We start from the raw sequence: 60,948 nt of genomic DNA, 5'->3' as shown, positions 1-60,948 counted from the left end.
AATATCACTTCAAAAGCAGAAAGTACATAGTTATATAAAAGCTACATAAAATTATTCGTTGAAAGAATATGGAAGCAACAGGTAATCATCAAGAGTTTTCGCAAATCTATATGGAAATATATCTGTGTCGACCTTTTTTCAGTGACAAGACTTTAATTGGAAATATATAGGCAACCCAACGACAATAGAGAAAATTAGATGATATAGATTGAATGATAAATACCTAAAACAGGTATGAATTATGGTAAAATCTACGTAACATATAAAACTGTATAGTTATAAGTAGGGTAAGTATAGTTGGTAATAACTTAAACATTAAGAAGTTCACTATTGTATTAACACCACGGTACCAGAAAACTTGAGATCATAATACACGTTTCTACTCGCGAGGGTGGGAACGTGCATGGCTCAGAGACAACGAGGCAATAGGTGCCGCGAACAAGATCCATCCACAACAAAAAATATTTCCTATATCCGCGTACAGAGTTACAGACTTACCTTTTAAAACATCACAGATCAGAAGACACCGGCCTATTTCTAGCCGATACAAATACCCATGTCGATACCCAACCTTCCGTCGATATTGAAAAGAATTGGCCGATACCGATACATCTAAACGCCGAATGATCTTTGTTGAAATTCATTCGCGTCTTCCGATCACTGAGATCTCAGATGCGTTTGGAAGTTTTCACGAAGGTCTCAGCATATCAAACACGACACGCGTTTATTTCATCTAGAACCTGTGTTGGGTGAGGCGACCATCGATTAAATATACACCATCTTTACACGGGGTTTGGTACCGCGCTGTTCACGAGTTTAAATTTAATTTAACGGCTACAGCAAAACGTTATCCCATTGGTAGAAGTTTGCTTTTTGAAGCACAATATACTAAAATTAAATATTCGACTTACCTGTCAGGTACTTATTTTCTCGGTAACATTTCAACATCATTTTCGAAGGAAAAACGGTACTCCCGCCGTAAGTATGTGTACCAAGTCAGGCCATAATTTCATTCCAATTTTCCTTATTTTAGTTTCCTTACGAGTTCGCTGCATTAGCCAAGTGAATTTACCCCGTCCATAGGTTTCAGTCCTTTTATACAATTTTACACCTTTGGAGCGTCGAAAAAACGACACCGTTCATCACGAATAAACATACAGTTGATAAAATTTATTACAGAATTAAAACATAATATGGTATTGCCCCGAAAGGTCATCACTGGGAGTTACCAAACCACAATGATATTGAGAATTACATTAAAAAGTACAGATTCTTGAAGATGCTTTCGTAACTTGAATGAATAGTTAGTTATTGAACCTGTTACACATAAATTACCATCAGTCCATGACATATATTTTATATCATAAAACGCTCAAAAGATTGAGCTTGCGCAATAAAGCATCCAACTTTCAAGTAGGCCTATACTGGAACAATGTCCTATATATAGAAATTAAATCGTGTCCGAAAAATACGCCGCAAGAGCATTTTGCTGTGAAACAAGTATTTGTGATAAAAAAAGTTAGTTTACAGGGTTAGGGTATGCTTTGAAATAAAAATCTTTGTTAAATAAAAAGATACTTCAAAAACCTGTTTTTATCACAAATACTTGTTTTACGGCAAAATGCTCTTGCGCAGAATTTCCTAGAATCAAATTTAAATAGCTATCCTAAAACAACAAAAATAAATAAAAGTGCAGGATACTTAATTTATGAATAAAAATGATAAAATCAGAAGAATCAGGTATGAGTATATATATAAAGTAGACAAGTAGTATTTTGTTTTCACCCAAGAATATTTCAGTCTATAAAGACGACGTAGGTGGTTACTACAATGAATAAGATTCAAGCATTTCAAATGACAATTATCAAAAATCAAATAACGGAGGTTTCCAAATATACTGATGTAGTACAACACGCAAGCATCTCCATGCAGCATTTGCAATCGCATAAGATTTTTAAATAAAATCACGGATAAATGGGTGCTTTACTAAGATTCCAAGGCAATAAAAATCGAGGGTAACGAATGTCTATTTCCCACCGAAATTAGAAAAATCCATCTTCAACTTGATGCTAGGGGGTGCGTTAGCTTTTGCTTGTCTTGCAGCCTGTTGTTCCTGGCGTTTGATTTCCTGCTGCTGTCTGCGTTGTGTAATAAGTTGATTCGCTCTTACCGCTTCTTCCAGTTTCATTTTAACAACCATTTGAGAATCAAGAATTGAACGAAACGCCTGTGGATATTTTTGTCCAACCTATAGAGAAACATGAGTAGTGAAGCAATAAGAATATTTGACAAGCTTGGCGAGTATATTCACCTTCCAGGGAGCTGTAGGACTCTATACAAGAATCTTAGTGGAATCCTCGGTAACAGTCGGCGAATTACGCCTTCATCCACCACCAAGTCTATGCATCTGAACAAATGATTGGTTAACTATTTCTATACCCGACATGGACTGGTGACTGTGGTTCGCTACAGGATTAAGTCGTCTTATAAGCTTTCCTCATTCGTCGGATGACGTATATGAGAAAAAAATTTACATATGTTAAATGTAAAAATAATTGGCATATATCGTCCTCAGCCATACAGCCATACTCTCCATTTATCACTATTTTACGAGAATGTAAAAAAGCGTTCATGACGCCATGTGATGACATCATGATTTATGAATTATTAACTGCCCCCTCAATGGGTCTTGCCCCCTTGGTGCCATACACTCTACTGGCATAAAAAGCAGATAGACCAACTAGAATTACAAAAAAACTAGGATATGAACTTTTCTTTGAGTAGAGAATGCTGGTAAGTCGATGACAATCTAACCTGTATCAAGTATTGTAGGGCACAGTCATGTAGCTGTCTTTTGAACTGTTTTGTTTGAGAAAGTTTTTCTCCTTCATCAATTGTTGTTAGAAATGTTGCGAGAACTGACATGAATATATCAATCATATCCTGACCTGTTGATAAATTTGATACATAGGTTGAATATGGCATAAAAAAACTGTCACACTGCATTTCGTGAATAGTAGATTTACCAGTCTCTATCACCTAGAGCAGCGAGCGAGTCCCAAAGTTGATTGATTGGGGACCAAAATTAGAAGCAGAAGGGTATTTGCAGGCCTGGAGATGAGCACCCGCAAGGGGCCGATACCGCTTCGTATATTTAAGATACCGGTATAATTGAATTGTTACAAACATACACAGTCTTAACTGAGATAATGATGTAACATTAGCGGTATCTAAAACGCAATAAGTATTTCACTTGAGTTTTGAAAATGGAAATAAAAACATTAATTCAAATACAATCACAGAATTTCAAAAAACAATGAATACAGACAAATAACGAACACTTACGATCATCATCTTCCGTCAAAATAACCAATAAATCAAGAATTTTGAAGCATTCAATTGCAATTGCAAGAGTTTGTTGTATGTCTGATGATTCACTTATTTGAGATAATTTGTTAACCACCAGTGGAGTCATTCTATGTATGAATGGCCATGTTAGATCCGTGTCTGTGAGTCGAAATATGGATGGAAGTATCTGAGTCACTTTCAATTGTAGCTGGAATTGATGAAGAATACTAATTTGAATTATATTCGATTAGGATACATACATCGCATTATTAGGAATCCCGTAATTCTTTATTTTAGAAAATAATACCTGAATAGGTAAATATAACTGAGATTATGAATGGATTAATGGAAAATTATGATGATACATCTGATATAGAGAAAATTCTTATATTTTTTTAAATGTAAAATAAAAACACCGTTCCCGGGACATATATATACTAATCAGTAATTTACTGGGAAATTAAATGCAAATTTGAACAAGAAACGAAGTGCGTAAGACTCTCAATAAAGGCACACTTGTAGGAAGAGCGAAAAATGCAAAAGAGACTTTACTCATTTTCACATACCGGTAATTCAGAAAAGACTTGTTCAACAAACAGACTCTCCTGCTAACCCAGTAATTCATGATCCCTCTCATTATCTCTACATTGGTATGTAATTTATGATATTATACAATGTAGCTTGCGATATATTTTCTAAGACGATGCATTTCTTTAAAATTTTCATTAATTTTTTTTAAAAATTGAAAGAATTGAAGTGAACAATGCAAAGAATTCCAAAAATAAACTTGAATACCTGTGTATCATCAGATGCGAAAGACTTCTCAAAAACATCAATTATTTTGGATAAAATTTCATCGTGTTTACATATGATTGTTGGAGCAGATAACAGAAACAAAGATATGAACATCAATACAGTACCCATGTCCTTCTTCACATCGCCTGTGTAAAAAAATAATTGTTAATTTTATTTTAAATTTTTTTACAGGGATATAAAAGAGAGAGACAATAAAGGTTGAGAAAACCCCGATATTGAGAGAGTTTCATCTTTGGAAAACTTCAATTTTTCTACATATGGAAAAACTTTCATTAACTGATTTTAAAATATTTCACAAAGTAACCTTCATTGGCAAAATCTAATACAGTAGCGAGAGAGCTTCGTAATATTTTGATCCATTCCGCTTCTGAATCTTCACTGCTCATGAATCGCAAGTTGATCATGACACGAATCACCTGAAACAAGGTTAAAAATGAATTCAGCTTGTAGACCTTCATGCGCATGACAATAGCACAGCCGAGCAGTTAGAGCATGAATGTGCAACCTTTACTACAAGAGAGCCAGATACAAAATTTATCATCTAGCATTAGAGATAAATAAGAATCATATAATAAAGTAGGAAGTAAACTGAAATATCATTTTAGAAAAAAAAAATTAAAATTTAATGTACCCGGAGTATTGTTGTGGTGATAGTGTTGTAGGCAGCTTGACAATTTGTTTTTTCATTGATATCATTTGAAATCACACATTCTTTCAAGGCACCAGTAATCAGCACCATAACTGTTGGCAAAACGATACTGGTTGCTGTAAAAAAAGAGTGATTTATGTTAATGCTTCAACAAGACTGAAATAAATTTACCAACGAATAGACTAGATTTGCCAACTATTGCAAGTCCTATGTGTTTATTCTCTTTAATTCAAGAAACACACTAAATTTCAAAGTGAAATTAGCCATTCAACAAGGATAGAATAGGATTTACATATTTATCCTGAAGGAGAAGGAAGCCGTTAAGACAGCTCAAACATATGGCAAACCACAACCATGGCGATAATGGTCTAGCAAACTTCCTGCACATAATTATCCCCGGATGGGATTTGAACCTGCAAACTCGCTCATGGCTATCAGAGGTATTTTGAATTCCTAACGCTTAGCACAATGTGCAACACCTGCATAATGAAAAAGGAAAGCTACCAATTAAATATGACATATTTTGTAATTCAGAAACCAATAAAAAATTAAATATAATTGCCATATTATTTAGTTAAAATATTCTATTGTCTTCTGTCTATATATGAACAAGGTTTGATATTGACTTGATGTTTGGACTTACCTTTAGGGGAACAAAGAGTGAGACATTCTACTAACAAATCAATTGCCATTGATACAAGTTTAGAGCTTTCGTCATTTATCAATCTTCCTTTACTGTTATCTGGATTTTGATTTCTGAAATAAAAAATATTGAACGACTGAATGTTTTTGTTCCTAAAAGTTATATCAAGTTACTTTTTCACACACCACATTGTGAATTCTAATAAACGTTTCTACGTTTTGTATACTGAATCATTTGACAATTCACATATTGAATTCAATCAACTTTTTCACACACCACATTATGAATTCTAATAAACAGTTTGACGTTTTGCATACTGAATCATTCAAAAATTCACATATTCGAAACTGATAATGTCACATTTCACATATAGTATTCTAATGAATATTTCATTTCACATATTAGATCAATCAATATTTAACATGTTTATTCTTAATAACCTGTTTTGTGTGTCACATATAGAATTCTAATGAATATTTTGAGTTTCGATGTTTCACATATCAAATTAATCAACATTTCACATATTGAATATTCTTTTTAGTTTGTTTCACATCACACACAGTGAATTCTAATGAATATTTCAAGTTTCGATGTTTCACATATTAAATTAATCAACATTTCACATATTAAACATTCTTTTAGTTTGTTTCACATCAAACATAGTGAATTCTAATGAACTGTTAGACAAAATTCACATACTAGATCCTTCAACATTTTCACACATTGAATTCTACGCGGTTTCATTCTGCCAATACCCAAAAATATTCATACTTGGGCCAAGTGTGGCACAACCTTTTTTTAAAGAGTGGCTATGTTTAATGAAATACAATGAAGCTAGGTTTTAGAAAAAAACAAACCTAAACGTAGGGTTGATGGATGGAAATTGTCGCACCAACACACACATACAAACTTCTAATGACGCAAAAACAATTGATTTTCCAGGAACAAGATGACCTTCGACCCCTCCTTCTGCATTCTCTGTCGGTTCTATAACATCTGAAAATAATAATATACAAATGAAGAAAGAACAAAACTTAATATTAGAAATAATGATGATTTTCATTTTTTTATCTAAAAATTTACTATTTCCGCGAGGTAAAATCACGATTTCAAGAAATAAAATTTTATTTCTACTTTAAAGAGGATATAGTCGATATATTCAATTTTACAATGAAGTGAAATATGGTGATAGCCTAGCTGTGTATTAACTTTGTTGGCATCTTAGGTTACACATCTTGGGTTTAAATTCCATAACCCACCACTTCAACCAGGGTATGATAAATTGCATAAAAACGTCGAATCTAAAAGATTCCAGTCTTCTTAAAATAGTAGCTAGATATCAGTGGCTGCTTGTACAGGGTCTTGTTTGGAGCAAAAGACGTGAATTATAAAAAAGCAGATTTTTAGAATATCTAATTATCCAGATATGGCCAATGGATATTGCAGGACTGGAAAACGAAAATCCTAGCTTTATTTAACAGTTATTGGATCTCCGCTCTAACAGACCCCTATCCTTAGTCATTCTGTCTGTGCATTCCTTTTGTCTGTTCAGCTGTAGCGTCTAAACTGCTGTATCGATCTGGTTGAAATTTCTCACATGGGTAATGGTAATGCTGTCATCCTAGTCATGATCGTTTCACGGAAGTTTGGATTGGTTCGTCTCGTTTCCATGACATCAGCAAAAAATTTGCTGATCGTTAAAAAATTTCTTTGTTTCATTAAGTAAGCCCATTTCTACAAACCTTTGTTAGAATACAGCTCTTCTTTATAGGCTTGTACAATTTTAGAAGCAACTTCCATTACTTTATGTTGACTTGTTGAATTTTCTCTTGTTAGTAATAAACGATGTATCACGTTTAATAATTCAATTCCAAGCATCTGAAAAAAATCAGGTTATTAAAACTTATTATTAGAACAACATTCAACATATCATACATAATAAGTCTATTCAATCTCAGATTGTAAAGAAAACAATTTGAGTTTTACTTGCTATTATCTGCAATAAAATAAGTCATGTACTATTGTGTTTTAGAAATATTTAACGGATGTGTTGACCATGTCTTTGTTCTAGATTAGTTTTTATATTTATCCTGAGAGATCTGATGTAACAGTGGTTCCAAAAGTCGATTGACCGGGGGTAGAAGGATATTCGCGGGCCGAGAGAGAGAATTTGTTCCAACACAATTGACAACCAGCTGTGTGTTTGATCCAGTAAATATGAAGAGTTCATCAATCCTCAAAACAGGGTCACCCCCAAATTCCCAGGTTGTTTGAAACATATTCCGAATAGGATCCCTTTTGCGCAAACGGTCCTTGATTACCGAAATGTTTGGGTACAATCATACACTAACAGAAGTTGAAGAGTTCAAATGTTGAAGAAATTTTCTTCTGTTTCGTAATTAAGCAATCAACAAAATTATGGGTTCTGCTTTTATGGTTCATCCTTGATTTGAATTTGTGCCTTTTAAACAAAAAAGTGCTTGGTACAATCCACCAACATTTATGGGCATTCCAAAAGTATGTGCACCAATTTGGAGGTAACTATTTTGGTTCGCCTACTTTACATCAAGTTGTATAAAGGGATTGAAACCTATGAGGAGGGGGTATATTCACTTGGCTAACACAGACAGTCCCCAACTTGTGATAGAACTAAAAAAAAGGAAAATTATGGCCTAACCCTAATCTGGTACACACACTACGAGAGTACCTATTTAGGGGCGTTTATATGGTCCCTATGGTAATTTGAATGGCCTATTACAATCTGTAATGGTAAATGCTAGTAAATTCAGAAAAAAAGAACAAGCATGCTATAAGGAAACAATGTACATAAAAGTTCCGAAAACAACAAGAGATATGTCCTTACTTGATCTTTGCCAATAATATTTCTCGTAACTTTTGTTGATAATAAAGCATTGAGTGCAGAAAGACAAGCAACGACAACTTCCAATGTTTCTGATGCTCTTGGTGAACAGAGCGTTTCGACACATACACCTAAGAATGGGATTATTAGATGCAACATCTATAAGCATTGCACATGATAAGAATGATAAGCACTAGGAGGTTAAATATGATCACTGGAGCACTAGCCCAAATAGTTGACGTTATATATATCCCATCTCAAATCATTGGAAATTTGGATGATCTCATGTCATTTTTCTACCGTTTGGGCAGATAGCTTCATGTAACATTGTTCAATTGGAAAAAAGAGGGCATGTGTTATAGTATAGTCCAACTACTATAAACTTTGAACATTAATTGTGAAATACAGGGGCATAGCCAAGTGGGTGGTTTCGCAGGTTGGAACCCCCCCGTTTTGAAATATTTTGGAAAGCTGAAAAAGTCGCTACTAATGTGTGCAATCACATTTTGTTAAAACCGGCAATTGTTTTCATCCGTTGTTGCTTTTAAAAAAAATCAATATTCGCTGAAAAAGTCTATTTTACCGAGTTGCGTGATCAAGGCACCCGTTTTTGAAGTCATTGCACTGGAATTTTAATTCCCATCTGGAGCCCTCCCCCCCCCCTCCTTGAAAATTCTGGCTACGCCCCCGGTTAAATAATTAAATTTTTAAACTTCAACTTACCCATAATTAAATGAATTTGAGCTTTTGTTTCATCACTAACACTCTGGTTGTGATCTGTTTTTTGATCTTCTTCGTCATCTGAAGACGTTTCGCTGTTTTGTATTTTCTCTTTCACAAACTCTTCAGCTTTTAACCATACCGATGCAGCATGTATGATTGGGGTCCATGACTTAGCATAATGTGGTCGAACAGCTGCCATAGATTCTGGAGTAAAAAATGCCCCACCTAAATGAAAAAGATTGTTTTAGTATACAAACAGCCCTCAAATGATGCCTTTACAATACTCATTATTACTTGTCAACAGAAGTTCTATGCAAAATAAGTCTACCGTCTTTACCCGAAAAAAGACAGGGTATTATTTCAATTTTCTTTCGAAAAATCACACTTGGGCTTATTTTTGGTGGATGTCTTTTAATTTCATTCATTAGAAACAAAAGAACAAAGTAGGGAATTACTAGATTTTCAAATATAAAAAAATATGTAAACCCATATCCTTCTCATAAATAACACAATTTTTATTTAAAAAAAAAATGCTAAACATATTCGGGTCTTTTTTTAAGGAGAGGGTTAATATCAAAATCATATTTTAAAATTCAGCCTCAGTCTTATTTTTATCGGGAAACACGGTAGTAATCTATGTATTGTAACTTCTATAAAGGGAATATAGGAAAAGTAATTTTCAAATTGAATTTTCATGTTTATTCCGGTGAATATAGAGGAAAGTTAAGATGGCTTAATCCTACAGTGACATTCAGCCATTGTCAGCAGTCACAGACACTATGGAAATGACTGATCATTTAATATATCCGATACATAAACTTGGAAGATGAAGGAAGCAGTAAAGAATCGACATGTGTGGAGTATATGTGTTTTTATATCATTATGTGTGGAGTAGGCTACATGTGTTTTTATATCATTATGTGTTTTTAAACCAGTGGTCGGCGAAGTTTTTCTTAGTGAGGCTCAAATAGCAAAATAAAAAAAATTTCAAGGCCAAAGAATTTCGTTGGAAATTTTGAATTTAACCACATAGTATACTTGATAAGGAACATTTAATATGTTTAGTTGAAATGAACGTAATGTATAATCGTTTGATATTTAAACTAAAACCATTTGGCAAAAAATTTATATGTAATGTTGCATTTATAAATCCTTTTTTTTATCGCTGCCATAATTGAATTTATTGGAGATCCAATAGAAAAGATCAGAGGCAAGTGATGGGCGGTGACCCACAGTTTGCTGACCACTACTCCAAATCATATGACCACTCATATGAGTGTCATTCTCAACATGTTTTGTTCTTGTCATGTTTTTGTTAGTCACTGGTTTGAGATAGTAAATAAAGAAGTCGCTGCAATACTCCTATTACATGCGTACTCTTGCACAAATGAGAAAGATTGAAAACACAACTAGCTCATGCCAGAAAGGAGACAGAAAATTCACAACCACATGATGAACAAAGCTGCAATCATGCATAACTGATGAGAAATAAGAGTAGCTGTGTATATCTTACTGGTCTACTTAACTAACCGATGTATTCTATTATCAAAAGACTTGTTTCTTTGCCACCAATAAATACAAAACAAAATCAACCTACCTTCTTTTGGCATGTGAGTGTGAAACTCTCTTGGTAATCTTAGAAGAGCAAGATCCCTTAGCACTTTCATCCATAACGATGATAATATAGGTAGATGAGGTTCTACTAATGTTAATAAACTCTCATTATTTTCTTGAGCAGATTTCACTTTTCGTTGCGAACTATTCTTTGCTTGCTGCTTCGCTACAATGTACACCTGTTCAAATACAGAACAAAATATGGAATATAATGTTTAATACGGCATTATACAGGGCAAGAAGAAAAAGCAAAACCCAGGTCATTTGAAATAGATTGTAGAGCAGCAGTGTGCAACCTTCTATAGAGAAGTATAACTGGGAGAACTGGGCCGCACCTTCATTTAACATAGGCTTTCTAGTAGTTTAAAGCAGGGGTGTGCAAAGTGCGGCCCTGGGGGCCAAATGCAGCCCGCAAGGGAAAAATGTGCGGCCTGCGGAGGCAACTGAATAGCAGTTTGAAAACTTCTAATATTAAAAGATAAAATAGCTAAATGAGTTTGGGTTCCAGACTTCCAGCCTATCAGTTGATGTTGTCTAAATCGAACCTAGAATAATTTGACAGCAAATTATGGAAATGAAACTTGGTGCATTTTACTGAAAACTTCTCAATCAAGTTACTTCCACATTTGAAAAAGTCATGGCTTCAAATATCAAGTGCAGTTTTAGGTATTTTGTGGCGGCTGCAGCTGCCGCAAAACCATGGCGGTATTTCCATAACATGGCCGCTACGGCCAAACCTATGGCGACTGACTTTTTAGCTGCCACAAACCAATGACGAGCTGCCGTTACCGCGGCAGCAAATTGAAAACCAATGGCAGGTGAAATTTTGCTGCCGTAACCACGGCAGGTGGGCCTTAAAGACAGGGCTGTCCCTTATGGTGACAAATATTGGAATATTGACAAAGTTGGAACGTTTTTCTTATGGAAACAGTTTTGATGGATTTGGGGTTAGGGTTTAAGTAGATATAATTCCGCATGATCAATTAAAATCTGATACATTAATTTGTGAATATACTGTTAATACTGATTACTAAATACTGAAAAGCGCTATAAAACCATGGCAAGAGCTGCCGCGGTTCGTTCGTGGCAGGAGCTGCCATGAAGTGGTAAGAACTGCGCCTCTCAAATATGGCACTTTTCGGTAATATATTTTTGTTCTAAAATGGGCGTCGCATCAAATTGCTAGCACTTCCATTTAGGCAAATTTGGATAAAAGTAGTCGGGAAAAGAATCCAGCAGCAAATTTCTCACTGAATTCGTTTAAATTGGGTGCAACAATACATATCTTTAAATTACAGTTCTAAGAACTTATTAATGCGTTTTAACTCATCATTTCTGTAAGGACCATGAGATCAATATCAAAAATACACTATTTCGTGCCTGCAACTAATAAAAAATCCATAATGAAAATGCGGCCCGCGGTTTTGCCCAGTTATCGATATTTGGCCCGCCTGCGAAAAAGGTTGCACACCCCTGGTTTAAAGCACAAAAATTTTGGTTGTTGATTTTACGACATACGTTTCTCGATTCGCACAAGCTAGCTGTTAGGGCATTGTAACGTATTTGGATTATTCATACAAACCAGATTAAACCAAATTAAAAACTAGTTCGGCGGGTTGCACACAATTCAAAATTGGCACATTTCCGCGGGCAGCACAATTTTCTCTTAGGGCCGCAGCCGCAGATCCCTGTTCTAGAGCAATCGAGGTTCCGCAAGAAACTAGTCAGGGTGCTTGCATGCTATTAATACATTCATGGGTATTTTTGAATATTTGTTAATGTGGGTTCTGTAATGATCCCGAAGAGCATATCAGGGGTTCCATAATGACAGAAAGGTTCATATGTGAAAGCGTCCTACACTGAAACTTCCGGGCATAATCATACACAAACAGTAGTTCAAGTGTTTAAATCTCCTTTAATTTCGTAAAAGTGACTAAGAAATTCAATGGTTCTGTTTTTATGATTCACCCTGTATTTTTTAAGCAAAAATTCTCATCGAAAATGTTATTTCAGAAAATTGGATTATCAAAAATATGATCACAATAATAATACCCTTCGTTAAATATAATATTCTTTCCTATACTCCTCGTCTAAAACAGACACAACATACCTCTGCCCAGGCCTTTAAAACTGCAAGTTTTTCCATTGTCGAAGCACTTTCACTATACAGTTGTCCAGAGGAATTACTGGGTTTAGTCATCTAAAATAAAGAATATCATATAGTTCAATAAACATAGTATTAAGGAATCAATTTCACATCTTCAACTTAAATGAATTACTGTATATTCTCGCATTTAAACCCGGATATACATAATGTATATTTGGAAGAACTTACTGAATCTAAACTGGACACAAGAAGTGAGTGTACTCTCTTCAAATCATTGAGATCACTGACAACTCCGCTAGCCAACCAAGCACTGCATACTTCACATGCACGAGCTGTAACTTCATGAGATGAATCTGCAGATTGGGTGAAAGCAGGACGAAGTGCTGCACCAACCTAGGATGTAAAAGATACCAAAATGAAAAAACATGAATTTTGTGATGAAAACAATAAAATCACATACCAATCCTGATTTTATTTCATAAAACGTTGAATAGTTCTTTTATATTCATAAAACAGACTAGATTAAATATGACTAAATAAACTTGACAACAAATATAAACAGTCATATTACATAGATCCAGCTATATCAATTAAAAAACTGGTGGTCGAATTTCAATTTTCATCAACCTAGATTAAACTAAAGACCTGTGTAACCAGTTTGTTTGGTACTCCTGTAGTGTGTGTACCAGGTTAGGGTTAGGCCATAATTTCATTCTGATTTTCCTTCTTTTAGTTCTATTACAAGTTCGGGGACTGTCTGTTTTAGCCAAGTGAATATACCCCCTGCCCATAGGTTTCAGTCCTTTTACACAACTAGATATAAGATAGGCGAACAAAATTAGTTACCTACATATTGGTACACACACTTGTGGAGCGCCATTCGTTTTGACATTTCCAATGCAATGTGTATGTTTACACCACCACATTTTCTTTTGACTTTCAAATGAAGTCTACCATACAATTGCTTGAAGATGAATAAAATCAAAGCTAGATCTGCCATTAACGACGACGCAAACTTTATTTGCTTTAGAACTACGCCTTTAATAAGAATTTTTCAGAAATAATATCCGCATTGAGTGGTTAAAGTTATTCCATCGTATTTAAGCTGCGATAACAGGACAAAATTCTCTCGAACCAAAATTAGGCTTACTGTAGAGCAACATATCTATGAATGTATTCCAAACACAAAGCACGAATAGTTCAGATGACTGAGCTTCAGTGAAAAAAAATACAAAAAACTTACATTTGCTTGAAATTGTTCCAATATGACAGCACCAGGAAACTCTGGTTCTGGAACATCTTTGAAATATTTTATAACATCCTGAACGAAAAAATATAATTCATTTGTTATCAATTGCTTGTATAAATCAACAAAGTCGAATATCCACAGTTACCTGTAAAGCTTCAAGCCCAGCCATTCTTAATTGAGCACTTGTGTCAGTTGCTGCCATGAATGCCATACGGACTAGGTCAGATAAATGAAGAACAAGAAAATCACCTGAAATGAGTAAAATATATGAGATGAAAATCTGGAAAATTCCTTGTAACAGTATGACATGGCCACTGTGACCTGGTCGTTAAATCATGAAACTTAAGGCACAATGTTGCTTATTGCTTTATCTTTACCGGCAGCACAGAAATTCATTCGATATTGTTTCCATTTAAAAATATCATTTTATTCTGATACTAACTGAACAAAAATAATTTGAGAACCTGTTATTCAATTGGAATCGGGTTCTAAACTAGTAAGAGATATTATCATTACCTTCACCACCACTTCTAACCACACTACGAGCAATCTGTAAATCAAAATGTGCAGGAGGGGCGCCAGGTTGACGACAAGCAGTTGTAATTTTCCGGACACATTCCACGGCAAATACTCGTGTGGACCATCGAGGAGGAATTGAATCCTGAACATTGCACAAAATTTAAAAAAAATTTTTTTCTTTGTATTACAGTGTTATACAGTACCCAAACTCAAGGGCGTAGCCAGAAAGTTCCAAAGGGGGGTGGGGGTGAGTACACACTATCGGAGTACCGAAAATAGTAGATCCTTACTAGTTAGTGACAGAGCTTTGATCGGAATGTAGGTGTGTAAACGTCACGCGAGCTATGTATTGCGAGTTCGAATAATTGAGTATCTCTGGTGTAATATATATATTTTAATGACTTTCGATAGAATTTTAACTAACCGATTTTTCTTCCTTTTTTCCTTTTGTGAATGTTGCCACATCATCATCATCATCTTTATCTTCATTTTCTGGTTGTTGAGGATCAACGGGCCCCAATGCTGATGTATCTAAAAGTCAAAAAAATGTGAAAGTGTTAAAGAAAGCTGTTGAACCAATGACTGACACTTTTTTATTATCTTGGTTCCGATCTTTGAATATGTATTTTCAAATTTTCAATGTCTCAAATTTCTAGACCAAAATTGAATACTTTTTTACGATATCAAAGTTTTAAGGGAATTTTATTGCAAGACAAATGAGGCATATTTTCATTTCAGTGTATATCAAATCAAGGGATATTTATAGTTTACCGGTAGTTGAAATAAAATTTGAAAACAGTTTTACATAATGCATTCAGATAATTCAAATTGATGCTTGTTTCTTCAGTTTAATTTTGAATATAATGGATGCATTGATTATATCAACAGTTTATAACAGTACTCATCACCGCAAGTGAGCTTATTACTTGACAAGATAAAAAACTAAAAAAACTTGTAAATCATGTTTTTAAAATACCAAACTATACAAATTAAAAGGATTTAAGATAGGATAGGATTTACATATTTATCCTAGGGGAGAGAAAAGGTGATAAGATGGCTCAATCATATGACCTCATTCACAGCCTCTCGTCCGACCAGTTTATGGACTTGAGGGTGGAGGAGGCCGTAACCGACCAGCAGTTGCGTGAACGACCCTACGGCAACGAGGAGACCAGCAGTCCTCTCATGCATAAATATCCCCCACAGGATTCGAACCTACAAAGCCACGCAGGGTAATCAGAGGTGCGGTGGCGAGTGTACTCCTAACGCACGATTCGCCACACGCCAAGCCCGCATTCCTACAATTTTATTAGTAAGATTACCATATGTAAATCAAAACACCTACCTGTAGAAGCAGCAAGCACAGATTTACAGAGTGGCAACCAGAATCCAAGTCTGCCTAATGCCATAGAATGTAGAATATGATTGAGTGTATCCCTTGTATCAGACATTATCATTGAATCACATTCGTGATCCAGTAGCGCAAACAGAGCTCCTTCCAGACCTTTGTATAAAAAAAATGAATATTTATTCAATGCAATCAAAAAATATGATAGCAGATATAAGTACTTCTTATGTGGACTTGGACTAGTTCAGGGTTTCCCAACCGGGTCTTCGGCCTCGGTGCGATTCGGTTGTGAGTAGACAGACATAAAGGGCCTTCAATGTGTACCATTTGCAATGACTACATTAATTTAAAGTAAATTGACTGATTTGTTCAATTCTTCGATTGTAATGCATTTATTCTTATGCTTTCATGACACATAAAATAACTGACGGAAACAGGCTTGCTAAAATCAAAACTAGATATTTTCATAGAAGAGCATGGAGCCATGAGTGTTAAGCGTTTTTGAAAGGGAGCCAAGGATCCCGAAAGTTTGGCAGCGAACAGCCCTGTTTTAAATTATATCAGAAATTACATTCTTCAATAAAATTCGGCTCCATCTTTCGTGTGGTAAGTTCGAGTCCGATTATGTCGATAATAAATTTGATAGCATCCTACAGTCCCGCTTACCGGTTTCTATCTAATGTCGAAACGTAAAGAATAATTCTAAAACAGCAGTTCATAGTATATTTTGATGAATATATGAAAGTTATTAAAAATTAGTGAAGTTGGACGATGCCTTTTGTAATACCGTATTAAAACCTACTGAAATATGTCAAGCAAATATCAATATTTTCCACAAAAAGAATAGACTTTGAATTTGAATAGATATAACTAAATAACACAAAAAATAATAATTTCAGATACTAATACTACACAACAAAAGCAATGTTTTTAATTTTATACTCTCGTCATGATTTGTCATTTATCACAAGCCAATGGCAAAAACAAAAAAAAATGGAGTCAAATAAGCAAAAAGTAATGTGATATGCGAATAAACATAACATACCGGTGTCTCCAACTTTCACTCCATAGTTCGAATGCTTCTTTGTCATTTTTGCTAAACGTTCAGTTGTTTTCGCAGCAATTTCACAAACTTCTGTTGATTCTTTTTGAGCGAGTTGACGAAGACACGATACGGCAGATCGCCGGAGAACCAGATGCCAACTTGATAAATCTTCCTGTAATAATACCATGACACATTGCTATTTTCTCCGAAACTAAACAAGCAGTCACTGATATCTTACGATATGTGAGGAGCTACTTGAAAATGCAGAAATCTTTCTGGTTTGGCATTGCCTACCCAATTTATTACACCCCTGGGTGAGGTGGGGTGCATGAGATTTGAACCAGAGACGGGTAACCTAATTGAAGTACAGAGGAAAATTCGATAAGAACGATATGGCATATTGAACAACAGTGGTGACTCGACTGTTGGCGCATTATGTACGAGAAACAGAAAACACCATCCTACATCTGATTATCCTTAACAATTAGTAGGTTTGAATCCTATGAGAGATTGCTAGACTCGCTAGACTGCTTGTAACCGTATAATGAATGTTTCATGCAACAGCTGGTCAGTTACAGCTATTTTCATCACCAAGAAGAACTGGTTAACTATTCCAATACCCAACTGGGTTTGTCATATTATCGTCTCTTGCCTTTTATATTTTGTAAACTCGCCTTATTTTACTGATATACTGACATTAGAAAGCATGGTAAAAAACCAAGGTATTCCTGTAGTGTGTGTTTCCTTATTTTAGTTTTTTCGAGTTCGGGGACTGTCTGTGTGAGCCAGAGGTTTCAGTGCCTTCACATAACTTGATGTAAAGTAGGCCAACAAAATTAGTTACCTCCATCCACATAAATACACACACTTCTGAAGCACCAAAAGCAATACTTAAAACTCAAATACTCACACATAATCTAGGAACAAGTGTTGAAAGCTCTACATGTCTAGGTGCAAACATATGAAGTTGTTGTAAACAAGAGATTGCTTCTGCTTGAACCTGAATAAAAATGAAAATTCTGAGTCAAAAAATGAATCAAAATCAGATAAATCAATAATTGAAATGATACCATCTAAAAATTTAAAAACAACAACATATAAAAAATAAACCTACCTGGGCATCATAATGATTCGACATTATAAAGCAAGAAGTGAGACATGACGACCTAGCAGATGACACTGAGCTAGTATTCCCTGAAATATAAGAAACACACTGTTGATTAAGTTTAATTTTAAACGAAACATATAATCATACTAAAACACATACCATATGCATAAAAAAATTTGCTTAAAGCAAGGTTACAGACACTAGTTCAGAAAAAGGGTCTTATCTCTAAGGAGACCAATTGCCAATGTGAAAACATTCAAAAATCAATAAAAACTATATTTATGCTGGCGCTTCAGAAGTATGCGTACCAGTATGGAGGTAACTAATTTTGTTCCCCTATTTCACATCAAGTTGTGTAAAGGGACTGAAACCTATGGACAGGGAGTATATTCACTTGGCTAATACGACTGGTCCCCGAACTAGAATAGTAGAACTAGAATAAAGAAAAATCGGAATAAAATTATGTGGAAAAATATCATATTTAAAACCCACAAACATGTATCCTGCAGTCCACAGTCATAGAAAAAAGCAATTCAAGCTATACCTTGTAACTCGGGACCCAATGTAGTTATAAGAGCAGTGAGACATCTTCCCAAACATCTGTGTACTTGTACATGACTTGAGGCAACAGATAATAGCAATGAAAGTATAGCTTGCAAGGAAGGTTCAACATAAGCTCGAAACATTGGCCCAAAAGCATCAACAATAAGTGCGAGGGCATGTAATGCCCAAACCTTAAAACAGTTTAAAATTACATTGGAAAAGTAAAAAATAGAGAATGGTCTATTGCAGTGGATCTCAAACTTTTTAAGCCGCGTCCCTTTTATAGAATTTGTCAAGTATCGCCCCCCACTTCAAATACCTATCTAACAATATGCTATAAATAACAGATAGTAAGGCGAAAGTTTGTTTTATTCAGAAAACACGTTGAAAATATGTGTATGAAATCTAGAAAAAAGAAATGTACAGTAAGTATCCAAAATAAGGCGGTCAAGAGCAATCACCTTAACACCCCCTCAAAAAATAGTCCGAACGAAGCAATCCAATATAACCAAAACGTCTGAATATTATTATTGACTTTAAATTGATAATAAGCAATGACCGGTAAATATATCCACTGACCTGTACTTCTGGTGAGTTATGATCTTGTGCAAGTGCAAGTAATATTCCGACACTTGTACGTAGATGCTGACCAGACCCAATTCCACCAACATAACGATGTACACAACCTAATGATAATGAATGACCAGTCCTTGATATAACATCTCTAGATGTCTTCAATCTAAAAATAAGAATGTCGTCATGCAATGCGTGGTGGTTTGGCAGTTAAAAGCGTTAGACGCTAGTCCAGGGGTGACGAACCCATCTGCTGTCGCGGCCACTTTATCAGTCACCGCTGAGTGAGCGGGCCACACAATTTTTAGTCGTACTACCGTATGATACCTATTGATTTTCATCTACAAAACGAACAACGGCATCCATACAGCTGATGTTATTCAATTATATAATGCAATATAAACGCTCGGCTCGGATGTTCGAGATCCGAATTTCCATTCTAATACCACAGCATTTTTAACACGAAAGTTTGAGTCCACTACCTGCATATTAATGCAAAATCAATTTATAATGTACTGATTGAAATAAATTGTAGTCTTTGATATTTTATAGCAGGTCTAGGGATTTCTCGGACGTTGATATAAATATCTAGTGATAGAGACAGTCAGTGATGCAAGAACATCATATTTGTATAAATAATCCGTAACATCGCAAAAATATAAATCAAAACTAAATATAATCGGGTAGTTGGAAACACTTTTTATGGCCATGGATTGATGTGATATTTCATCATAGTAATGTTCTCAATTCGTAGACGCAGCCGCATGTTACATTAAACACAGAATTAAAGTTAGAAAGCAATAAATTAAAAATAGACTCCTAATGGTCGCCAATAAAATACTTTGCACAACTGCAAAATCGCTAAACGACAACATAACAGTAAAAAACATTATGTGGGCTCTTTTCACGAGTGGCCTACCTAATTGCGTCGACAGTTGCATAAAAATTATAGGATTCGTTACGATTTACCCTTTCCCCCAATGGTAATATCAAACTACGCATTATTTAATCTTCCTTCATGACATTTAGTGTCGCGTTAATATGCAAAATTCTGGTTGATAATGCCTCAGAAAAGTATTTCGGGAAATTACATTTGGGGGGGGGGGGTGTACAAAGATCCGTATTTCGCAGGCCTTCGGATACAAAAATTGTAAACGAATCCTTTTAATCACGATTAACTGATTTTTAAAACGTAGGCATGAGATCTACCATTGTTTTAATCATTGAGCAGAAGTTCTCTCTGTAGTTTTTGGAGGTTTGTGACTTTACGCCAAACATACACTGAATTGCCTGAATGTTTCATGGGCCACACGAAAGTTCTTGGCGGGCCACATGTGGCCCGCGGGCCGCAGGTTCGTCAGCTCTGCGCTAGACCAACACAACACCCAGAGGGATGTAAAATGAGCAGGCAATGCCGTATCAAAGCGCTTCGGGTCCTCTCAAAAATAGAAGCTCCTTACAAATCATAGTGGCTGCTACTACAGGATCTTTTTCAGAGCGGAAGGCATGAATAAGAGTCATATATAAAAATATAAATATAGACATGAAAATTAAACGACAAACCGCAATACGTCACTGGTAAGGCCTTGATTGAGCAACAGGTTTGACGAAGATATGGCAGAAAAGCCAGATAATATGACACGAGGTGGGACAATATGTGCAAAATAGGGGGAGCAAAAGAGAATTTGAGAAAAATATCATTTTTTCAGGACTTTTGTCATCTTGAAGAACTAAAATTTAAATCTGTTTGGTCTATCAGTTGCAAAAAAAGTAATTTTTTTCACAACAACAATTTAGCAAAAAATTCGCAAAAAACGGCATACATAAAGTACGCTTTGCGTCCAATTATACATCACTGTAGTCTTATATTGTGACTGTTTTAATAACATAATACGTTGGATTAATAATGAAATAATAATAAAGTAAAATGAAGTATACAAACTACCATCTTTACATATAATGACTAAACATTGTCAACAACTATTTTTGTCTTATTTTAGCTATACATATTTTGTATATTCTGATAACACAAAAATACAAAAAAATTTGGCGCTCCAGTAGTATGTGTACCAATATGGAGGTAACTTATTTAAATTTTGTTCGCATACTTCACATCAAGTTGTGCAAAAGTACTGAAACCTATGGGCAGGGGGTATATTCACTTGGCTATCACAGACAGTCCCCAAACTCGTAATAGAACTAAAATATGGAAAATCGGAATAAAATTATGGCCTAACCCTAAACCCACATACTATGAAAGTACCAAAAATTTTCCTACTAGACAGCCATTGCCAAAACAGTAATTAAGTTGTTCAAATACCTCGGGAATGAAAATCAAAACAAGCTTTTTGAATATAATATTTGTAAATTAAATTTAATACTCCTGCACTTACTTTTCAAAACATTTCAAAGCGGTTTGAGACACAAATCCTGCTTCATCTGTCACTTGAGCCATTCGACCAACAGCTTCTCCTGCGGCACATCTCAGAGTAGGATCAGTACTTGCTAAAGCTTCTGTCACAAGTACATTTGCCGCATCCAGAACATCACCTCGTCCTAGCTGGCGTTTGTTTTCTCCGAGACCTAATATTTCAGGAAAGATATAGATCATAGAAAACGACATGAAAATAAATTATACTCCCTAATAATTGCCATAGTAATAAGTGTGTACGAGAGGATTGCTGGACTCGCCGTTGCAGCTTAGTACACAGAACCGCTATCCGGTTACGCCTCCTCCAACATGTGAATGCATGTATCTGAAACAAATAACCCATTACCTTTTCCGAAACCTGACATGGACTAACCATTGGTGGGGCGTGGGCCCCCACTGCTTCGAAATACGTTTTAAATGACCTGGGTTCTGTTTTTTGTTTCCCCGAGAACTATTGTTGCTATGCCATACATGAAATAATTATTCTTTTTAATTATAACATAATGGATAATGGATCACCAACCTTTCAAAGCACATATCAGTGCAGTGAATACATTAATTTGAATCGCACGTTGTCGTACTAGATTCTTATTTGCTTGTTTCACACATTCGGCAAAATGTCGCAGCATCTGAAGTCTGTGTTTAGCAGCAACGTGAGGAAACGCGAGACCAAATAAAGCAATAGCAGCATCAATAACACTCACACCAAGAGGAAGAGGTCCAGGAACAGCATTAGACTGAAATGAAAATAGAGACAATAGTATATAATCTAGGGATTCAGTTCCACAAAATGAATAGTGATGTATATATGCCCTATTCCTTGCCGTTTGCTCACAACATGGCTCCGTACAAGCAAACATTGCTAGGTGAGGACTACTATAGTTTGAAAAAACCACTATCTTTTTGGTTCGACTCGGGTAGGGTGTTGGGCACGAGTTTTAAGCAGAGATTTTCACATGTGATTCCATCATACCAGAGTCTAGCGCTTTACCCACTAGGCCAATACAACTGAGAGTACTCCCACTCCCAACATTTTTTTAAAAGTAGAATTTCAGACCCCCCATCCCCCCCTTTTGAAAATTCCTGGCTACGTCCCTGCCCCACTAAGTTTTCATAAATTTAAAGAAGATTTTGGATATGAGTGAAAAGAGTTATCAATTCATCAATTTTGTTATAACTTTGGTAGTAGTCTAGTCTTAACCGGATAAATCTGTATCTGCATCGGTGTCTACTTGTCCAGATCATTATTGTGAAACACCTAACATAAATTCCATCAATGGTACTTTAAAAATACAATTTTCTGTCAACATGACCAATACCAATCAAATTGAAAAAAAAATTAGGAAATTTCCTTCAACATCCAAAAAACAAAGTTACATATTCATGTTATACAAAGTCAAAAAAAACAATTATCAACTCTCCAATATAACAGAGTGACTAACCTGTGTAGAATGTAAATAAACAGCTGTAGGATCATGTTCCAAGGCACCAGAACCAGAAGCACTATTACCTTGCAATTGTTCTTCTATTAAGCTTTGATCGGTGTCCTATGTATTATAAATACCAAGTTAGATAAAGTAAGTATTCCAAATAGGGATTTCAAAACTGATAAAATATTCGAATCAATTCAAAATTAGTTATATCCGATAACTCAAATTCTCGATTTTAGAAATTATATAAAATACTTTGAATTAAAAAATGATGTTGAACAACTGAAGTGTTAAATAAATTTTCTTCATTTTTTTGGGGTCACCTCTTAGTAAATTATTCGGTTTTAGCCATCATTGCTTGTAAATCTTAGCAACTTACTTTAAGCCATGATCCGAGTAAGACACTATCTTCACTATGACATAAAGAACGAAGCAATGAAGTGGTTGTATTCGCTGGATTATCAGTTAGTGTGAATTCGGCAACAAGCTCTCTTAGAAGCGCATGAAAACTTCCTGATATAAAAAATAAAGTAGAAATATTAAAAAAAAGTAGGTTGGTGCACAAGTAATATGGCCATGCTACAATGTGGACAAATAATCCAAAAGATAGATTGAGGATGGTTGCCATGTTTCAATTTTTATGGCGGCCTGAAGTATGATTTATCATTGCCAAATTATAAACATATACAGGGTGTTTATAGAGGCCGATTACAATTTCAATTTTGTTTTGAAGTCAGTTCTTTGATATATCTTAACCTGGTTTGTTCTATTTCAATCAGTGTTTATCAAGATTTTCAACTTTATCCAATACACCTATATACGACCACCAATAGTTGCACAAAATCTACCTTCATATGTCTTCGGTGGCAGAAGAGCCAGAATATCATAAAGTCTCAACCGTACCATCGCAGCGCTTGCTTTCAAGTGTAAACCATGAGTATTTACAACGAATGGTATCCTAGTAAAAACAAATATCAAATTTTCAATTAAAAAAGCATGTACTGTCGACCCATTGTGCCGCCTGCTAAAAACGAGCTGAAGATATTACACCATCATAATGCCTATAGTTATTCTCTGGATAAGATTGCAATGAATAAACGAGAATATCGGTCGGGGACCGAAGACTTATCGATCGAAACTGCGGTTTCGATTCATGACTCTATAGTGACACCGCGTGTCCCATCACTAATTAATTATTAACTCGCTAATTATACGACTTAATTCATAACAGACTTCTGTTCCGAGATATGATGAATGCACATGAAAAATTTGGAGCAGATTCAACTACGCCTTCGTGAGATATCGCGTGCAGACAGACAAATACCTATCAACATACTTACCGATCTAAAGATCGATAAGTAATAATCAATCAAATCATTGTTTATCTAGCTTTAACTCGTTGAATATAGATTTTACATATTCGTTGTTGAACATGAACCATTTTGAATGTTTTTGTTCTCAGCAAAGTTTGATATTTTATCGAATTTCTATTAAGGAAAATATGTTTAAAAAGCCAATCTACTTACATGGACATCATTGCCATGGCACTTTCAAGTGGAATCATCAATTTTCTAGTGACTTCTTCAGTTAATAGTTCTCCACAATTTGCAACAAAGCTCCTCATTGCTACAATAAAAAGTATTCATTTGCACAAGCACAGTAGAACAAGCAAAAATATTGAATAAGTTGTTATTGCTTGAACACTTGTTAGGATACGAACAATGAAAATGCTAATCAAATAAAAGAAGGCTTCGTCCAGAAATGATTTAACAACTCCAGCAATGCTCCAGTATATGGAGGTCAGATGGCTCACCACAGCACAGCAGTAAATAGCGACCTACACAGAAATATGCTATTTAGACCAGTTATTCTCAAATGGTGGGGAGCGCCCCACTATGAGGACGTAGAAAATATTTGGAGGGGCGTGAAACTAATTAAAAATGAAATATTTGTTAAATTAAATCTTCCCTGTAATTTTGGATAATTGCATTTCTTCATTTTGGATATTTACGTTCTATCCACATATTTTCAACGTGTTTTCTGAATAAAACATACTTTCGCCTTACTATCTGTTATTTGTAGCTTATTGTTAGCTAGTTATTTTTGAGGTGAGGCGCGAGACATGACAAATTCTAAAATGAGGGCGCTGCCCAAAAAGTTCGAGAACCAGTGAATTAAACAGCCGATTCTCCTAGAATACTAATATCTCACAACCTGAATTTTTTTTGCAAAATTAATCAACAATCACAATATTATTATTTAAATACCACATAAAGCTCCAGATCTAGCCTCCAAAGTCAACTGCCATGTAAAAGCATCCCCACGCTGTCTTTCTTGGTCTAGCTCTCTCATAGATCTAGGAAATGCTGTTTTCCATAATAACAACAACTTCGTCAAATGGTGACGTACAATCGCAGGACCTGAAGTATAAAATACATTCATTAATAAATTAGCAGTTTTCTAGTAACAGTCAGGGAAGTCGATAACAAATTGAATATTTGATTACATTCAAAATTTATTACATTCGATAGAGTAAATTTTTGAATTTAGGAATAATTTAGAACATTTTCATTTAAAAAAAGGGAATCTTGAGCTATTGGGCAAGTACATCAAAACGTATGATATATCGACTGGTAAGAAACAACACATTAAAAACAATGATTTTTTATATTTGTGTCATTTTAGATGTGATCGACATGAAGATATAGTGATTTATGTAATTTTCCACAGCCTTCTAAAAATTATCAATTTAATGTGATTTAATAAAATTCCAAATATCTGCTTTCAAATAATTTTCAATAAGAAATTAGATGATTAAAATATAAAATATTTTTCAAGATTTGCCGGTACTCCTGAAGTATGCGCACCAAGATGTCCCACAACCTGAACCCATAACATGGTACACAACCTGAGTTCAGGTTGTGCGCCATTTTGGTGCGCATACTTCAGGAGGTCCGATTTGCCATTATTCATAACAAAATTATAAGTTTGTTCGTTTCATTAGAAAAACACATTATGGTTCTACTGCAAAATATATTCATTGAATACACAACATTAAACTATGCATATAGACAATCATTCCATGGCTACTAGCATGGTAGAGTAAAGTAGAGACTAGATTGTTTTTAGAGGGAAACTCTGTCTAGCAGAACTTGCCTAATGTCATAAGAGCCCCGGCCAACAACCATCCAGCTTGTGTTCTGAACAATGTTAAAGTTGTATTTTGTGCAGCACTTCGCAGCAACTCTTCAGCTACGGCAAATATAACCTTGAAGAGGAAGAAGAATGTAAAGTAGGGCAAACATCAAACTGAGGACATGCACATATAATGGCGCTCCAGAAGTGTGTGTACCAATATGGAGGGAACTAATTTTGTTCGCCTACTTTACTTGAGTTGTGTAAAGAGACTGAAACCTATGGGCAGGGAGTATACTCACTTGGCTAACAGACAGTCCCCGAACTCGTAATAGAACTAACAAAAGGAAAATTGGAATAAAATTATGGCCTAACCCTAACCTGGTACACACACTACGGCCACGGAGTACCCATATCATAACAGCAAGTGACCAAATTCACTATTCTTAAAAACATAGCAATGACTCTATTACCCTTTTATTTTAATCTAATTTTATCATCAAAAATGACAAAGTGTCGTACAAATACGTAAGAACCGACCTTTCCTTTTGAGTGGGGAATTCCCATAGGAGACTCGCACACTGCACCGAGAAGAGCGGCCAATGCTGAACTAAAGCCAGACACAGCCTCCCCAGAGGATTTGAGAGCCCGAATTCTGCAAGGAATGTATGCATTATTCACTACAAATCCAATAACTTCTGTTTTTATTGACTACCACAAGATTGCAATTGGAAACGTTAACGGAGAAAACCTTATTGAATTTAAGTTTAGAGGTGACTTGGGAAATAGGATTAGGCAGAAATGTCAAAAACTAATTAAACTTATTTAAATACAAATAGCACAAGTGAGACAACTTCGATAGTATGATCTATTTAAGGCCATTACGTTTGGTATTTCTTAAAAAGCAATTCTTGATACAATAATTTGTAGAGCGCTTGAAAGCAGCTTCATAACTAATTCATCAACCTTAAAATTAAAAAATTACGTAAAAGCCAAATTTACAAATCTTCGATAAAGAAAATATTATCCTAACTTCATAAATCAAATTCCACATTTATACATAGTTTTGAACATGGTAATAGTTATATGGAGCAGTGTTCAATGAATCTAGAATGTTTCTAGACAGGATTTTATTGAGAGTCAGCTGAACCAAATTATAATTTTACAAAAATATTCATGAATAATAGATTCTATTATAAAGGGACACCCCAAGAAAATGGCACATAAATTTCTTGATTTTATCTACAAAAACAATTTACTTCCATTTGTGAATGATTGTACTCTAGGACGTTTTTGAACAAAAGTTACATGTTCTCTCTAATATAATATTCCAAATCACCTGGGTTCAATTTTGGGGGTCACCCTGTATCATGCAAATCATGCTATTGTTGCATTTTTCCTTTTCAGTTTGTATTATTATTCATAACGGTATTATGGGATAATGTAAGTATTTGGCTATAAATTTATGCCAGGGACAACAAACTAGAAAAATACATTTTATTAAATTTTAAAATACTATTTCCTATTACGGTATATTAGATATGATCTAAATTGGGCCAGGTTGCGCAACGAAACATAGAAGTCAACGCATATTAGGTGAATTCGAATTTGGAAATACAAGAAAGCTAAGACATTTTCAGTTATTTTACAAATTGAATGAGTGTCGATTATTTTCATCACACATCAGTGCGATTTTAAATTGCTCAAAATGTAAATATTTCAGTCTGAAGTATTGTGAATTACCCCTTCTATACAAGATTGTAAAGCAAGGTGACTAAATTCGAGTTTGCACTTCTAGTTGTTTTCTACAATAAATATTTTATCACTCAATCATATTAATTAATAATTGATAATGACAGTACACATAAATTTACTGGAGACAACTTTTCTAACCTGTCAGCGCATCTGTCAATCAGAGGACACAATTGTGAAGGAATAGCTGATGCAATACATCTCAGGCACCAAGATGCTGCTAGACGAGCTGCTTGTGATGGATGAAGCAGAATGCTGACTACAGGTTCAATGATACCTAAACAAAAACATTTTTATACATAAGTTTAATGACGCTCCAGAAGTATGTGTACCAATATGGAGGTATCTATTTTAGTTCGCCTACTTCACATCAAGTTGTGTAAAAGGACTGAAGCCTATGGACAGGGGGTATATTCACTTGGCTAACACAGACAGTCCCCGAACTAATAATATAACTAAAATAGGGGAAATCGGAATAAAATTATACCCTAACCTGGTACACACACTACATGAGTAGGCTACCAGTTTACCAATGATAAAAGCTCGAACGTACAAATTGAATCAGATATCTGAATAAATTTGAAATCGGTGATATTCAATGTAAGTTGTAAATATATGAATTTAGTAAGAATTTAGAATACTTTTAATTAAAAAATTATTGTTATAAGTATTTGAAATTTATGGTCAGAGAAGAGATAAAACAGACCTTATAAGTATTTCAAATTTGATGGTCAGACATAAAATAGCCTTTATTTAAAAATGCAAATAAAAAAATCAATCAAAACAATGTTTATCAAAACTAATCTGAACAACTGATCTGATTTAAATTTTCATCAATTTGTAATTTCTAAAGTTTTTTTTTTTGAACTTGACCAAATTTAGGACATATTCAATATTCCGCATTTGAATTATATTTAAAAACATTTGGTTTTTGGCCATCCCTGGATGACAGTGAACACAAATTAAAAAAATATGAATTTTCTACTTACTTGATGCTGGTTCAGCTACAAGAGGAGCAGCTGAAGTTCCGAGAGATTTAACGAGACAACCTAATTCATGTGTAGCACACACTAACATATGTTGACTGGGTGATATGTCCATTGATGATGGGTTATTGCCACCTGTATCTGTCAGAGCAATGCCTGAAAATAGATATGTGTAGGATAGGATATTTATATTTATTCTGGGAGAGGGGCAAGCCGACAAGGCAACATAACCATAATATGGCCGACCGAGGCTTCTCGTCCGGTTACCAGTCTATGTATGGTATGGGATTAGTTGGCTAGTTATTTGTTTCAGATGCATGGACATAATGGTGGAGAAAGCCGTAACCGACCGGCGATTACAGAAACCACCTTACAGTGGTAAGGAGTCTAGCAATCATTTTGCATATAGGCTAATTATCACCCAGGAGAACCGAAAAAAGCAAAGCGTTACTAAGGTTTGTATACCTATCCTACTATATTTTTAAGTTAGTTCTTATACTCATTATATTACACCCTGAGTGAGGTAGTGGAGTTATGTCAAATATGAACTAATGAGGAATGCAATCAAAACCTTAAATGATGACATGAAGATAGTTTGCAAACTATTAAAACACTATCTCATCAAAAAATATCTTCTTGATGGTTCAATTTAACAAAACAGCAAGTTGCTTTTGTCAATATTAAAGTTAGAAAAACTGCAACACATTTGCATCCCTCTCATGTAATGATACAAAAATTAGATCTGATAGAAATTTTGACATCTTCCTTGTATCAAAATCACTAGCAGTAATCAAATTGCACAAAGTATGCCTGGTATTTTTCACATGCATCCCATGTTTAAAAGGAAATGAAAACATGAAATTAAACAAACATATAAATCATTACCTCCATACCCATGATGAATCATGAATGCACATAAGCAAATGAGAAATAATAAAACATTCAGACAAAAATTATCCTGCTCCAGATATTTTTGTTATTTTTGAATTAATCTAACACAAGTCCAAGTCAAATAACTCTCAACTATCTCAAATAAGTATAACATTCTAAATCAGGGGTGGGCAAGGTTTTTGGATCAGGGGCCAAAAATTTTGCCCACCTAGACTGGCAGGCCATGTAAGTGTGAAGTAAAAAGTTACATTTTATGATTAGTATTTACAGTGTTACAAAAGCAAAAGTGGAAACAATAAACCGAGTGCCAAAACTAAAGTGAATCACAATTTCAACAAAATTTATTGCGCCAGCTAAAACATCAAAATTTGGTTTTAGTTTGGTTGTAGCAGCATCAGGCGGGCTATATTGAATTACCCAAAGGGCCAGATTTGGCCCGTGGGCCATAGTTTGCCCATGTCAGCCAAATACAAACTACGGTAGTTAAAATGTCACTACTACATTTGACGACAACAAAAAAAAGATGTTCAGAAGCTATAAAAGTATATTGATTCGTGATAAAGTATTCTTTATTTTATGGATCAATTATTATTCATATGTTCTGATCTGAACAGACAAAAATAAAAGTAACTCTTTGATTTAAATAAAGCTTCAAGAAGATTACAAAAGGAATTAAGTGCAATAAACAAAGTTGGCAGACAAAGCGTTACCAACACAGTATTAATAATAACTCTGTACTTACCAACTTGATTCATTTGTTCAGTGATTGCATTACACAATTCCTTGGCAGCTTTTCTTTGTTGCTTTTCACCAAACATTCTGCCGACAGTTGACCGCAAAATAAAAACAACGCATCTTCGAGAATACACTGCTTCAACATGTGAGGGAATTGACTAGAAAAATGGAAAATAGTGATAGTTAGGCCTACTCTTACATTTATGCTGTTAAGTTGGAAATTGGAATTTCTTGAGTTTATCAGTTATTTCAATTATGACGAAAACAGATTGAAGATTTGCACCTTTTAGGTTGAAAAACTTACTATGATAATATAACTAGTGTGATTCAAAAGTCTCGCTATCAAAACTCTTGAATCACTTAGAATAGTTATCTTCAATCTTGGCAAAGCATCCTTGCATTATATGCATACGGATACACAGGCACAAAAGCATAGAAAAAAAGCAGTTAGTCAAATAGAAATCGAATCGATAGCGGTATTACGGTTACAGTGAGATTTATAATTACCAAGTTAATAACATAATGGAGATATACCACAATTTAAGGTCAAATTTTGCTCTTATTAAAATGAGGAAGCGATTCCAACTAGTTTTTAACAAAGAACCATGAATCCCATTCAATACAAAATTCCATCTATAGCAGTGGTTCCCAACCTTTTTTATGGCTCGTGGCCCCCTTCTGGCGGCATTTTGCACTCGTGGCCCCCCTGTTCGCCATTCCAAAAAAAATAAAATACATGTGTTGGATTGTATTACGTTCTTACAGCCTTTTATTGAATGAAAAAACAAACCACAGCCAAAAAAGTCATGCTTTTTAGTATACAATCAATGGGAATCGTGCGCTTGGGACTGTCTGACGAGATTTCTTATATTAGGCACAGTCTTTGATATAGCCTGACGAATGTCAACCGTCTGTCATCATGACGGTTCTAGATTTTATTTCCTCCGACAGGAACCCATCTTGGCAAATGTTGCTTTCTTGTCAAATCGAACTCGCTTGGTGGCCAAAAAACCGATGTCAACGTTTTTCACCTGGGGATGATTTTTGTCATGACGGTTTGGAGTTTGATGGACGTAATGATTCATTGCTCATTACATACAAGCAATGCAGGCATTGAGCACATTCTCTATGATCTTGACTTTGGCAAAGCCAACGTAACTGTCGTTCCATTCTCGTACTTTGGGCATTGGGAATTTACATCTGGGTTTTTGCGTCTATAATACGATAACGAAGGCTATTTCACAGTCTAGTGAAACTGCTCGTCTGCAAGTTGGACGGCCTACCAACAAACTATTTTGATTGGTAGATTTTAAATTCCATTATGATCAAACAATTTACGCACAGAATACACCTTGTGATCGCAAATAACTTATTCAGGTTATAAAACTCTGGAGAACGCCTGAACGGGGAATTCTATTATGAAAGTATGCAAAACGAGGTCGATTTAGCTTTAGGATCGATTATTAGCCTTGTGTTGTGGCCCCCCTTGGAATGCTTTGTGGCCCCATTGGGGGGCCAATGGCCCCGGTTGAGAACCACTGATCTACAGAATTAATATTTTAGATGAAGCAAAAAATAGGAGACTGATAAAGCATTAAAAATATGAACATCTTGACTATGTTTGAATAATATGCTAAATTATAGATAAATTTAATGCTCCAAACTTTTAGCCATTTTGAGTTCTTCATACCGTAGATGATTATATTACATGCGCTGGTCCAGAATATTACTAGGAGAGTGAGTAGGAGCAATGGTGAAAAAAGCCACTAAAATATCTATTAAACTACTTATTCGTAATCGTAACCAAGCTTTTAACAAAAATAAAGAGGAATTTCTTAAATATCAGTTTCATTGTGCGTGGAATGCTCAATGTTCATAGAATGAATTAATATGGGAATAAAGCATAATTCAAACAACCATAGGTTGCTATGAAATTGTTGTCTAGTATTTTTCAATATGAGAAGGATGGTAATCAAGTGCAAAGTATGATAAGCACCAAAATACGCACAATCATTGATTTTTCTGTGGGAACTTCTCTCCAACATTACAAAACAAATCAATAGTCTTTCTCTATAGTCTATGTGTGATAAAACTCGAACAAGTATTAACATGCATATATCATGTTGAAAAATATGGCCCATGCTCGAAATGGGACGGACATTGAGTAGTACAAAATCAACAGTGTTATTAAGCCTTAGAGAGAAAACATTCCAAAACCAACATTACAGGTCAATACTAATTAGATTGTGTGATGGCATAAATTAATTTACAAAAGTTTGTGGAGTGAAAATAGTTATAATGTTAGCAGCAGCGAAACTAAATTTTTAATTTATGAAACTCCTTATGATAAAAACTATTACAACAAATTTGAAAAAAAAATTCTGAACACACAAATGTTCTGCAAGATTTATGCATATTCTAAGCTCTTAACTCACTGAATAGTTTATTTGGGGCTCAGAAAAGTTTATACCTGATCAGGTCAGGTATTTATATCTGACATGGGCAAACTATGGCCCGTCAGCCAATAGGGCACATTGGGTAATTCAATCTGACCCACCTGATGCTGCAACGACCAAACTAAAACCAAATTTTGATGTTTTAGCTAAAATTAACCCGAGGAATTTGTTGCAATTATGATTAAATTTGATTTCGTCACAAGGCTTATTGTTTTCCACTTTTGCTTTTGTAACTCTGTAAGTATTGTTTATAAAATGTAACTTTTTACGTTATACTCGTCACATGGCCCACCAGTCTAAGTGGGTAAGATTTTTGGACCAGGGGGCAAAAATTTAACCCTGAATTAGACAGTAAAAAGTATTAAAAATATAATTAACCATGCTTATTGCATTCTTTCATAAACACAGCTTATCTCTGAATACACTTACTTTTGGATGTGAGACAAGATCCAGTACTTTCTTCAGAAATAAAGATAGATTCCTTTCCAGCCAAGTTGGACCCAAGGATAATGCCATTTCTACATAAGCTTCTGTAACTCCGATTCGAACAGCCCTGGCAGTGTTTATCCCATTTTTCATTGAATCTCTACCTCCTGAAGTTTTTCCAGCTGGACCTCCTTGTACAAATCCATTAGCGAGGGTATTAAGGACTTCATCTAGAGTTGGCTTACGACCTTTAAGAACTGCAATAAAAAAAAAATTATCTTAATCGCAATGCACAATAACAAGTTATGACCTGAATTAGACAAGTGATTGAATTATTCAAGTGATAGTATAGATCTGACATGGGGAAACTACGAACCGCGGGCCAAACCCGGCCCTTTGGATAAATCAATCTGGCCCGCCTGATGCTGCCACAACCAAACTAAAACCAAATTTTGATGCTTCAGTTGAGAATAGCTCAAGGAATTTTTTGAGATCGCGTTCAAATTTAGTTTTGGCACGAGGCCTATTGTTTTCCACATTTAAGAATTTTATGGGTTCTGTTTTTTTGAGCTAAAACATCAAAATTTGGTTTTAGTTTGGTTGTGGCAGCATCAGGCGGGCCAGATTGAATTACCCAACAAGCCGGATTTGGCCATGTCAGTTATAGAGAAACATGAATACCTGTTGGTTTTGGTCTTTGTGATCCAGCCATGACAAACCCAAGAAGACGTGCAATAGCACTACGTGCTTCATAAGTGGTTCCTTCTAATGCTCTGAAACATTGCTGGGCAAGTTGTTCAAATTCAGTTGAATATAGAAACGATGCTTCACGAGCTAGTTCTCTCATGCACTGTACAAAAATACAAACACCTAATAAATTTAAACATTCACCAAAACTGAAAATGCTTGATCATAATTTTTCACACTTATATTGTAATATACACAAATAATAAGAGATGTGATGGAAATATATTAATTTGAAGGTAAAATCTGCAAATCCTAATACATAACCAGCTTTGTATAAATCTTCTTTGTATAAATCTTATCACATCTCCATATTATTAGTAATCAAGTCCCATTTCATGTAAATCTAGAGTGTAAATCTACATTTAATTCATTAATAATATAATATACTCAACAATTAAAACCGAAATTAGGGTAAAAATCTAGGACAAGCCCTACAAGCTTATAGATCAGCGGTTCCCAACCAGAGGCCTATGACCCCACAAGAGTGCCACAATGCAAAGGCGCAAAACTAATTTTACTTTTTCCTATAATGAGAACCTCCCGTTTTTCCTAGTTTCATGGCTTGATAAGGTTATTACACAGTGTTTTTTCACTTTGAGCATGAATTGTTAGAACATAATGAGATAAGGAATCTATCAATCATAACAAACAGGGGGGCCAAATCCCTCCTGAAAGGGGCCATGAGTCATTCATGAAGTTGGAAACCACGGAGCAAAAATAAAAATTTATATAATCATTTACCTCAGCAGCAGAAGTTCTGACATACATTGATCTGTCTATTAGACCAAGTTTGGTTGCTTTGTATATATCACGATGACAAATTGAAGCAGAAGATTCAAGACCAATTAATATTTTTTTGAGTGTGAGCATAGTCTCTGCCCGTGCTTGTGATTCTGCATTTTTCAAGCCTTTAACCAATACAGAAACTGTATCTTGAAGCAATCCTCCAAGCTGAAAAGAAAATAAGAAGATGTACCGTAAATTTATTCAACAAGTTCTTGATTTATTTTTTCAAATATGAGGCTTTTTAAAACCCTGGATACGTAATTCTCAGAAATCGGTAAATCTTTCACCTGTTTCTTCGCTTCTTCTATCCTGTCGATTGTAATCATTTGCATTGAGAAATATATAGTTTATGAAGAGATTACTAAATTACTTACCATCCTTCCATTCTTTTCATAAAGACATCCCAGACACTCAATTGCTGCCCTGTCAAATTAGATATTGCATATTGTTATATTGATAAGAACTGAGTTAATACAACAGCTGCAATTGAAGTACTCAAAGATAATGAAATTCGGTAGAAAAAAAGAGGAATAGTTATGTTTTGAGAGTAATTTTCCTATTGGTATTGATTAAATTAGTGGTTCTTAACCTTTGTAAACCTGCCAAACCCCGACGTTATTCTGCAAGCTTTCGTCAAACGTCAGCAATTTGCAACACAAATTGAAAGAATCAACGGTATAATATTCAACCGATATGTTTTTTTCTCTGAATATATATTTCCAAAAAAAAATGCTAGTAACTGGAGGAATTTTCTAGACAAACTTGGAACCACAACGGTCATTGTGACGTAACCTTACATATCAATACACTCCGTCAGAATTCTCCTATTTACGCCACATTGGCGAAAAGATGCTTTTTGTCATAGAACCCCAAAAGTTTGATCGTACCCAGGTCCAGAAACATTATATTAAATATGCCTTACTTGCAGGTCTTCGTCCAAGTTAAGAAAAATATAGACAGTCAACGTCAATTTTTTCCTACTGCCAATTGTAATATTAATTATTCAGAAAAAGAAGATAACGCAAGAATTAGACTCACAATCTGGTAGGCAAATAACTCGGTGAATCATCTCTGCTTCTGATTACTTCGTTGCATTTACTAACAGTCTCATACGATGAATATGTATCTCCAACAGTATATAAAATTGTCAAACATCTACCAATCAGATGTCTCGTTGGAGGTCCAGGTCCAGAAAGTAATTGACTCAAGAGCTGTTCAATTAACTTTGGCTGCTTTTCTTTAATGTCAGCCTGCATATAAAAAAAATTCCTGATATAACTTTGTTAAACTTCCATGTTACAGTGTTATTATTTGTTTATAATATTAGACTTAAAACGTGATCAAATTTGAGATGGCCGCATCAAAAACAAATGCCTTTGCACATAGTGGTGTATAACGTATGGCAGCCATGGCTCATGCCACATGTGCATTTTAATAAGGGCCACAAATAGGCTGGAATTTGTAATCGAAAAACGTTTCAACAAAGTAATTTGAAAATGATTGAAACTGATATATTTACCTAAATAATATATATAATCAATGACGAGCATTTTCAAACTTTGCCATGAGCGCTGATGTTTGGTAACAGAGTCTAATTTACTAAATATTACAGGATATTAGTCTATAACAATTATTTCTTTTAGCATTTTGGAGCACAAATATGTGATATGTATATGTCAAAGACAAGTTAATACAGTGATAAAAAAAAATATTCAATCCTGGCATACATACATCATACAGTCAGTTCAAATACACTTTATAAGACCGAGCTGATTAGTGTTATATCATAAGACCATATCAGCATATGAAAAACAAAATATTAAAACAATAAAGCGGTTTCTCAGTTTCTACAATAAAGCACATTGACTCCAAATATAAAAATGTATTTGATCATCAAAATATTGTAACAATAACCAATTTAATATTATCCAGCATTATATTAGAATTCTAACCTTTTGAGCAGCTCCTAAAACTTTCTCCAGAAATCGCAGCCATTCATAAACAAAGATCGTTTTTTTGTTCTTGGGCACTTGCGATAAGGCCTCTTCATTCAAGAGTAATCCATGTGCCAGTTCCATAATGAGATATTACTGTATTACGCGACTACAGATTAACAAAACATTACCGTACAGAATTATATCAGGATCTACAACAACAATTTGTATTATCTTATCTATGCGATTCAAGAGTCCTGATGTAAATACAGATATCAAAGCCGGAGTCAAAACCCGTGCGCAGACGTACGCTTAACTAGGCGAATCATACATCGCCTACCTCGCTCTCCAAAGTGATTAGAGTCACTTTGTCGCTCTCAAACAACACCAAATGCTGAAATGGGATAGTAAAGAACGAATCTATCACTTTGCAGCCACAAGCTGACGCTGCATAATAAGCCTAACCTGAGCCTAACTAGACTAAGATTCAGATTCAGATATTTATTTTTCGTCGTGCAAAAACATACTACATTTAAACAAATGTTAAAATTGAATAAATTCATTGAAAGAAAAAAGTACAATATTTGAACTGCAATGGACGAGGGGTCGGTCCTATAAAAAGCAACAAAAAAGTTGTTCATTATGATAAATTACTTTTTAATCCTGTATTTGTATTGATTAATTATGTTTTTTGCAATCAAATCAAATCGTTTTTTATTTGTCATTCCGATAAAATATAACAAAATGAAAACAAGAAAAATGAAAAAATATTCGTACAGAATGACGGGATAACCGCGAAATGACCATTCGGTCTACTTGCAATATTATAAATTATGATCAACGACTAACATACCGATTATGATAAATTAGTTTTGTGCATATCGGTTAATATTGTTTATTACAATATTGTTTTATTTTATAAAAATCCAATACAAAAAAATATAAACAACGTCTTGTTGACATTGTTGTTGAAGCGTAAATATATACTACTGTACTAGGTTGAAGCAGTATACAGTAGTTATTTTTCCTAAAAGGTGGATCTGAGTAATCTCCTGGCAAAGTAAATACGGTATGCGGTACTGTACGCGCTTTGCTTGCTGGCAAACGCCTCAACTAGCAGACCAGTGTGATGACCGACTCACTCGGCGCAGACCTTTGGCTGAGTGAGAATTTGAGAATATGAAAGTGGAATGGATCCGATCGGAAAAATTGATGCAATCGAGCTCCAGAATGCCGATATTATAGCAACCTCTAGGTTACGTTCCTCGTCACACATATCTAATGCGGACTTGAAAACGTCATTATATTCTTATCTGAGTGTTGCGACATTTTCCATTGTCGGCTGTATAATCAGAGTCGGTGTGGATTATGGACTTAGTTCGAATACGTACATGCAAATTGAAAGTCCTAACTCCATAATATTTCAATCTTTTTTCGCGAACATGATTGGGAGTTTTATATTGGGATTACTCACTGCTTCAACACTCAAGAACATGTCTGGAATGTTGCCAATTTACACTGGATTATCAACAGGTATGCAGTTATGAAAATACAATGTTTATAAAATTATAAAAAAACAATTCAGCAATCAGTTTCCTTGTACAGAGCCTTATGTCAGGCCTATCGTTCCATGCTGTTCAATTTGCCATTCACAGAGTTACTCAGATTATTTACTAATATTAGATTTTGTGATGATACAATGGTAGCTCAAGTGCCAGATGCTTCACATTAGGTAATAGTGAACAAATGTATTAATATTCAAGTTTGCTAATTTGCCCAAATGTTGGTACCCTCTGTTCCCAAATATTCTATTTGACCTTTTTATTTCAACACAACTATTTTTATTTTTTATGTTAGTTTTTTAGACTTTGACCCGCATTATAAACTGTTTTATTGTAAGGTCCTCTCACAGCTCTCATAACAAGGCATTAATCAAGCACCCACTCATATTTAGGAATATTCTTGTTGGTATTATAAATTCTAGTTAATAAACCATAATGATCCCAGCATGGTGTCAAAAACTAATAGCAAAAATAGAATATTCTGGTCTTTAAGAGGTAGTTGACTTACATTTCCACTGTTTCAAAAAATTAATTAGGGCTGCAAATTAAAGTATTCTCTATCTCTGTGACTTTAGTGTTGATGTTTGATAAACTTTGCTTACCTTAGCCTCAGTTTTTTTGAGTTCCAAGTCAAAGTGGTTTCGATGTTTGCTTCTGTTTATTATTATTTACCTTTCATCTGTTGCTGGGAAATGCTTTATTATAGTCGAAATGAGCTTTATTAGCAGTTGCTTTATTAAAATTTTCATAAACAATTATTTCATCATCTTGATTTCAGAATTCCATACTCTTTTATTCAACTCTGAATTAAAAATTTTTGTGTGTTTGCAAAAATTTTCTCATACATAAGATAAAATTATTTTTTGTCAGATTTACTTTAATTATTGTAATCCTCTTGACTTTTATTTATCAATACAGGTCTATGTGGATCGATCACAACATTTTCAAAGTTTAATCAACAAGTATCTGAAATGATAGTGGGACAAGCGATAACAATTGGGAATCCATATTTCACTGCATTTGCTGCTATCATTCTAGGCATCGCTGCACCAATTTGTTCATTCATATTTGGTCATGACTTATCACTTGAAATTCGAAAAGTGGTTTGCGTAACAGATGGCACAGATTTTTCAAGGCAACGACGGAGTATTAAAGTTTCAAAATCCATTATTTACATATCTATTCCCTTTTTTATAATATCATGGATAACTTTATCAGTATTAGCTATTGTTTACTCACACCACCAGAATATTATATATACATGTCTTTGTGGCGTATTAGCACCTTTTGGTGCAACATTAAGGTTTATTTTGTCAAAACTTAATGTGAATACGAGACCTTGCCTGAAATATGGTTTTTTGAAACGAATGCCTATTGGGACATTTTTGGCGAATTTTATAGGAGCCACTGTTATGGCATTTTTGAATGTCATTCTTGTTTGGACAAATATGTGGTGTCCATGGAAAGCATTTTTCAGGGCACTGCAAAGTGGTTTTTGTGCTTGTCTCACAACCGTTTCAACTTTTGTTTCTGAAATAACTTCTCTTCGCTCTAAGGAAGGAATATTTGTTTCCCACTGCTATGCATTTTTAACAATAGCACTTTGCCAGTTTGTAAGTGGTGTAATAAATGGTCTAAGTTTGGCTGTATATGTGTCTGAAACTAGAACATATAATAGCACATCTTGTTCTTGATAAACGTTTTCTTTTTTCAATTTTACTTACTAATCAAATTGAAATGATATTACTGTATTTTGAGAATGATATTGTTTGTTCATCAATAAAGAATGCCTGCAGTACTTTTGATCACAGCCATAGTGGTAAACAAATCTTGTCATGTGTGGCACATATGTATCCGATGTCTTACACAAAATGATGTGGTGTTCTTCAAGTTGATATTCCTAACTAGCTGATTAATATGTTTTGAATTGTGGAAAACTAACGATACACCAATAACACTATTGTTTTTGAGCAACTGTTGCTTATTATTATACTAGTATCATCTGCCAAGGCTAATTTTATAAGTATGTTATTTTATGAATATTTAATCATTAGATTAATTAAAATCATTATTGCAGGTTATGTGTTGATAATCTGTATTATATTTCACTGATTTAAGTATGGTAAATGAGGTCGCATATGCTGTATTTTATATGGACGCAACCACCTCCAAGCAGTAAAAAACCTCAAAACACAAGCTGTGTATTGTAATTTAATTCATAGGTGCCTGTTAACCTCCTCACATGTTGATCTCTGTATGCGATAGTTTTCTTTCATTTTTAAAATTTAACCCAGCCTGACTATCAGCTTTTATAGAACTGTTTCTTTCTTGTTTTGAGTAGGTATTGAAGTGTTCACTATTGCCTTATTTTTTCACTGTGAATTTATGTATGCAATCGACTACTTTGTGTTCAAGATTATCAGTATCAGCTGGTCTAAGCAAGCGATTGGTACAGAAAATTCAAAAATGATTATTCATTGTAGGACAAAAAAAGTTTTTTACTCATTTGTCATGCATGCCCAGGATGTTAAAATACATGCTACTTTGGTATACGATCTCAGTGGTTTTGTGATCTCGGTGATTTTAGTTAGGGTTGGGAACTGAATTCTATAAAAAATGTATAAGTTATAAGATTGAGCATGTCACTTTGGTAGGTGATTGCTAGCAAGTGAAATCGCATACCAAAAGTCGCACATTTAAAATGTTCAACTACCAATTTGACAATTTAATAAAAGTCCCTAGCTGATCATTGTCAGGCCCTTGTGTGAAAAACTTAATTCTCTGACAAGCGTTTATATTTTTTCTGTGACTTTCTACAGTAGAAGCAGAAATTTTGAATAATTATTTGAAATCCATATTGATTTCGTACTTTTTAGCAATTTAGGGTTTGTTTGAAACTCCTTCATTTTCGTTTATGTTCTATCTATTGATGTCCCCTTTTTTTTAAAGGCCTTAGCAACAGATTGAAAGTAAATATATTGATTTAATGCCAAACGTGTGTTTAATAGAGTTTTTTACTTAATCCTCTACCTTGATGCTATTTTTCTTCTGTTTTATTACATTTTTTTAAACTGGGGTAAACTTGTGGGTACAGTTAACCGGACAAATTAGATTCCTTCGACTTGAGGAGGTACACGCCCTCCCTTGCACCACCTCCTCACAGGGTGAAATTGAATCCTGTGATTTGTGGTCTTCGATGCCAATCGTGAGGTTCAGTTGATACGAAAAAGTGGCCAATCATCGTTTTTTGTGTTAAGCGACACAAGTGAGCTGACTTCAAATTTATATGAACGTGAAGGTAAAATAGTTAATGCGGCCACCGCAATGCCATCAGAATTTTCACCAGATGTATTAATTGAAGGACATTACCTAGTGTCATATAGAGATAGTTCGTGAGTTACGAGAAGCAGGGAAGTTTGAGGTTAAATATTCGGCCGCGAAAATTTAGGAGAAAAAAATATGATAATAAAAGCCTCCTCGTGACTTCTTCCGCTTATAAGAACTGAGAATGTGTAATCGATCTGTCCATTAGTTACCGAAAAAGGCGATATTTCACGATTTAGCAAACAATCCATAGTTCAGCTCGTATCCAAAAAACGCATTTCGGAACAGATTTATTTATCTCCATAATTTATTGAATCGGATTTACGTTGGACCAACTACCATAGTTGTCAACAATCCATAATTGGATTATGTTTGTTTGAGGAAGTCCGACTATGTTCAGAGTAAGACGAAATGTTGCGGAAATATATTTGTTTTTGTGCGTAGCAACAACCTTGAATCGCCTGAAGCAACTTATTTAACTCCTATTTCTACGAAATGTTTCACACAGCATGCACCTTCGTAGATGTTACATGGATAATAGTATTAAATAAGTCGACAAATAAGCAACACACACAAATAAAATTAATAGTAAGCGGAAACAAAGTAACAATATTAAGAAAAAAAAACAATTTAATAATGTGTCAAAATGGGAACATTGTGAAAAACGCTCACATTCTCATTATGAAACTAATCTATTCAGAATTACAAAAATGAACAGTGTATATATATACACGTTATCAAAAATTGGTACTGTGTGTACCAAAATATATGGATATTGAAATTTTGGTGCCAACATTACTCTGCTCCAGTTGAAAATTTCGACTCCTGTTTCGAGTATAAAAAGTTCGAAAATACAAACGCAGCTCTGATAACGACCCTAGCGCTAGATTTATCAGCTCTGCTGTCAATTGTCGTATCCATACTGTGAAACTGGTGGCAGATTAGGTGGTGCCGGACGAGATCTCGCGGTCCGTTGTTGTTTAACACTCAATTGCTTGCATGGCGCATACCTGTCTTTATCGCGTGACTTTGTAGGAATAAGTTTAACGAGTGCTTCATAGTTGTCATCTCGATACTTCACTAATTTGTTCTGCGATAAATATAAAAATACAATTTGAAATTGCGCAAGTATCAATTATTGTTTATGTGAATACTTCAAACACAAAAAATCTAGTACTTAGTTAGCGACATTTTTTCCAGAAATACGTTCTATTGCCATCAAAAATGAATTAGTTTGAAATGTATTTTAACTTTCTAAAATGAATTAACTATCAATTCACGCAAGTCTTCAAAGGGGCTTTTCGATGTTTTAAATTATTATAGACTATCCATTTATATATTATATATATTCTAAATTTTTCGGAGGTTTTCTTACTCCAGATGAAGCAATTGCAACAGCAACTTGCGAAGGTATGATTAAGTAGAGTAGCCGAAGATAAGCAATTAACTAAAATTGTGGAATCGGAGAAAAATGACACCCGATTCTGAACCGATTCAAAGCGTCATGCAGCTCTGATACCGGGTTAGAAAAAACTCTAACTTTTGAATCAATATGAATAACATAATCTTTTTCCACGAAATAGAAAGTTTATTTATGAGCTTTCGTTAGATCATAGTCTAACTTCTTCAGATAAAACAAAATATGGCTGCAAATGATAAAGATTTCGTTCAAAGAGATTATGTTATTCATATTTATCTCTCGTCCAAGCATCCTTGTGGCAACTGACACATACGTTTCCCCAATAGAAAGTAAACAAGGAAAAAGGACTTGCAGTTCAGTATACAATACCCTAGTACACCCCATATTGAATTAATCTCTAGGTTACCCAAATTCTGGCAATAAAAACATCGCCGACCGAGGTCTGAAACTTTCCGACTCCGATTATGAAGAAACAAAAATTAAACTCCTATTCTAATACCTACTCTCCGAATACCAGCAAAAGCAGCCATAGCCTGAAAAACAGTGCATTGTGCAATGCATCTTATGCAAACGGGGCGTCTTTTACCGCACGTTTACACGATATAACACGTCAATCTTAAGCTGATTATCTGCATGTAGGTATAGCCTACTACTTCCAATTTACCTTTCTAGTTCAACGGATGGAATTGTTAGTCATGTAACCAGTAGCCAAACCGAGTTAAACGGTTTCCAGAGACATTTGTATATGTATCTGTCTGTACAGATGCATGACAAAATTGTTACCTTAATCGTACTGAAATCCGGTCTAGTCGTTTCTGAAAACATCCAGCATTGATGCATCAATTCATAAATTTCCATTGGACATGACGTGGGCTTTGAACAGCGAAATCCTTCTTCAACTTCAGATAGTATTCTAGAGGTCAGGTAACCTAAAAATCAAAACACAAAAAATAAAATAGGCGTGTAGCTGTAGTTTTTATGCATTTCTCATTTTTGATTGCAAAAATTAAGAAATAGATTCAACCAGCTTATGAGGATCGTAATCAATTACTTATTCTTCAGTCTGTTTTCAGGAGTCGAACACAATATAAATCAGAGCTTTCCAGACTGTGAGTCGCGACACATTACGACGTCGCTTGTAGTACGATGGTGCGTCGACAACCAAATTTGAAACAATATTTGACAATAGCTAATTGCAGATGTTGAACCACGTCGCGTACCTGCATAAGGTAAAGCTCCACCGGTGAAAAGTTCAATGAGAAAAATTCCAAACGACCAAGCATCGGATGCATGTGAATACCTTCCCTGTTTCGCAGCTTCTAGCGACATCCATCGAAGTCTACTCGTGTGTACAATTGAATAACTATGATCTGTAGATTATGAATAAATTTAGCCTTTGCATGGTATTGAACTTGTCGTGGTTTGTAAACTTCTTGAAGCAATAAATACCTAACAGAAGGATAAATGTTCGAAATACTGATATCACTTCGTTTTATTGTCTGCGTTTTTTTTCGAATTCTCAGTTATAGCTACAGAGAACTAATTTATTTTTCAACGTTTCAACATTGTATATATATTTGAAAATACATTCCAAAATACATTTCTGACCCGCTTATAAATGGTTGACTTGTAAAGTCAGTCGGCCGCTAATGAATCGGTCCAAATGTGTATATTCGCATGTTCCTGATTTAATTCAAAAATAGCCCATTAGAAACAGATGATTAAGTGCCGCTGGCATCAGATTCTCATCAGTATGCTAGGTCTAGAAAAGTGGACCCAATCCAACAACAAAAGTTTCCATATTCGAATGTGGTGAGAATTGAAAATGCAATATTAAATCTTCAGAAGTTATCACCGATGACCAAGATAATACCTGTGTTGAAATCGTGGAAAAATCCATGAGTATCTATTGTTCTCGCATGTTTAAACGAACCAAGCCTGCATTTCAGGTCTGTAGTATTTACGATAACGCTTTTAGCTTTTACGTTTCGGTGAACACATTTCATTTTTTCACAAAAGCTCAAAGCTGATGCTATCTGCAAATATGAGAGAGTTTAGAATGTAACTTTAAACATCTTTTGTATAGTATCTGTATGTAAGTATCAGGATAATTGAACATTTCTGCAGGTAGCTCATTTGTTTGTACCTGAATTCCATCTCGGACAGAATTAAACAAGACCATGCAGAGTACAAACCAAGCGTTTTCAAGGCGTAAAAAAGGAATATCAATATAAAAAGGCAATGGTTGTTAATCGACATACCTTATTCTCGTTAAGGCTCCTTTATTTATTATTTCGTTTGAATATAAATATATAATGGAAAGAATAAATCTTGTTTAACTTTTCTCAAATCTCACCTGTATGCTCACATTTAATTGGTCCATCAGAGTAAATTCAGACCTTCCGTTTTTGAGTAGAAGTCCAATCAGATTTGTATCTCCTGCGTAATCTTGTAAAAGATGAAATGGTGTCGTCTTGGAAATCTGGAATTTCAAAATTCTGTAATATGTTGCTCTTTTTCACTGTTGACAAGTTTTTTTTTACATATTATACCAATTTTGTGGCCCGACCAAATAATTCAACAGATTCTGTACCGCACTCTGTCCGAGGAAACGGTGTGCCGGTAGTATACGCCAGGAGGTTCCATAACGTGGCAATGTGTATATAGCGAAGACGTAAACAGTTTAGCAATTGAACTGCTGAAGATGCATACTATAGAATCTATAGCAGAGATCGGCAAACTGCGGCCCACGGGCAAAATGCGGCCCGCAAACGAATTTTGTGCGGATCATCAACACGAATAAATAACTAACTAATCTATATCACATATGGTAATTTGATAATACCGCATGAAACGCAATAAATAAAATCAGTGCACATCGCTATATCCGATATTCGTACATGTGCCGTGGCTGCCAGTTATTTGGTTCTGGTTAATCTTTGGAGACGCGAAAGATTATTGAATTGAAATCGGCGTAATTGATGAGCACAATTCCAACTCAACCCTAAGAATTATTGAAAAATCAGAATCAGAAAAGTAATTCCATTGTCAGGAGCTGGAGCCACTGGTTAAACTTTGAAGACGCGAAAGATTATTGAATTGAAATCGGCGTAATTGATGAGCACAATTCCAACTCAACCCTAAGAATTATTGAAAAAACAGAATCAGAAAAGTAATTCCATTGTCAGGAGCTGGAGCCACTGTTATTTCTGATAGCTCCGGCTCCAGCTCCATCTATTATGGTCAGATCGGCTCCAGCTCCATCGAAATGTCACGGCTCCAGCTTCAACTGGTTTGTTTATGTTTATTAAATCCTTCAAAATCTACACGCAAATGAAATACTAGATATAGCGAAACTATGACGTAACTCATTACCACTCAAGCGTAGCGAAACAGCCGTAAGCTAACTACATTCAACAACTATGGTTAAACAGCAACCAAAAAAATTGTGGCGCCATTTCAAGTTGTCATCAATGCATTTTTAGATACGATACGCATAGAATACAATGTCTGAGGGAAGAATTTTTTTAGAGCGAACGATTTGCATTTGCACCAAGTATTTTCTCGGTCGCGTCTTGGGTGCAGAGTTCTACTGTGAAATTGTCATACCGGAAACTGTACTTTAACCGAACATTTGTCATACGCACACACAATAGTAAAAGCAGGTATTTCTAACTGAGAAGTTCACAATCTTATGGATATACTTTTGATGTCATAATGCGGCATTTCCTGACTGTCGCCAATTTTATTTTGCGCTCTCATCAGATTGCCTGACAATCGCATATTCTTTGCGCATTAACGCTGATTTAGGTTTCAGACATTGACGTTGGTCCTCCTAATTGTACTGTTGCAAAGGGGTTATTGATACTGGGCGACGACAGCCGCACGTCAAATTATTTTATTGTGATTACCAATTTATTAATTCTAATTCCATTGACGCTTCGTTTATGAGAATATAAGATATCAAACGATAATATACTAACGAGAATATCGGTCGGAGACCGAAGACTTATCGATCAAAACTGCGGTTTCGATTCATGACTCTATAGTGACACCGCGTGTTCCATCACTATATAATTAATAACTCGCTAATTATACGACATTATTCGTCCAAAATCAATAGGCTTCTGGTCCGAGATATGATGAATGCACATGCAAAATTTGGAGCAGATTCAACCTCGCCTTCGTGAGATAGCGCGTTCATCAAACAGACAGACAGACAAATAACTATCAACATACTTAGCGATCTTAAGATCGATAAGTAATTAACCCTTATTTAAACAGTCCGCCCGTCTCTTAAAAGATATTTTTGTGATCAAGCACATGGATTTAGATCTCTATAATTCGTTATATATTCTGGCTGCATAAAACATATACATATCATGTTGCCAACCCCATTCGTCATAATACGATCACTACCTACCGTCAGAAATTGTTTGATGACCTATTTGTTACTGTTAGTGACATAAGCCAATTTAAATCAATGAATACATGTAAGAATAAAACAATGACTCACCACTCCACGCATTTTGACAATGTTTTCATGACAAAGGCATTTTAGCATGTTTGCCTCATGCATTAAAATATGTTTCGATTCCTGTGAATCACCAACCGCAATTTTTGCTACGATTTTTACCGTGTCGTGCAATCCTAAGTGACCTGGAAAATAGAATATTGCAATATTCAGTTACTTTTTTGAAAATTAGACTAAAATAGAATATTGCAATATTAAGTTACTTTTTTGAAATTTAGACTAAAATAGAATATTGCAATATTCAGTTACTTTTTTAAACTTAGACTAAATATTAAATTCGAATTAACTCACATACAAGATAAGTGAGAAGAAGTGCCTAAATTTTTTCTCCCATTTAATACCCGAGCGAATTATTTTGGTTAATTCATACAGTACCGTCGGTACTCCCGTAGTATGTGAACCAGGTTAGGGTTAGGCCATAACTTTATTCCAATTTTTCTTATTTTAGTTCTATTACGAGTTCAGGGACTGCATGTGTTAGCCAAGTGATTATACCCCCTGCCCATAGGTTTCCGTCCTTTTACACAACTTGATGTGAAGTAGGCAAACAATATTAGTCACCTCCATATTGGTACACAAACTTCTGAAGCGCCGTAATGTCTACTGCGCATTCATTGCAGTGTTAATGAAAATGCAAACAAATACGGTTTTAACGATCAAAATGGATGAATGAATTCGCTCCAAGTGGAGAATCTTGTCTACATTGGTATTATTCAACTCACCTTTCCAGACCGCGCACACAGATGAAGATGATATTAAAGATTCCTTGTGAAACGTTTGATGAAGAGGAAGTTCAGTTGCGATTTCGTATAAATCATATTCATCCTCGTCTTTATCAGGAAGCAAAACCTCCCTCGGACACGGTTCTTTTATTGTGAATGTTACGGTTTTAGGATGTGCTGGAGTGTGAATATAAAATCGGTTATAACATTCAAAATATTTCACTGATTTTCATCATATCATTTTACCTATTTTTATGTTATTTCAATATATATTAATTTTATTACGGTGACATTCTCGGAACCCACATCCAATTGGTGAAAATATTTCTTGGTCTATGTTATAAGATTGTATTCATGTATACCTTTATAGTAATCAATCAGTTTAGGAATAGAGTCGAATTCAGTGTCCTCGTCAAAATAATATCCACCTTTCGGATTTTTGTAAATGAGATAATGGCCTACGCTGCATCCACCGTCTACCCAATCCAAAACTGATAATGTCCAATTGCCTACATATGTCAAAATATATATAAAAAAAAGAAGACATAATGACGTTACAGTACTGAACGAATCTAGGAGGCAACCGGTGGAAAATACCCAACAGATAATGAGATCATTAAAATTGTTAGCACACTCAAAATGGTAACGTGAGATAAAAGATACTGTAGTCGGGGAATGTGTTGATTTGAAAATGAGTGCCAGGCTGCAGCCAGGCTGACAAAAGGATAATGCGGAATGGAAAATGACAAGCTGCAATAGAGTTAGTGTTGCAATGAGTCTAAGGCGATGAATCACACGAATGATTGTATAACTTTTACTAACATCACAATGTATTATTGCATAACTATTTTTAACCATGCAGCTACAACAACCGTATTCATAGATTTGAATAGATGTCTTAGACAAAGAGGTACATTCTACATTTCCTGTTTAATGAAATTTTCAGTTTCTATACTAAAAATTGAAATATATTCCCCAGCTGCACTTGTGTTGGTGTAAATATCCCACGCATTTAAATGCTTGATGTTATGTGATATCTGAGATAAATATAGCAACTGATACACTATTTACCTTGTCTTGATTTACTTTCCCGAACAAGGAAACATCCTTCATTCTCTCCTCGGTCCATCAGATTTTCTTCTGCTTCTTGTCTATTAATCTTGCCGTAATACCAGCTGAAATGTACAAATAAATATGAAGCACGAGGAATATAAGCATGAAATTCGGAAATATTATTATAGCGTGGTTAACCATTCGCAAACAACATAGATATCCAAGACCATAGAACACACTACATCTTGGATAAATTAATTATTAACTGGATACTTTTTTGGTATGGTATATGCCATGGTATATATACATATTGGCGTGTGAACTGTGAAAGCGGTCTCCAATGAATATTAAATTACCACAAAAATAAACCGAAATGATTCAATGCATCAATATATTTTGATTGGGTTTGATCAAGTTAAAATCTTGGCCGGGTCACCCTCTTTCCAACGAAATTTATATGCCAAAAGATATTTAGAACAAAATTACATTTTTGTCTCAAACTGAATGAAATGCTTTCAGTTTGCTAATCGTTGGCTAATCGTGATTCAATTTTCAATGTTATTTTTAATATCAAAACCTCGTAAAATATATAGAACTAACTCAAATGAATTTCTGCGCATTTGCATAAATGCAACACCGTGTTGGTAAACCAGCAATGGGATACGTTTGCACGAACCCAGCCAGCGTTAAGCTGTATCAATTACGATAAATTTATTAAATACTCAACAATTTTTTTAAATATATTTTCAGCTATTTATTTTGATTACCACCGACATTTATGAATTCGAAACAGATTTTATTGAAATCGATTTTAATGAGGTATATTTTTCCTCGACATATTTCTTTATTTTCCATAATAATAATCCTGCTGCTGTGTACATATATAAATAATTTGTCGTCTTGTTCTATGTCAGTTTGTAAAACATAAACAGATATTTTTATATATCGGATAAACCGTATTTGACGATTACGTCTTGTTCTATTTCTTAATCCAAGAATATTGGGTTCTGAATAACTTGACTTAATAATTTTCTCTGGACAATAAAAATATTCACGCATGAGAGTTTCCAATTTAGAAATCACTTTTGGTAATATTAGGTTCGTGGAAATTATATTAATATAGCGTACACCCTATTTTTAACACAACTGAATTGATCAGTAGCTTCAAAGTAACTATAACAAAAACAAATTATCACGTTATTAAATATGGGAATAGGAACTTGACCATTGCGATTTAATTCTATATTTCAGAGATATATCATATACACTTGCTTTGTTGATTTTCAAATAAAGGTAAAAACAGAATAGCATTTCAAACAAAATGTAATTTTATCAGCAGATTTACCCAGTAGAACAAAAGGAGGCATTATCAAGTATAAGATGTTATAAGAAATGAAGTTATTTTCTTTCCCCAACAATAACAAGTTTACTTACGCATATTGAAATAGATTAGTCGTATCCATGGCACTCTATTCCTTCTGTTGAGTTGAATGCTGCTTCTACTTAAACAATTGAATCAAAACTTCAATCGAATTTTATGCGAATCCAACAACCCTGATATTTAATAGGATGCCAGTTGGTTTCTGAATGACAGCACAATAATAATATCGGTCAAACGTTGAACAATATTTAGTATTCAAAGAGAAGCGGGGGAGGAAAATTATAGTGTAACATTGTTTCTAGGATGACGTCATAGTATTTTACGAGGAAGTGCAGTCTTGATATATCAGCAACTGGAGTATAATTCATTGGCATTAGTATGCGACTAATAAATATAGATTCCAAATATGACTGCGTCATCAATAAAACATTGGCCAATTATTATTCATGTTCCACTCTTTATTGGCAAATCTAGTCAATGGTGTCTTAAAAATATGTTCATCTTTATATATCGCGACCAAATTTAGCAAACCAATTTAACCAGGGTTCCTAACTGGGGGAATATTTACTACATAGGGGGTAAATAAATGTGAACAGCCTTGGGGGTACATTGAGCAATCAATAATTCCACCTTTCTTTACTACACGAATAGGCTGTCGGTTTCCTACCATTGCAAGATCAATTGTGACATATCTGATTGCAAAATTGCTCGGAGTAAATTGGGTGATAACGTTATCATGGTCTCCCCACAGAAAGGACTGTCTGATTGATGGTTATGAATAAAAGCAAAATTGCATATGGTTATGTGTTTTACCTGTAATTATATGGATCCAACCCAATCAATATTAGACATCTACATTCACAACACTCAACACTACATTGAAATTCCCTATATGCAAAGTCCTTTTTGTTCCATAACAAAGGAATTTGAAGAATCAAAAATTTGAAGGATATTCAATTATTATTGGAATTTGCAAATAGGCAAATCCTTGGCTTAAAGAAAATACCTATATTTCACTATCTAGCATTACATGAAGAATGAAAAATCTAAAAATAATTGGAGAAAATTTTCTTATTGGAATATGTGCAAATGGGCAAATCCCGACTCAAATGAAATCATATCTAACGAGTGACGTAAATAATATGAATCATATAAATTTTGGCAATCTAGCTTTGTAGAAATTGATAATAACTCGTCAGATGTGATGCTGGCCAAACATTGCAGAGATGATTCAGAACAGTTTCGCGTTAGTACTAATGCGAATGCCAAGTTCCTTGTAACTATATAGATATAAATATGACTAAGCACATGCTATACATCTAACGATTAAGTGAGTGAAAGGAATTACTTCATTACTATTTTGAATGGCAGAAGCAGAATTTTCCCCATCAGAAGACTATATTAATCACTCGGAATATTTGCAACGAAGCAATCGTCATCATCACCAATTTCAGTCCGCGACAAGTGCAAATTGCTTGTTGGGACATAAACAAAACTAAATCTTGGTGAAATGTAGTTTTCCGTCACGATGCCCTGTAAGACCATTTACTTTATTTTCTTACTGATATAATTCCATTTTATACAATTATATAGTTTTAACACATTTGCATAATGCGATTTCGTATGCTGATATTTTAAAATAGCCTCGCTATAAAAATACTTGCAGATGTGGCGTTTCTGAATATCTTTTCTTCATAAACAAGTTTGTGAACCCCTTTAAATTCATACTTGCATCCACCAGTATTGTTTTAAACATGTGAACTAGACAATCTACAGTACATAACACTCGCTGACTTATGTATCACCTTAATGATTCATAAAACAACATTTTTCAGCAATTCAACAGAGTTCACTATCTCTGCAGCTTCAACTCAGTGTTATATATTATTATCCTTGTGCTATTTGATTCTGTAATAATCAATAATGTTTGTCAGTCTTTATTATACAGAATATTTGCATAACAAATAAAACACTGATCGTTTAAGTAAGTGTTTGTAAACCAGACAAAACTACACTATAATTCAATGGCATTTGTCGATATTTATTAGGCAGAGGTTCTACACCAGCGTTTAACTACACCAGGGTCGTCCAACCCTGGCCCGCGGGCCATATGTGGCCCGCGCTGTATTTTTCAGAATTAAAAAAAAAATTGAATGAAATTATTTTTCGATTGATGTAGTATACAAAGATGGGATACAGACGATTCGTTCATTTTCATGAAATGCGCACTGCCAGCCCTTTCAAACGAGCCATGAGTGCCATTTTGAATCGAAACCAACTGGGAGGAGATGTCGATACATAAAGATGCCATAGTCGCTTACTCACTTGGTTTTTTACTACTCAATATGATGTTATCGCAAAATAATCAAAGTCATTCTCAGATTGAGAATTCGTTAATATTATGTATTGTTCGGGTTGACAATGTTTTACGTCCGGAAATAAAAGACATGTTTGCAACAATAGCCTGTCAAGACCCACCATAACTCGTTGTGTTGAAGAGCTTGGGGACTCTATAGGAGAAATTTTCAATTGCTAAAGCAAAAAGCGCTTGACAAAAGCACTGACATAAAGTTTACTACTCAGGTGGCGACTTGGCGATCTTCTTTCGGGAAGTTAGTGACAGAATGATGATTTGAAATTACCGAGGAGCTCGCAGCCATTTTTCCTGTTAATGATACGGCTGGAGGCGTTGATTTGTTAGGAGCTGTTATAAAAATGATCAAGCGTCTTGGTTTGTCTTTGGCGAAACTTTCGAGAATAACCATTGATGGCGCCATATCAATAGTTGGGAAACAACAGTTTTATTGTTCTAATAATTGTGAAAGTTGTTTCGGTGTGAGGTTATTGTTTGATTTTTCATTAGCCTGTATAGCAAAACTAGAACATAACTACCATGTTGAGTGGCCCGCGCAATTATTAGTAAATTACATGTGGTCCTTCGGCAAAAAAGGTTGGACGACCTTGCTCTATACCTTTCTATCTTTCACTCAAACTCTGGTACACCCCAATCATCTTACAACTCTAATCGGTCAAAATCACAATGTTGAGAAGATATACAACTATGAGCGACAAACTATTTGTACTGCTGGGCCAACTATACACATTTCTGGTAGCGTGCGGGCCACAGTAATTACCTATAAACAATCTTCTCATTGAAATTTCATATTATGACTCACTCGCGACTAGTTTGGCTGATCAAGCAAATAGGTTTCGAATAATACTCAACTAAGAAATATTTCGCCGCCCAAGCACTTTGGAATGTTCCAATCTCATTGCCAATTTTTTTAAGTTTTCTAATATTTTGTTGCTGAATTATGAATATCAAAATCAACTAAACTCAAAACTGACAATTACAACCAACGGTAAACGTCATACAACAGACATATTTCTTCGCTTATAAACAAGCATCGTACGACGGCCATTGTTACAACATAAATCCATGCGCAAATCTAATAAATTTATGAGCAAGGTTTGTTTTTAAAGTGAGGTCGTTTGAAGACCATAAAAACCTTATACGCGGCTACTGTTATGTATACATGTTCATACCGACAGTACACATAATTAACTTAACTCTACTGCTGTCGTCGTATTTCATCATCTACAATGCGAGGAGTGCCCTTGTTCGTGGTGCCGTCTCCCGCATTTTTAATTGAGTTTCCTCTTATTATTTTCATGGAAGTAAAAAAAACTTGTTCAGAAAAGTGTATTATAGACATGGGACATAGGGACATATAGACATAGAAATGGGAACCATTTCATGTGCAAGACTGTATAATTCAGGACCTTCTAGTAGTGCCACCCAGAATTCGTTGTGGTTATTCAATGTTCCGTGATCTGCCTTTTTTGCAATTTAGATCACAATTCGAGAAGTTCATTGCTTGACGAGCACTTTTGTAAACACATAAAATTCTTAATTGGTAGTATTCCATTCTTTTCATGGAGTTGTTAAGTTTGTGCAAACGCCTCTCTGAATGACGTTGTACAACGGATGAGAAACTGAATTCGTAACCGTATGCTACACTATTTGAATTAAACGATCACAGAACGTAATGAAAGATAAGCGAAAGCCAGGTTGTTTGTATTCTTGTTGTAGTTAAATCAGAATGAATATTATCATATAAAAATGGGATGCTAGACACATGATGTCTCAATGTAATAATTGCTAACGATAACCAACTCATCATTTTATCTAACAATATACTTACTACACGAGGGGGAGCGTTTCTAATTATTACTCCAAAAATACTTATTATTCGAATTCACTTTCGATTTTTAAATAGGCCTACTCTAATCTTAATGGATAAAATATCAAAAACCAAAGCACGTACAACCTCATAGAGTCCCATAATATTCCGAAACAAAATTTAATATTAAGTTATTATTCCTAAAACCATTGTTCTTTTTGTACCTGACGGATAGATTTTATTTTTTCCAAATCCTTATTCTTGCGAGTAAAACCGCCCTTACTATCCAACAGTTTGGACTGGAAAGTTGTTTCTTGTTATAAGAATATAAGATAATCGTATGCATATTGACGCTTTTAGGAAAGAAGGCTCAGATCAAAGTAACATGACCTTCACAGTGACGGCATTCATGCAAAATAGAAGCACATTGCATTGCTCAACTTTCTTCTAAAGATATTTCCATCAGTCAAGACAATACTTCGACCCTTGATTGTCGTTACAATGCTCTGGCACTGCTCAAACGCATTTTGATTGTTTACCCTCATCAATATTTCAGCCAAACTCGATTGTGGACGTCCAACCTGTAATAATACGCAAAAAACACAAACGAAACCTCAAAGTTTACAGATATAAGTTTAAAATAATATTTGCAATATTAACAGAGATAAGACGACAAACACTACTCGTCATAACCAAACCAAACAAACTGTCTCAAGATGTGGATGGATACAATGTATATATTTGAGTCGTGGGTCTGTGCCCGTCTTTGCAATTTGTTGTGTATTAATCAAACTACTCCGCGCTCAATTTTACTTATGTCAGAAATGGTTTGACTACCAAGTACCAATAAGATTTACTATATACAAAATGGTAAATATGCGCAAGAAGGTTCTAGAGCAGCGCTTTTCCGTTTACCTACAAGATCATAATTTTCGAAACTTTCAGTGGTTATAGATTGTTGCTGTCGCTAGTAGGCTATTATTTTTACTTATTTAGAAAAAAAAATTTCACTTTAAGTTTTGGTTGGTGACGTCATCAAAAGTGGAAAATTCGCACCGTGCTGCCGTGGTTTTGTGATTGGATTTCAGCAATCTCGTCATTCTACCGGTACTGTAAAGTTTCGCAGTCATCCTATTAGCAGCAAAAAGGCTAGACAGAGAAAATATGACAAAAACCCAATTTAGGCATTCCATATCAAAAATGTTGATATTTTTTCATTACATTTCCACTTTTTGCAGTAGTTTATGAGGGAAAAACAAAGATTAAGTTTAGATATCAATATTCATGAATATATCGCACTTAAACAAGTAGTTGTGAGCATTACGCCACTGCATTCAAAATCATTATTCCCTCAGTCTTTACTCACTTATGTGGACATGGGTTTTCCACACTTGTTCAAACCAAAACGAAAGCAAGGAACAAACATGATGTGCAAGATCACGTGAGATAAATCAGTAAGCTATTTGTGTTGCGTACGTGAGGAGTGGCAGCTAGTTTGAATGTTGGCCGAATAGCTCTATGCTATGTTCTTCTATTGTGTTTTCGCTTCAAAAATTCTCGGGTCCGCGGATACCTCAGAGAAGCATAGGGGGTCCGCAGGAACATAAAGTTTGAGAACCACTGCGTTAAGAGCTTCTACCAAACAATATTTGCTTACTACTGATAAAATTGCAGTGAATTTTTACAGATTATCTTCGATTTAGGCCTGGATACTTTATTCAAAGAAATTTCAGATTTTTTAAAATTACATTCGTACAAGTTCAGTGAAGGATATCTACTATGGGTATTATTTGCGCAATGCGCAATAATACCTCGCACGGCGTATTACTTCTACAATAAACTCAACTTGATTTGCTCACTTTAACAAATTCTTAAAACTTTATATCTATCTTTGCATAAACCAAATCTTTTATCTCTACAGTTGATATAAGCGACAGGGTATTCACCGCGAATCTTAGAATATATGTAGAATCAGTTTACAGAGACGATTTTTTGGTTTCAGCTTACTTCCACGACCTATAGAACTTTAGAGTTGTCGCGTTAATTTTGAGACTAGTTTAAATATTTTCGGTTTGGTATGAGATTTGTTAGCCAATCGTTGTTGTGATGTCGGTTACCCAACGCACTTGAAATACTTAGCAATTCTCTCGCACATGTTCTTCTGAACGAGTTTAGAACGTCAACGGGGCCTTTAACGGTTGTCTTAGGAACGTCTTGTACCACTTTTCCGCACGTGTCCCACACAATCAAAAGTAATTTGTAACATCAGATCACAAGTCGGCAAACTTTTGTCGTTCGCGGGCCAAAATTAAAGGTTGAAAGTCATTGGCGGGCCGCACATATTTTTAGAAAGTTAAAAACCGAGGGAATGACCAATGAATCACATTTTTTACACAGATTCCAGTTAAATTTCAAGCAGCGCGCGAAGACTGATCATCTGAATATTTTCTTCTCCAATAAACCATTTGCACTCAGTATCAACTTTTTACGTTCTGTTGTCATTTGTCTAATTATAATCAATTTATAGGCTCTTTAAACGAGTGATTGTGAATTATATACTTGTTAGGTTATAATATAATTTAGTGTCTCAAAACAAATTCTGTTACGTAAATATATAATACTCTATACTCTAAAGGTCAAAATCCCAGACATTTTTGATGTAATCACTACGACTAAATTTTCTCACTTCATGTAAATAATTCGGTATAAAAACATTGTCAGGGAATATAAACGATTGCAGTCAAACAAGTGGAAGCGAACTTCGATATTGCTTTGGATTGCTACTATGTCCGGTTGTTTTACAAAACTCTTCTGTTTAAATCATCCCGGAGAAATACGAGAAAACGACGAAATGCCTAGGATTCAGACTTACATAAAATATACTTGTGCGTTTTGCAGCCTTATTTTGGAAGACATTATTTTACGTAACAATGTTTGTTAAATTTGAACTGATCTACATATAGGCATAAGATATTACAAGAGAGCTACGCACAAATATATGGACACGTTAGACCAGAGCGAATCAGTCCTTACCGGTACCTTTGACGCTACCGGTACCCTCAAAAAAATTCAGAATTTCCAGTAGCAAGAATTTTGCAGAATCAAAACGTACAGCCAGTCATGACACTGACTAAAATCCGTGTTCCCATGGATAAAAAATAATACAGCAAAATTTTAGACGAAATATCAAATTTCATAGAATTCACGCAAAATTTTGAAATAAATAAAAGTAATAGCCTTCTAGCGAAAAAATTAATCTTTCACCACTGAAAATTTCAAAGCAATTGGTCCAGTATTCGAAGAGAAAAGCGACTTTTTAAAAACGTGTCAAAGAACAACAACAACAACAACAACATAATATTGAAACGAGCGTTATGTCCACTTCGTGTCCAATAACAGTCCCAAGAACCGACTTCAGTTTCAGTTACTTGATGAATATTTCAACGTTGAGAAATAATCCTAATGTTTCTTCCGTAATTTGGTCCGAAAATGAATAAAAATGAGCTTTCATTTTATAAATCAGGATTATATTTACAAGTACAGGCGCTAGAAATACTACTACTTATTACCCTTTATTATTGGTTCCTTAATTAACGCAATCTCAAATAATTAATATAACCTGATACAACGAGTTATTGAGCTGAAGATTATCACCCAAAACGTCATTTATTGCATGTAATAATAATGTATCACTGGTCAAGTGTTATCACCCAAATGGTCATAAATCATACAATCAAATATAAAAAATAATAAAACACAACTAAGCACTTTACAATTTTGACAATTATGAGATGTAGTTGGTTCGTCAGTTTTTCGTTTTTTTCTTGGGAGTTTCATTCCTTTGTTCTACTGCACTCTCTGATACCGCAGATGGTTGAGGTTCGAATTCTGGCAATTTTTGTCCAAGTATCTGGAGAGAGCTTACATGTAATTTATATGTGCTGGTTAGAAGCTCAGACGTACCTTCTTCTGGCTGGAACCAACCAAGTATACGGAAACCTTTATGCTGTCGTAGAGAATCTTTCAGGAAGCGCGTCATTGTCAGATACTGAATGTTTCTGGAAAGATACACTTTAAGTAGTTCTTCTTTGAACACATTTAGAGTCAATTCTCTGCTGCTGTACGGTTGCCATTTAGCTTTGATGCTGGGAATGTCTAGGGTTATTTTGGCGACGAGCATTTTTCTAGCATCGTAAGGGCGTGGGCAATCCATCCCAAATCGGCCATCGCAAAATGTGTGGACGCAACTTTCGATAAAAACAGCACTGAGTACTCGAATATGATCAACTTCGAAACAAAATGATGACATATTGGCTGACGATTGTTCGACTGGAAGATTGCGAAGAATAGGAGGGACTGGGGGTTGTAATGCAGGCAAAACAGGATGTATTGTTTTGAGAACTGGCAAACCTCGCCATTTATAGTTGCATGTAGGGTCTATCACGACTACGTTATGTCCTATTTCCAGCATATCTACCAATCGGAGTACAATAGGGACCATGTCAGCTTTGACCATAACAACCGCCATTGCCGTTCCGAATCTCAAGTACATCATGCGGGCACAATCGACCACTATATGGGTACGACCGGTGTTCAGGTTTTCAAGCTGAATAGTTGTTGACGAAGTATCATTGGGTTTCTTGAAATGCAGCAGTTGTCCTGTCACTTTGAAGCCTTCCTCCATCGGCTCATCGCATACCAAAATTTCTTGAATCGATTTTTCGACATATTCATTTCGAACAAGATTGTCTAAGTGCGTAAAATTATTCTGGTTTAACTCCAATATTAAAACTGACATAGCTAGAGGAGTATTTTAAAAATTTCAAGTTAAATTTCTAAATAGAATTTTTTATAATAAAAATATAAATTAGAAAAAAGTTAAGATGAGTGCGGTGACATATAATAATTGCGTTAAATTATACAGTTATGGACATTGGTTTATACGTATTAATTTATAGATATTTCTGTTTAAAAAATGCAACAAAGTTTTGAGATCTGAATATTCAGCTCGCCTTTTTCAGTAGACGAAAACTGATCATTAAATATTTTCTAGAAACTTTGTTCAACCTCATCCTCCTACTAATACCGGTATAAGTAATTATAGCTTAATTCATTCCTCGAATTTGAAAAGTGACCACACATGAGCATGCTCGCAAGAATTGCTGTTATTGGCGATTTGTACGGTAAAGAGCTTTGAAAAGATCGTTAAAACAAAGCATTACTTTGACATGCCAGAACTTTTCATAGGATATTCCTCAATCTCGCCTCGGCGTAAACATCAGGAAATGTCTTATTTAACGTGATTTAGACCTTCACGATGCAACTGCCATTGTCATTTTGCAGATATCCTTCATTTAATTTATTCGGAACAAAACCGGAAGCCGTCAATTTCCTTTATATTGCAATTAACTCATCTTATGATTATTTCAGCATATGACTATCTAGGCTGGCGTTTAACAGAGGTACTCCCAGTTGTATTCGATTCAAGAGTATTGCTGCTCACTAACACTAATGTATCTCTGTAACGTCTGTTCTTCTGTTTCATATAACCCGTGCCAGATTTCTTCAGACCAACATATTTCAAGTACAGTTTGAGAAGATAAGCGATAGCATGCACATATATAAGGGTTATCCATTGTTAAGTTTGTTCCCGATAGAGAAAAAGAGTATTATGGACACTCCAATACAAATAGAGAAGTAAAGTTAATGAATATCCCGCAGTTCAGTGAGGACCAATTAAGAAGTAAATTAACGAAAAGAGGGTTTGATTGAGTTCACATTTGCTGTCATTCATGCCCTATTTGTTGTCATAGTTCAGTAGAAAAACCGGGATGTAATTGTTTAATTTCCTTTTTAATTATTCCCCACTGAACTGCGGGATATTCATTGATTTACATTTTAACTTGACTTCCCT

General features: G+C 34.9%; 3 protein-coding genes across 3 annotated transcripts; 1 reads left to right on the top strand and 2 right to left on the bottom strand.

The window, feature by feature from the left end:
• Positions 1–1,155: 1,155 nt before the first annotated feature.
• Positions 1,156–37,206, bottom strand: LOC120336759 (HEAT repeat-containing protein 5B-like). Its single transcript, XM_039404514.2, has 42 exons — positions 36,873–37,206; positions 35,959–36,170; positions 35,295–35,343; positions 34,876–35,085; positions 34,069–34,237; positions 33,391–33,644; positions 30,513–30,663; positions 28,883–29,035; positions 28,035–28,170; positions 26,682–26,796; positions 26,163–26,274; positions 25,274–25,426; positions 24,533–24,632; positions 23,855–23,964; positions 23,386–23,519; positions 23,019–23,123; positions 22,100–22,313; positions 21,539–21,728; positions 19,152–19,311; positions 18,574–18,763; positions 18,036–18,115; positions 17,832–17,921; positions 16,922–17,093; positions 15,874–16,032; positions 14,953–15,059; positions 14,526–14,670; positions 14,155–14,258; positions 14,004–14,081; positions 12,989–13,153; positions 12,764–12,853; positions 10,637–10,832; positions 9,040–9,264; positions 8,320–8,447; positions 7,199–7,334; positions 6,314–6,452; positions 5,457–5,569; positions 4,796–4,929; positions 4,469–4,580; positions 4,144–4,289; positions 3,346–3,556; positions 2,815–2,948; positions 1,156–2,248 (listed from the first exon to the last, which is right to left on the bottom strand). Exons 1-42 carry the CDS (start codon positions 36,996–36,998, stop codon positions 2,027–2,029), a joined length of 6,129 nt encoding a protein of 2,042 aa, XP_039260448.2. The 5' UTR covers positions 36,999–37,206; the 3' UTR covers positions 1,156–2,026.
• Positions 37,207–37,702: 496 nt separating this feature from the next.
• On the top strand, positions 37,703–41,451 carry LOC120336803 (uncharacterized). The gene is made up of 2 exons (XM_078109915.1): positions 37,703–38,387; positions 39,335–41,451. The coding sequence occupies exons 1-2, from the start codon at positions 38,045–38,047 to the stop codon at positions 40,108–40,110; spliced, it is 1,119 nt and encodes a 372-aa protein (XP_077966041.1). The 5' UTR covers positions 37,703–38,044; the 3' UTR covers positions 40,111–41,451.
• A 638-nt stretch (positions 41,452–42,089) lies between these two features.
• On the bottom strand, positions 42,090–51,949 carry LOC120336798 (tyrosine-protein kinase yes-like). Its single transcript, XM_039404562.2, has 11 exons — positions 51,664–51,949; positions 50,904–51,052; positions 49,488–49,591; positions 48,779–48,925; positions 48,417–48,593; positions 47,677–47,819; positions 45,517–45,642; positions 45,034–45,196; positions 44,381–44,530; positions 43,944–44,089; positions 42,090–42,830 (listed from the first exon to the last, which is right to left on the bottom strand). Exons 2-11 carry the CDS (start codon positions 50,930–50,932, stop codon positions 42,645–42,647), a joined length of 1,371 nt encoding a protein of 456 aa, XP_039260496.2. The 5' UTR covers positions 50,933–51,052; positions 51,664–51,949; the 3' UTR covers positions 42,090–42,644.
• Positions 51,950–60,948: the final 8,999 nt, after the last annotated feature.

Source organism: Styela clava, chromosome 2, assembly GCF_964204865.1.
Source record: "Styela clava chromosome 2, kaStyClav1.hap1.2, whole genome shotgun sequence".
Classification (NCBI taxonomy): Eukaryota; Metazoa; Chordata; class Ascidiacea; order Stolidobranchia; family Styelidae; genus Styela; species Styela clava.
Note: the sequence above shows the minus strand (reverse complement) of the source record. Positions and strands in the feature narration are given on the sequence as shown.

Excerpts from the sequence above, each read along its gene's own strand:
- LOC120336803 (XM_078109915.1), top strand. The coding sequence starts at position 38,045 with ATGGATCCGATCGGAAAAATTGATGCAATCGAGCTCCAGAATGCCGAT. Across the intron at positions 38,388-39,334 it reads TTACACTGGATTATCAACAG|GTCTATGTGGATCGATCACA; the intron begins GTATGCAGTTAT and ends TTATCAATACAG.
- LOC120336798 (XM_039404562.2), bottom strand. The coding sequence starts at position 50,932 with ATGGATACGACTAATCTATTTCAATATGC. Across the intron at positions 48,594-48,778 it reads ACTGATTGATTACTATAAAG|CACATCCTAAAACCGTAACA; the intron begins GTATACATGAAT and ends TTCACACTCCAG. Across the intron at positions 44,090-44,380 it reads TGGAGCTTTACCTTATGCAG|GTTACCTGACCTCTAGAATA; the intron begins GTACGCGACGTG and ends TTTGATTTTTAG.
- LOC120336759 (XM_039404514.2), bottom strand. The coding sequence starts at position 36,998 with ATGGAACTGGCACATGGATTACTCTTGAATGAAGAGGCCTTATCGCAA. Across the intron at positions 10,833-12,763 it reads TTTTAAAGGCCTGGGCAGAG|GTGTACATTGTAGCGAAGCA; the intron begins GTATGTTGTGTC and ends GTATTTGAACAG. Across the intron at positions 4,290-4,468 it reads ATTAGATTTTGCCAATGAAG|GCGATGTGAAGAAGGACATG; the intron begins GTTACTTTGTGA and ends TTTTTTACACAG.